Source organism: Delphinapterus leucas, chromosome 11 (assembly GCF_059928025.1).
Source record: "Delphinapterus leucas isolate spDelLeu-1000000601 "Yukka" chromosome 11, BTC_Dleu_Yukka2, whole genome shotgun sequence".
Classification (NCBI taxonomy): Eukaryota; Metazoa; Chordata; class Mammalia; order Artiodactyla; family Monodontidae; genus Delphinapterus; species Delphinapterus leucas.
In genome coordinates, this window is record NC_143139.1 from 7,271,355 (window position 1) to 7,343,443 (window position 72,089).

General features: G+C 38.7%; 1 protein-coding gene and 1 long non-coding RNA gene across 5 annotated transcripts; one reads left to right on the plus strand and one right to left on the minus strand.

Annotated features, from left to right (window-relative positions):
* The first annotated feature begins 9,366 nt into the window (after positions 1–9,366).
* On the plus strand, positions 9,367–38,304 carry LOC111176715 (uncharacterized). Of its 3 annotated transcripts, XR_016394865.1 has the most exons (4): positions 9,367–10,069; positions 15,867–15,956; positions 18,085–29,761; positions 30,597–38,304. It is a non-coding gene; the product is annotated as an uncharacterized LOC111176715 (long non-coding RNA). The 3 variants fall into 3 exon arrangements; XR_016394866.1 differs by lacking the exon at positions 15,867–15,956; XR_016394864.1 differs by lacking the exon at positions 9,367–10,069 and having other exon boundaries at positions 10,080–15,956.
* CD163 (CD163 molecule) lies at positions 23,724–58,388 on the minus strand. Of its 2 annotated transcripts, XM_022577488.3 has the most exons (17): positions 58,256–58,387; positions 57,023–57,109; positions 56,061–56,381; positions 52,837–53,157; positions 50,590–50,910; positions 49,747–50,067; positions 40,748–41,062; positions 40,336–40,650; positions 39,870–39,962; positions 39,477–39,791; positions 38,038–38,358; positions 29,961–30,269; positions 29,567–29,602; positions 29,256–29,363; positions 27,923–28,018; positions 26,798–26,850; positions 23,724–23,943 (listed from the first exon to the last, which is right to left on the minus strand). In XM_022577488.3, exons 1-16 carry the CDS (start codon positions 58,299–58,301, stop codon positions 26,828–26,830), a joined length of 3,348 nt encoding a protein of 1,115 aa, XP_022433196.2. In that variant the 5' UTR covers positions 58,302–58,387; the 3' UTR covers positions 23,724–23,943; positions 26,798–26,827. The 2 variants fall into 2 exon arrangements, with proteins under 2 accessions (XP_022433196.2, XP_022433197.2); XM_022577489.3 differs by lacking the exon at positions 23,724–23,943 and having other exon boundaries at positions 26,823–26,933; positions 58,256–58,388.
* Positions 58,389–72,089: the final 13,701 nt, after the last annotated feature.

The following is a 72,089-nucleotide window of genomic DNA, read 5'->3' on the forward strand; positions in this document are numbered from 1 at the left end:
AAGGAGAAGATTCAGTTTTAGCTATAATCTGTCCACGATATTAACCATCCCATTCATGGATCTGCCTTCCTTCTACTTGAAGAATACCACTTTCTTTAAAAAAATGTATGTTGTGTGATGCGAGGATTTCCACGGGCTTTCTCCTCCACTCTCTCTTATGGGAAAAATTCTTGAAGGAATCATTCTGGTAAATTCATATAATAAAGAATGGTTCTGGATTTCTAGTTGGATTCTACAAACGACTCTCCTCTGGGTTTCAGCATCTTAATCCATTCTTCCTCCATGCATTCCTTCACTCTGAGAAGTTATATTTAGCACCATAATTTTTTGTGCTGCATCTTCCTGACTGCCCTCCCCAACCCTCTCAAGTACCATTCTGCTAACAGTGTGGACAGCATGGTGGTATATTCTTGGTAATTTTTACTGAATGCTTTGGCTAGGCTAAGCTGGTTTCTTGTTACTATATATATATTACAGTTTACCAATCTTGGAAAAATCTATATAGAAAAGAGTTAAAAGCCACTCTGCATTCTAAAATTTGGAAAGCCATGCAAATTCATTGTCAAAAAGAACCCAAACTTCCTATATGTGATCATAAGCATCTGTGAAATCCAGAGGATGGAGAAAATCAATTATTAACTTTTCTATAAAGTTGCCTTTGTCTCTGCAGTCTTACTTGGATGGATGCCTAAAAGCCCCTGTTTCTTGGTCCTCTTTCATACTTTCTTCTGATTTCTTTTCTTCCTTTCTCACAGTTAAGGCTACATCCTGCTACACTACCTGAGCTAATGTAGTAACATGTTTGTGGATGACAATTTAATGTCATTTTTAATGACTAATTTCTTTCTACTTTGGGACAGCAGCTATAAGTTACACATCAGGGAGGACCAGACTTCTTGGGTCACTGAGTCTCCTGGGAATGATTTCTTGACCCAAAGTGGTAAATCTGCAGTTGTTGAGTCTTCAGGCTTAGTGCATTCCTGACTTCATGTGAACTTCTAAGACAGTAGTACCACAGAGCTTGAATTATTAAACAAGGGTCAAATGAACCAAATGAATCATAGAACTTAACAACACCAAGATTTACTGAAAAGGCAGGCACAAATGGAGAATCTGTCTTTAGAGGGACGTCAAACAGGTAGATATAGCTCCCTTATAACCCTTTCTCACGTTGGGATTCAGATGAGCTTTATGTGGGTGGTACAAGTTAGGTCAAAAGAATTCATTTAGATTTGAGGTTTCTTAGCTTTTACACATTGTTAATTAGTAGGTAGTTAGAGTGATTAACTTCCATTGTCTGGTCAGCCACATTCCATAAATCAATCCAGGCTTATTTTTTTTATCACTGATCTTAATTGAGTGTTTATAGGCTGATAAAATATTTTTAGATAAAAATTTCCTTGTGTATCTTCCAGCTAGCGAATCCCATCAGAAAATTTTTAAGGAGGTCTGTTTGAGGTTAACACTGCCCTGATGTCCTGGAACAGGGAATCAGACAATTTACAGACCTGTCATTAACTCTTTCCTTGCCAGAGGCATATGGGTTTAGGTCAATGATGCTTAAAGAAATAACGGATATACTATGGAGCTGAAGCACACAATCGTGGTTTTTCATTTCTTGTTTTGTATTTTTATCATATTTATATGTTAATTTTATTAAGGAGTCAAAAGCTGAATACGGCTTCTTGCCCAACTCGCTAGTATTCTCTTCTGCCTTCTCTGAACACTCACCAAGAATGTCAAACACTTTAAAACACGTTTTGTTGGTTTTTTGCTATGTTCCTCAATGTATTTATATGATATCTTTTTTTTTCTATTTTAGTCCGTTTATTTTTTGCCTTTCCACTACGGAAAATGAGGATTTGACACACTTTCTTTCAACTTTCACCTTCTCTAACTCCCAATACCTTCTCTGCCTGCACAATTAAACCCTTCCCATATTCCCAGCCTCCAAAGTAGTTATAATTTTGGTGGATTCATATTCATCATTTACACTATTATGATTATACACTCTATTTCCAGTTTTCAAGTAGTATATAATGAATTCTTTTTCTGCAGTTTTAATTTCCTTTTAAATATTATTTTGTTTTCTATTTGATTTGTTGATACCTTAAACACTGATTTTACCCCCAAATCTGTGTTAATCCTTTAAGTTACTTTATAAGCTATTCAGACACTTATGTGTTCTATCAATTTGATCTTTAAGAAATCTTTCCCAGATCCTACTATAATATCATGCACAGCTGTCATTCTGGGATTCTTTTATGCTTGTTCATCCAATGTCCTTGATCTGATCTATACCCTTAATACTCTTAGTTTCTGAGTTTTTAATGAAATAGAGTGAGGGTCATATTTAAATTTGGAGTGACCTTTGTGGTCTGGCTCAACTAGCGTGTCTATCTGGACATAAGACCCTCTTCTTCTATGAAGGATGGAATATATTGAGTTTAATAAGCATAGTCTTTTATCAGAAAGTGTAAAATTTGTTTAAAACTTGTCTTTAGGAGAAGAGTCATGTTCTCAGCATAGACATTTGTGGGGCTGATGAGTTACTGTTAATCATAGTTTTCATCAAACTGTTCAGTGATTCTCAGTGGGTCTTAGTGTTCTCTCTCCAGCAATGTTAATGGTCATTAAGTAGAGGGTTTTGATTTAATTGACTGATGTCTTTAGTGTGTCCAGAATTGGGAATCTCAGTTTTGCATACTTTTTCCTCTCAGTTTTTTAGAAGGATGAATCCAGTTTTTGTGAAGCTGAAGGACGCAACTGTTGCCACCTTTATTTAAATGTTCAGGATATAAGTAAGTGGGAACCTCCAGACTTTACTGAATGCTAACGCTTTTAATCGTTTGGTGCTGAAGTTTTGAGAGAGCAATTTCATCTTCAGGATCATCAATTTTCAATCATTGTTGGGAATTCTGGAAAAGGCAGAGTAATTTGGTTTAGACTAACCCTGACAAAGATAACAACTATGAACTATGAGAGGAAATATAAATCCAACTATTTGAAGATACTGGAGAGTAACCTAATTTAGGTAGAAGCTGGAGGAGACTGTGATAAGATAATGCTGCATGTTCCAATGTAAAGATGCACAGCTAAAAAGCCAGTATTACATATGTTCAATTAACTTAAAAGAAGGTAGAAAAAGAACAAAAGAGTAATAATACAAATAGAAAAAATGTAGAGAGCAAAATGGTAAAACTAAATCCAACAATATTATAATTACATTAGGTGTAAATGGACCAAACCCTCTAATTAAAAGGCATATCTTGACTACAACACACCAATTAGAGCAGCTGAAATAAACAATAGTGATCATACCAAATGCTGATGAAGATGAAGAGAAACTGGGTCTCTCATATATTGCTGGTAGGACTATAGCCACTCTGGAAAACACGTTGGCAATTTCTTCAAAACAAAACATGCACTTACCATATGACGCATCCATTATACTCCTGGGCATTTATCACAGAGGAATAAAAACTTATGTTCACATAAAAACTACACAAAAGTGTTGTTAGCAGTTTCATTGTAATAAAAAATACTGGAAACAGCCTACATGTCTTCAATGTGTGAATGGTTGAACAAACCTGGTACACCCATACAATGGAACACGTCTCAGCAATAAAAAGGAATGAACTACTTATACATACAACAGTCTGAATGGACCTCAAGAATACTATACTTACTAAAAAAAAAAGTAATTGCAAAAGGTTACATCCAATATGATTCCATTTATATAACATTACCAAAATGACAAAAACTATAGAGATGGAAACCAGAGTAGCAGCTGCCTGATGACAGGGAGGGGGAGGGTTGCGGTGGGAGGTTGGTGTGAATACAAAGAGGTATAATGAAGGAGTTCTTTCCTTGTCATTGACTAGTTCTATATCTTGATTTTGGTTGTGATTACATAAATATATACATGAGATAAAATTGCATAGAACTACACATGTGTACAGATGCATGCACATGTGCACACACTCACATGCACACACAAATGCAATTTCACCTTCCTCCTGCATTGACACCTAGGGTGCAGGATCAGCACAGTTTCAGAAATGAGACTAAAGGTCACTTTAGAAATCCCTTTCATTTTGTATAATTTTTCAGGTTTCACCCTTTCATGTAAGCATGAACTCAGTACTTTGCTTTTTTTTTTTTTTTTTTTGCCATACGCGGGCCTCTCACTGTTGTGGCCTCTCCCGTTGTGGAGCACAGGCTCCGGACGCGCAGGCTCAGCAGCCATGGCTCATGGGACCAGCCGCTCCGCGGCATGTGGGATCTTCCCGGACCGGGGCACGAACCTGCGTCCCCTGCATCGGCAGGTGGACTCTCAACCACTGCGCCACCAGGGAAGCCCAGTACTTTGCTTTTATTAATAGAGGAGATGACTTGGTAGTAAAACATAAAATTAAACTTCCCTATTGTTTATATCTAGAAATGTACATAAACATTTCTGTCTTCTTTGCTTGTTTCTTCAACCACATACTGATTCCATAGTGGTGAGTAGATTTTCTACCCTATTTACATAATCTTTCTCATTTCTCAATGGATATGAGTTATTTATCCTAACTTTTGGGCACCCACAAATAATTAACCCATTTGTAGTCAATACGAAACCCAAATCAACACTCAATTTAACAAGGTACATTTCTTTAGTCTTTCTACCCTTTTTACCCTGGTTCTATCACATAATTTTCATAGCCTCTTGTGAAAACTGCTAGATGTTTATTCCTGTATGGTTCTTTTCTTGACTGATAGAGGGTAGAGGTGCAAGAATTTTATCCTACAGATCTCCACTTCATTTTCTTTGATTTAGTTTGGATATTGATTTAGATTTGTAAATTATATTTTTTACCTTATATCTAAATAGAGAAAATGGATGAGGTTTTCTCTATGTTTCCCATTGTCCTAGACTGATCTACCTGACTGTGGCACAGGGATGACTATGGGATCGATGGGTTGGTTTAGACCTAGGTTGGAGGAGATAGTGACAGGAAAAGAGTCCTCACACTGAAGGTGATGCAAAGTTATTCTTTCAAACTCTCTTCAGAGCAAAAGGATCTTCTGGATCACAATCAAACGGTTTCTCTTTGCTTTATGCTGCTATTATGCTGCAGAGAGTCTGATCCTCATTTAGTAAATAGGTCTTCCTTCTCATTTAATCTTATTGTCTCTCATAGGCAACTGAGTGTTCTCTAACCTGGGTAACTTTTCTATATAATGTAATTAGGGCAACTGCCAAGGGAATAAAACTTAGATCTGGTCCAGAGAATTGTTACCACTTGGAGAGATCCAGGCAAACTTTTCTGGCAGGATACACAAAAAGGTAAAAATTGATGTGCAAGGGCTTCCCTGGTGGTGCAGTGGTTTGAGAGTCCGCCTGCCGATGCAGGGGACACGGGTTCGTGCCCCGGTCCGGGAGGATCCCACATGCCACGGAGCGGCTGGGCCTGTGAGCCGTGGCCGCTGAGCCTGCGTGTCCGGAGCCTGTGCTCTGCAACGGGAGAGGCCACAACAGTGAGAGGCCCGTGTACCACAAAAAAAAAAAAAAAAAAAAAAATTGATGTGCAAAAAGACTGGGCTCATCAATTAATGAATTTGTCTCAATGCTCATTTGATGGTTGAATGACATTAGAGATTCCAAAAGCTTTGTGTTGGTTAGCTGGAGAGAATTTTGCTTCTGTCTCTCTCTTGTATTTGATATATGTGGTGCACAAGGACAGAATCAACTCTAGTTTTACCATTTCTGGAAAAAGTAATTGTGATAGCAAGATCAGATAACATTCATTCAAGACATGCACCTATTAAAAGACATAGTAAAAACAAATATACTCTTTCAAATAAGAAATTTATTCATTTTTAAATTTAATTATTTTAAGCAGTGCAAAGTCAACAGTACATAGATATTTTCTAGTAGGAGTCTACCTCATTAAGTATCTGGTAAGTACACCAACCAAGTTTAACTTATTGAATTGATAATTGATGTGAGTGGAAATACTACAACTTATTCAACATTGAGAGAAGTGAGGGAGAAAAAGGTAAGAACTGGGGAGTAAGGAGGGCCATTACAGAGATAAGAACCATGTATAAAGCACAAAATTGCAAAAGAATCTGATGTGTTTAGGGAATGCTGGTCAGGTCAATATTGCTTGTTCCTAAAATGACTGTAAGGAAATAGTTAGTGAGGCTGAAAAAAGAAAGTATTTAAAATTCCAGACATGGAGCTTCATAAACTGAGTTAAGGGCTTTGAGCTTCCTAATATAGCTTATTGTTTCCCAAATTTTGATTTAAGGTAGAGCATGGGCAGTTTTAAAAAATAACTGTACAGATTGTTTAGAAAATTTTCCATTTTTTCATGGATATCTTTGGTAGCAATGTATGTTTTATTTTTGAACAAAATAAGTTAAAAAGGTAGTAAATGTAAAGAAAATATTGGTTAAATGATTATACAGTTAGAATACAGGTGTGGAGATGTTCATTATGCAGTAATGCAAATAACTGAATTTTGGAAATTTTACTATAGCTAATTATGAACCAGTAATGTTTTTTATGCAGGAGAATGGCATTGTTTGGCTTACCTACCCCTGTCTCCCCAGCTGTCTCTCTCTTTTGATTCAACTCCAGTAAACGTGTGAGGATGGTTTGCGATGGGAAAGAAAATAAGGGCATCCAAATGTGAAAGGAAGAGGCAAAACTGACACTACATAAAACCCTAAAGACTTCAAAAAATTGTTCAAATAATAAACTCAGTAAAGTTGCAGGATGTAAAATCTATATACAAAAATCAGTTGCATTTCTATACACTGACAACAAACTGCCATAAGGAGAAATTAAGAAAACAAATCTATTTACAATTGCACCAAAAGAATAAAATATCTAGGAACAAATTTAACCAAGGAGATGAAAGACCTGTACATTGAAAACTCTAAGATATTGATGAAAGATATTGAAGAAGACACAAATAAATGGAAAGATATTCGGTGCTCATGGATTGGAAGATCTAATATTATTAACATGTCAATACTACCCAAAGCAGTTGCAGATTCACTGCAATCCTTATGAAAACTCCAATGGAAATTTTCACAGATACAGAACAAACAATCCTAAAATTTGCACAGAACCACAAAAGGCCCTGAATAACCAAAGCAATCTTGAGGAAGAATAACGAAGCTGGAGGTGTCATGCTTCCTGATTTCAAACTATAGTACAGACCCATACTAATAAAAACAGTATGGTATTGATATAAAAATGGACACAGAGATCAATGGAACAGAATAGACAGCCCAGAAATAAACCTAAATTTGTATGATCAATTAGTTTTTGACAAAGGAGCCAAGAATATACAATGGGGAAAGGACAGTCTTTTCAATTAGTGGTGTTGAGAAAACTGGACAGCTACATGCAAAAGAATGAAACTGGACTACTATCTTACACTATTCACAAAAATTAACTAAAAATAGATAAAAGACTTGATCATAAGTTCTGAAGCCATAAAAATCCTAGAAGAAAAAATAGAAAAAAAAAAAGGCCTTGACATCAGTCTTCATGATGATTTTTTGGATTTGATGCCAAAAGCAAAGGCAACAAGAGCAAAAATAAGCAGGTAGGGCTACATAAAACTAAAAAGCCTCTGCACAGTAAAGGAAACCATCAACAAAATGAAAAGTCAGCCTATGGAATTGGAGAAAATATTTGCAAACTATATTTCTGATAAGGGTTAACATCCAAAATACATAAAGATTTATCCTGTATGGGACTCTCTGTGCTTCCTGGACTTGATTAACTATTTACTTTCACATATTAGGGAAGTTTTCAACTATAATCTCTTCAAATATTTTCTCAGTCCCTTTCTTTTTCTCTTCTTCTTCTGGGACCCCTATAATTCGAATGTTGGTGCATTTAATGTTGTTCCAGAGGTCTCCGAGACTGTCCTCAGTTCTTTTCATTCTTTTTTCTTTATTCTGCTCTGCAGTAGTTATTTCCACTATTTTATCTTCCAGGTCACTTATCTGTTCTTCTGCCTCAGTTATTCTGCTATTGATCCCATGTAGAGTATTTTTAATTTCATTTATTGTGTTGTTCATCGTTGCTTGTTTCCTCTTTAGTTCTTCTAGGTCCTTGTTAAATGTTTCTTGCATTTTGTCTATTCTATTTCCAAGATTTTGGATCATCTTTACTATCATTATTCTGAATTCTTTTTCAGGTAGACTGCCTATTTCCTCTTCATTTGTTAGGTCTGGTGGGTTTTTACCTTGCTCCTTCATCTGCTGTGTGTTTTTCTGTCTTCTCATTTTGCTTATCTTACTGTGTTTGAGGTCTCCTTTGTGCAGGCTGCAGGTTAGTAGTTCCCATTGTTTTTGGTGTCTGTCCCCAGTGGCTAAGGTTGGTTCAGTGGGTTGTGTAGGCTTCCTGGTAGAGGGTACTAGTGCCTGTGTTCTGGTGGATGAGTCTGGATCTTGTCTTTCTGGTGGGCAGGTCCGAGTCTGGTGGTGTGTTTTGGGGTGTCTGTGGCCTTATTCTGATTATAGGCAGCCTCTCTGCTAATGGGTGGGGTTGTGTTCCTGTCTTGCTAATTGTTTGGCATAGGGTGTCCAGCACTGTAGCTTGCTGGTCGGTGAGTGAAGCTGGGTGTTGGTGTTGAGATGGAGATCTCTGGGAGATTTTCGCCGTTTGATATTATGTGGAGCTGGGAGATCTCTGGTGGACCAATGTCCTGAAGTTGGCTCTCGCACATCAGAGGCACAGCACTGACGCCTGGCTGCAGCGCCAAGAGCCTTTCATCCACACCGCTCAGAATAAAAGGGAGAAAAAGTAGAAAGAAAGAAAGAAAGAGTATAAAATAAAATAAAGTAAGAAAAAATAGAATAAAGTTATTATAAAAAATAATTATTAAGAAAAAAGTTTTTTTAAAAGTAAGAAAAACAACAAACAAAAACGGACGGACAGAACCCTAGGACAAATGGTGAAAGCAAAACTATACAGAGAAAATCTCACACAGAAGCATACACATACACACAAAAAGAGGAAAAGGGGAAAAAATAATATATCTTGCTCTCAAAGCCCACCTCCTCAATTTGGGATGATTCGTTGTCTATTCAGGTATTCCACAGATGCAGGGTACATCAAGTTGATTGTGGAGCTTTAATCCGCTGCTCCTGAGGCTGCTGAGAGAGATTTCCCTTTCTCTTCTTTGCTCTCACAGCTCCCAGGGGCTCCGCTTTGGATTTGGCCCCGCCTCTGCGTGTAGGTCGCCGGAGGGCATCTGTTCTTCGCTCAGACAGGACGGGGTTAAAGGAGCAGCTGCTTCGGGGGCTCTGGCTCACTCAGGCCGGGGGGGGGGGGGGGGGGGGGGAGGGGCACGCAGTGCGGGGCGGGCCTGCGGCGTCAGAGGCGGCGTGACGTTGCACCAGCCTGAGGCGCGCCGTGCGTTCACCCGGGTAAGTTTTCCCTGGATCCCGGGACCCTGGCAGTGGCGGGCTGCACAGGCTCCCCGGAAGAGGGGTGTGGAGAGTGACCTGTGCTCACACACAGGCTTCTTGGTGGCGGCAGCAGCAGCCCTAGCGTCTCATGCCCGTCTCTGGGGTCCGCGCTTTTAACCGCGGCTCGCGCCCGTCTCTGGAGCTCCTTTAAGCGGCGCCCTGAATCCCCTCTCCTCGCGCACCAGGAAACAAAGAGGCAAGAAAAAGTCTCTTGCCTCTCTAGCAGGTCCAGATTTTTCCCGGGACTCCCTCGCGGCCAGCCGTGGCGCACTAACCCCATGCAGGCTGTGTTCACGCCGCCAACCCCAGCCCTCTCCCTGCGCTCCGACCGAAGCCCAAGCCTCAGCTCCCAGCCCCGCCCGCCCCGGCGGGGGAGCAGACAAGCCTCTGGGGCTGGTGAGTGCCGGTCGGCACCGATCCTCTGTGCGGGAATCTCTCCGCTTTTCCCTCCGCACCCCTGTTGCTGTACTCTCCTCCGCGGCTTCGAAGCTCCCCCCTCCGCCACCCGCAGTCTCCGCCCGCGAAGGGGCTTCCTAGTTTGTGGAAACATTTCCTCCTTCACAACTCCCTCCCGCTGGTGCAGGTACCGTCCCTATTCTTTTGTCTCTGTTTATTCTTTTTTCTTTTGCCCTACCCAGGTACGTGGGGAGTTTCTTGCCTTTTGGGAGGGCTGAGGTCTTCTGCCAGCGTTCAGTAGGTGTTCTACAGGAGCATTTCCACGTGTAGATGTATTTCTGATGTATCTGTGGGGAAGAAGGTGATCTCCGCGTCTTACTCTTCCGCCATCTTCCTCAACTCCCCCCTAAATTTAAAAAAGAGAAGCAGCAGAAAATAGAGGGAAAAAATCCCCAGCTCATTTAAAAAGCCTAGTACAATATTAATTTTACTTTTTTATGGAGTTATAAACTTGCATAGAGTAAATTTCACAAATGTTAAGTGTACAACTAAAGAACTGATACATAACTATATACCCATATATGTATTTGCTAGATAAAGAATATTTTCTACGCCGGAGAAGGCACTCTCATGCCTGCTTTCCCTGCCTACCACTATATGTACCGACCTTTTATTACCATAGATTAGCTCTTCGTGTGGTTGAGCAGTTTGAACAGTGAGAATTTCTTTTGGCCTGGCTTCTTTTACAAGATAGTATGTCTGCGAAATTCAAATAAGTTACTACATGTAGCAGTTTTTTTTTAAATTGCTATCTAGTATTCTAATGAAAGTCTCTATCACTATTTATTTGCATTTTGGACATTGAATTATTTCTAGTTTTTGGCTATTATAAGTAGAACTGGTGTCAGAGCTATATAATAGGAAAGAAAAAATGAGTTTATCTACCAAAACACATATAAAAAGATATTCATATCAGCCACTATTACCCAAAATTGATGAAAGTTTTTCTTAGGAATATACCCAGGAATATACTCTTTGGAATATTCTGGGTTATAGGGTATAATATGTGTATATTTTGTAGATTTCAACAAATGATTTTTTTAAAGTGGCTTACCAATTTCTCCAGCTACTGGCATGCTATTGTTGGGTCATTTATGTTCATTCTATTGGAAATTGTTCTCTTACAAGTGTCCAACTAATTTTTGACAAGGGTGCCATGAACACTCAATTAGGAAGCAATTGTCTCTTCGATAAATGCTGTTGGTAAAACTTGATATTCACAAGCAAATGAATAAAACAGGACCCCTATATTATATCCTTATACTAAAATTAACTACAGATGGATTAAAGGCTTACATATAAGACCTGAAACTGTAAAAATCCTTGAGGAAAACATAGTGAAAATGCTCATAGACTCTGGTCTTGACACCAATTTTTGGATGTGGCACTAAATGCACAAGCAACAAAAAGCAAAAATAAACAAGTGAACTATATAACACTAAAATGTTTCTGCACAACAAACAGTCTACAAAATGAAAAGGCAACCTATGGAGTGGGAGAAAATATTTGCAAATCATCTATCTGATAAGGGGTTAGAATCTAAATTATACTAAAAACTCGTACAATTTAATAGCCAAAAAAAAATCCAATTAAAAAATGGGCAAAGGAGTTGAATTGTCATTTTTCCAAAGAAGACATACAACTGGCCAGGAGGTATTGGGTTGGCCAAAACGTTCGTCTGGGTTTTTCCATAAGACGTTACAAAAACCCAAATGAACTTTTTGGCCAACCCAATACATGAAAAGATACTATCAGTAATCATCAGGGAGAGTCAAATCCCAACCGCAATGAGACATCACCTCACACCTGTTAGAATGACTGTCATCAAAAAGACAAGAGACAACAAGTTTTAGTGAGGCTGAGAAGAAAAGGGAGCCCTTGTGCACTGTTGGTCGGAATGCACATTGGTGCAGCCATTATGGAAAGAGTATGGAGGTTCCTCAAAAAATTAAAAATAGAACCACCATATGATTCAGCAATCCAGCTTCTGGGTGTATATCCAAAGGAAATGAAATCAGTATCTCAAAGAGATGTCTTCACTCCTATGTTCATTGCAGCATTATTCACAATGGCCAAGATATGGAAACTACAATTAAAGTGTTCATCAACAGGTGAATGGATAAAGAAAATGTGATGTACATGTATATAATGGAATATAATTCAGTCATAAGAAAGATGGAAATCCCGCCATTTGTGACAACATGAAAGGACCTTGAGGGCATTTTGGTAATTGAAATAAGCCAGACAGAGAAAGACAACTACTTTATGATATCTCTTATTTGTGGAATCTAAAAAAAGTTAAACTCTTAAAAATAGAGTTAATGATGGTTCCCAGGGGCTGGGGGGTGGAAGAATGGAGAAATGGTGGTGAAAGGGTACAAACCCCCAGCTATAAGATGAATAAGTTCCGGGAATTTAATGTCAACATGGTGACTATAGTTAACAGTACTATATTATGTACTTGAAAGTTGCCCTTACACACTAGATCTTAAATGTTCTCAACACAAGAAGAAAGAAAAGGTAACTGTGTGAGGTGGTGGAAGCCTTTACTAAACTTATTGTAATCATTTCAAAATATGTACATGTATCAAAGCATTATGTTGTATACCTTAAATTTACACAATGCTATATGTTAATTATATCTCAACAAATCTGGAAAAAAATTCTAAAGAAAATAAAATGTAAAGAGATTCTATTTTTTTAAAACCTTTTTATTTATTAATTATTATTATTTTTTTGTGGTACGCGGGCCTCTCACTGTTGTGGCCTCTCCCGTTGTGGAGCACAGGCTCCGGACACGCAGGCTCAGCGGCCATGGCTCACGGGCCCAGCCGCTCCGCGGCATGTGGGATCCTCCCGGACCAGGGCACGAACCCGTGTCCCCTGCATCGGCAGGTGGACCCTCAACCACTGCGCCACCAGGGAAGCCCCATATCTTTTATTTTAACATCTTTATTGGAGTATAATTGCTTTACAATGGTGTGTTGGTTTCTGCTTTATAACAAAGTGAATCAGCTGTACATATACATATATCCCTATATCTCTTCCCTCTTGTGTCTCCCTCCCTCCCACCCTCCCTATCCCATCCTTCTAGGTGGTCACAAAGCACCGAGCTGATCTCCCTGTGCTCTGTGGCTGCATCCCACTAGCTATTGATTTTACATTTGGTAGTGCATATATGTCCTATACCATTTCCTATACTACTTTAACTTCTTTGTTCCTATTTGTTCTTATTTGTTCTTTGTTCTCCTTAATTACTTATATTTATATTTTGAATCATTAAATGATACTCCAGATTTAAAATCCCCGGTTTGTTAAAAGAATAAAGGCAAATGCTGTATTGCTTTTTTAAAGCCTCCTCACTTAGGATTATTTAAATTGCATTTTTCCTGATTTTTTCCTACACAAGGGGTTATAAACAGACTTTATATGAAAAAGAATAGAAAATTGAACAGAGTTCTGCATAAGGAGGGAAGAGCTTTATTAGGAGGAGAAAGATGTGCTGGAGCCAATGAGTGTTGTTTTAACCCAAAAACGTGAACCTTTCTGTGTGAAGATGTCAACACAAAGCAACACAATCATGTAGATTTTATTACAGTGTAGTTATTAGCAAAGATAAGAGTAAAATAGTCTGGACACTTTTTCTTTGTTTCAGCTTTTAAACATTAGTTCTGACCGTGATAAGTTAAAAAAAAAAACTTAGAGAATTTTAATATCTGAGACTCAGCCAAAAATAAAGCCAATAAAGGCACGTAGGCATCTTCATTTCCTGTTTACATCCCTTAGAATCAGGAAATCATTCTGATTCTCGACAGATAATTTCCTTTCAGTTGCATTTGCTTAAAGGTTATTTTTCTTCTCTAATGTTCCATAAAGTATTCCCCGATGGTCCAGTCCATAATGACCCTTGCTTTTTCCACCTGGGATTTTATTTCCTCAGTTGGATGAGAAGCAGTATTTAGACCTCGTATTTCTTATCCAATCCTGCACTGGGCACATTTTTTGTTCTTAGGCAGTGTCCTGGTATCAGAGATTTCTCTTTGCTGTTCTGTTGAGAAATAGGGGGTTTGTGGACCTTAAGAGGAAACACACACTCATGCAGATGGAGATGAGGCATGAAGGCTCCTGGACATGGTACATAAAAAGTCTTGGGAGCTGGCAAAGACTATGGAACCACCTTAGCATCTTGTCAGTGGGTCTGCACTGGTCAGTCACCTTAGAGAAAGTTGAGTTCAGACAAGGAATTGAGATCATTGTGTGTACGGGGGAGTGGTGGTGGGACAGAGTGTTCCCTGTGGCAGGGGAAATCTGTCCTTTTTTTGGTTTTTCAATTTAGACATTGTTCTGCTGAGTAAGACTGGCTCTAGGGCTGTGAAGTCTAGGGAAATAGTTTCTTCATTTTGTGAATGGATATGGTTCCAGTGCAGTGAGAGGGACATTCTGAATATGTGTAGTAGAATCTACCCTCAGAGGCCCTGGGGCTGGAGCTCACAGTACGTTTTGGGCCTTCACAGAGAGCCCTAAATCAGGAAGCTTTAGGGAAAGAGACGGGCTCTCCTGGGAGTGCAGAGACGGGAGACCCAGGCTCCTCTAACTCTTAGGTCTACTGTTGCCATCCCAGCAGCCCCTACTGCCCAGCTAAGCAGAGGAAAGTGAGTCCTCTACTTAGGGGTGGCCTTGAGGCTAGGGAGGCACAGGGTGAAAGCAGCATAGGGGGTCAGTGCTGAGGTATCCAAGTATGGGCCCCAGCAGTGGAAGTAACCACTGAGTGACCAGCTAGCAGGCCTGCCAGCCTCTCACTACCAGCCCTAGGAGAGCCCTGACCCCAGACCCAGGAGAGAGAGAAGCAGTTCTCCTTGAAAGAATGAAAAAATGCAAACTAGCAACAGAAGGGCTGGGTGACAAATGAGCTGGGCATGGGTGAGGGAGAGAATGAGGAGTTGAGATCCGTGCCAGGCTGGAACACAGGCCCGGGCAGGCAGCAAGGCAGGCAGCACTGTGGGCACCGGAAAGGGCCTGGAGCTGGGACTCAGCAGGCCAGCTTTCAGTGCCACACCAGCTGCTCACAAGCTGTTTGACCTTGGCCAAGCTAATCTGATTGTCTAATATTTTTGGTTCAGTGGAGCTGTGGTGGAAGTGAAGCTCCCTGAGATTACTTGTTTCTATCTAGCAGTTATAGGATGAGGCTTGGCCAATCCCCATCCAGACCTGCATGAGTCCTATTGTACCTGAAGCTGTGACTTCATCAGCCTTATCACCTAGGAGGTGAGAGAGCTGGGCAGAGAATTCCGTGTCCTCAGACCTCGATGGCAGAAGTTGTACCAGGGGCCAGTTTATTCCCAAATGGTGTTCCTTGGCTCTATGCCTTGTTTGCTATGCTCTTTGTATTTTTTCTCTTTGTCATGTTTTCTTCCTTTTTACTTGAGATAGACCAACATGTAAAGAAATGTAAGTGCCATGGTGGGCTTTAGGACACAGGCCAACTATAATGAGGGAATGTGTGTATGGAGCAAGGAGAAGGTGTTATTATTATATGTTATATTTTATATAATATATAACATATGTTATATATATGTTATATATAATATGTTATATATGTATAATATATGATATATGTTATATATAATATGTTATAATGCAGGGAACACGAGGAAAAATGTCTACTCTTCTCTGATCCCCAAGGTCTCAATGACCCAGGGCTAAAGGTCTTAGAATTATAATCTTATATGTGATAGAAGTACTTGGGTAACACAGGTCAGGACTGGGCTAAGTCCATTCCTGGTGTACCTGTGGAGTATGAGGAAGTATCAGGGGCCCTGCCTGAGCCTACATAATGCCCAGGCTTAAGGATCTAAGGAACCCTGTGGAACCTGGGGATATATGGAGTTTCCAGATGATCTCTGACCCAGTGTGCTTTGTCATAGTGTTGCTCAGATGCAGGTATTCTCTGCATAATGCTGTCCATAAGGATAAAGAAAACAATGGCATAAAGATGGATCATCTGGGAAGACCAGGTGTGTATTCTTTGCCCTTCACCTTTGGGTTCATATGGCCATAAGCGGACAGCTCTATAGTTACTCCCACAGTTCACGTGCTAGATATCCGAGAATCCCAAACTCAAATCTGGGCTCAGTGAGACATCCCCCTCATGTTCTGTTTAGCCTAAGACTTCTGAGTCTTCTCTCTAGGGAGAACACTTTTCAAGCAGATGTCTGCTTCTGAGCTCTCATTAACTCCTCATTACCTTCATAATAAACATAGGTTTATGATTTAGGGACTCCTGTATGTGGAAAGGTTTCTCTTTCTCATCTATCTATACTTGTGATGTTCCTCTTCTTATCAAGGTTCTCTCTCTCGAGTGACTCAGTGATTAAGCTACTTTTTTTTTTTTTTTTCATGCTAGACAGTGAAAAAGTGCCTCTTCTCCAGGCACTTGTTATAAAGTTGTCATTGTGATAGGGATAAGTGATGGGATAGATCATCATACAAACACCCTGGGGAGGCTGAAAGTCCATTTTTCTAGGGGACATTCTGACCACCTGTTGGCCCTAATTCCTGCAGATTGTGTATGTCAGGTGACTTGCCTCTCCAGGTAAGGGCAGTTCCTTTCTTCTTCGTGCTGTTCTATGGCTCCCTTGTGACATCACTGGGAGAGGACTCCTTCGGTTCTCTGAATGAACCCTATCACTCCTTCAACATGAACGTCAGATGTCCTACAGGTAGTCTGACCAGGTTTCCCTCTCACAAAATTAAAACGCCTGGTCTGTAAAAGGTTATTTTTTAAAAATATTTATCATTTATTATTTTAAAACCCTTTCTGTAAAAGGGTTTCTCTGAGGTAAAATAAAGTAGAACATGGTTTTAATTGTAAGCAACCAGAGCGTCTAACCCAACACTGCCATTATATAAATGAGAATATATATTTTATTGTTGTAGTTGGAAAAGTTTAAGTCAATTGCCCCAAACTTCACATGAAGTCACTGTAGCTCACAGTCATCTGTATAAATGTCTCCATTTCCCTATTTCACGTTGCACTTCACTTCTGCCACTGTCCTTGAGACCCTTGTCTGCCTTAGAGTCCGAAGTCAGAACACAATTCCCCAAGTGATGATTTCAAAGAAGTCAAATTAGTGGCTTTGTCTGAAACTGTTCCTTTTCCAGCAATGAGTGAAGTGGGTATCTCCTTCGTGGAGGGGTACAGGTTTGTCACCTAGGCCTCTCTAAGTGACCAAGGAGAGTACAGCTATCCTTTCTGAGAGTAGAAAATCTGAGTGGGTTCCTATCTCTCTCATACATCGACTTTGCCCTTTTCAAGGCATTTCTGTGTCCTCACAGAGGCTGGCTAGATCTCGGTTTCTGTGGTTACACCTCCCTTCCACCCCTGTTCTCAGTCACTGATGCGGTGTTTCTATGACCATATTTCTCAAACTTGAATATTAGTTCCATGCACGGTCAAACGATTTTTGCACTAATTCTGCATGTGAACCAAATGCCAGAATATGAATATTTTGTGACATTTCTTACATTACGAGGGCCATTGCCCCTAATATACTAGATTGACCTTCCTTACAGATATATAGTTTCTTGGGTTAGATGGGGGAGAACATTAATCCAGATTTCTTTAGAAACTCATAGGACCTTAGAGATAGAAGCACGAGAGCTTCAGCTGTAATATTTTTAAATTAACAGATTAGAAAGCTGTTGTTTTCTTTTTTCTGTGTAAGGTGAAAAGTTGTAAGCCTTCTGGTGAAGACTGACTTTTTTTATAGCTCATGTAGCAACTCCCTTATATAACAAGCATTATAAAGTTTGGGATTATCTGCATAGATATTTCAGAAGTCAGGACAAGTCACAAAGAAAAGGTTGGTCTGTCACTGAGGACTGACTGTTTTGGAGCTGTGATTTCTTCCTTCCCATTTCTTGTATATTCACCTTGAGAAATAGTAATCTCTTGTTACAAGTTTTCCCCAGACTATGGGCCAAGAGTCATAAAGTCCTGTCGTGACAGGATGGTTCTGAGTGTCTGATGACGTACAGAAATTTTTACAGTCTGCATCTCTTCCATTATTCCTGCTCTCTAAAATGAGTGTTATCATTCTTCTGGGTCACAGGTAGAATCAAACACTTTTCTTCTTGTTTCAGGCTGTCCCCTGGAGTCACCAAGGACAGAAGTTCTTGGAGGGCAGGAAGATGAGATGAGAGAAGATCCCCCACTATTCGTGAGGGTAGCAAGAGAGCCCAGGGATTCTGAGGCTGAGATCTGTGCCCCTGGGCCATCAGTTTGAGAGTGGCTAAGCCTGCAAGGAGTCCTGTGACATCTTATCTCAGATGGGGGAGGTCTTTTGAGACCCTCATTATCTGTGTTTATACTGGAAAAAAAGATAATAAATATTTTGAGACTCTCAGAAAAGTTCTGTGCTACCAGGAATTTTTTGTTGAACTGATAGCTTCTTACACTCAACTGTTTTTACTCAACTTAAATCTCAAGAGAATTTCCTATTTCCAGGTGAAATCCTAGGTGAGTGACTTACATTATCTTATTCTCCTAAAGCAACATATATAGTCATTCTTGCAGGGGAAGAAAAACTCATGGTCCTTATAAGACTAAGTGGTCACTTAATCCAGGACCATAGCTGAGACTTTTCTCTCTCCATCTAAGATGATCATGTAGCAAACTCATCTGAACATTCTGAAATGCTCTGTCCACATTGCACTGTTTTCTTATATCAGCGCCATGCTTCTCTCCCATCTTGGAATGGAACATGGTTTCACAGAGACAGTTGCCCAGAGAAGGAATTTCTATAGATTTTCTTTTTCTACCCAAAGCTTCATGGCCCCCAAACATTTCTTCTTTATTACCAAGTGAAACTAATTTTTATCACTCCTCTCCCACATCAGCTTTTCTTTTCATGTAAGTTCCTAGACATAATTCTTCCTCAGCTTTACCTATCATGTTTACCTGTTTACCTCTGTTCACCTCTCTTGACCAAGTGCAGTACGTTCATCCAGATGGGTCTTTAAGGCATCTACTTGGAATCTCTAGTTGGAGAAGCATATAAAGAACTGGAGGAGGGTGGGGAGAGAGGGAGGCGGAAAGAGAAAGGGAGAGAGAGACACGGAGGAAGCGAAGGGGGCGGGGAAGGGTGGACAGGAGAAGAAAGAGGAGGAGGGGGAGGGAGACAGAGAAAGAAGGAGTTGGGGGAAGGGAAGGAGGGGAGGATAGAGGAGAGGAGGGGAGAAGAGGAGAGAGATACCTGGACTGGAGACATGAAATAGATTGTTCTGAGGTGAAACAAACTGTCAGTAGAAATATTAAAGAAAAATCCGGCGCAACCTTTCAGAACTGTTAGGTGAGGAATTTCCACATTGAGTGGGAAGTTAAAATAGTCTGGGAAAGTCCCTTCATTGTCTAATAATTATAATAATTTGTGATAAAGAGCTGTTGAAATCACAATTCATTTTGGTGTTTGTAAAACTGTGTGGATGTCTATTAAGGTGATATTGAAAATGTCTGTGGGATGTTGGTCTTTTCTGTCTGCACCTGTTTCTTTGGGGGTGTGTGTCACTTTCTATGTTTGTATGTTCTTTTTCTCTTCATAGGTGCTCCTGCGGTTTCTGGGGGCACATTTCTTCTTTTTTATTTTCCATTTTATTTTTATTGTTCTTTTTTTAATATGTTATTTATTCAATTTTATTGATTTTTCTTAATAGCTTGATTGTATCAAAAGTTTTAGTTTTAGTTTTCTTCATCTCTAGGCTTGTGCATTTCTTTTGTAGTTTTGTTTCTTAAGTTTCTGATTCTTTCTTATTGAGTATAATTTCTTTTTTTTTTTCCCCCAACCCCCCCCTTGAGTATAATTCCTTTTACTCTGTCTCTCTCTGTCTCTCTGTCTGTCTGTCTGTCTCTCTCTCATTGGTCTACCTGCCCAACAAATTCCTTGTAAATGTCGTTTTATTCTTCATCTTTCACTACTCTGGGGTGAGAGGATACAACTCTAAAGCCTGATTGTCCTGCTCCTGAAATGTAATTTTTCTAAGGGTTAAGTGAATTCAAGGAGACCTGGGGTTCTAAAATCAGGCATCAAACAAAAAGCCCTGTAGGTATTTAAAGCAGGAAGTGGTTTCCTACAGGAAGTCAAGTGCTTACAAAATCCTTATCAGAAAGTTTCAAATACCCCAGGAAACCACTTCTGAAGGATGCACCAACACCAAGGCTAGCAATTTTCAGGCAAGTGCAAAGGCCCTTGCAAAACTAAATCTCCCCTAAATAGGAGAACCTATCATTGGTGGAATTTACCTCAGCTTCTTCCTGCAAGTGATTGTGGGAAATCGTAAGTCTTCCAGCCCCCGCCATTTAGAGCATAAAAGGAGACAGAAACAGTGAGGAAATGATAATAGGAAATGCAGCTCTGTTGCCTATGTGGTGCAAAGGGGAGCGCTCTGTTTACCTTCAGCAGAAAACCTAGTGATCACACCACAGGACTCTTCTAGCTACTTCTGTTTCTTTTCTTCATGGGGATTCTTCAGGGTGCTGGGTCAGGAGGGTTAAACATTGGTCACATACTATTCTAAGAGTTCATTCTTTTAGAAATTAATTCCAAGAATGGAAACCATCCTCTTAGCTTTCTAAAATTATACTACCGTCACAATAGTTTTTCATTCATTTCCTCCAAGTCTTGCTTACTTCAACTTACATATCTTTATGTGTGAGGCACCAACATTCTAGCCTTAATTTCCTGCCCAGGAAACCATTGCTCTTCAAAGATGCTCCCTGGCAAGGAATATGCCTAATCTATTTATTTAAAAATACGCATTGCTCCCCAATCTCTGGGACCTAAACTGAAATTCAAGATAGCCTTGAATAGATAGTTTTCTTCATGGACAGTGGTTGGTTACTTCCCTTATATTTGTATAAAAAATTTCCAAAGTCAAAAGGAGTTGTTTCTTATGCTAAGGATGCTATGGACTAAAACTTCCAGAAACCCCTCAATTGTCACTCCCTTGATAAAATAATGCTCAATATAGAAATAAAAAAATGATGGTTCCATTGTACTATTAATGTCTTTCCCTGTGATCTTCATATATCATTTAAAATCAACAAACCCACATATTACTCCTTTAGCTACTTATATTAGTATTTTGAGTCATTAATCTTAAAGTTTCAAACATCATTTTTAAATGGAAAGGCAAATATTTATATACTTTAAAAATATCTCACTCGTGATTATTAAAATGCTATCGTCCCCTGATGTTCATACAAGGAGAAATAAACAGACTTTATATGAAAAAGGATAAAAATATTTGAACAGAGTTCTGCATAAGGAGGAAAGGGCTATTTTGGAGGAGGAAGATGTGCTGGAGTTAAGGGACCATTGAGGCTTTCATAGAAATGAAGCTATCTGATTTTACTAAACGTTTCCTTTATGATATATATAGGATCAGGCCTGGCTAATTCAACTGAGACATTCATTATTCCCATTGTTTCTGTGGCTTCATCATCCTGATAACTCAAAAGGTGACAGAACTGGGGCAGAGAATTCCTTTATCCTTATTTGCATCTTCATGTGAGTCTGAATCAGGCACCAGTGTACCCTTAAATGTGGCCTTTTGGCTATATGTCCTATCTGCAATGACCATCCTTTTCAATGTATTTTTCTCATTTCCCCCCCTTTTCAGTGAGGTTAATGAACACATTATCTCAATGTGGAGCCTAGAAAATATATATATACAGATATGGAAGGGAGGGGTTCCATTAACATGTGAGGTACTGAAAAATATGCTCCTTACTACATGGTCTGGGGAAACAATTCCTCCTCTCTGGGCTTTAGAGACTTTTCAATGACCCTGGGCTAAGAGTTCTTAAAAATCTCACTTTCATGTATGATAGAAATACCTGGGGGACACAGGTCAGGACTGGGTTAGGAAGTCCATTCCTGGTATACCTGTGAGCATGAGGAAGTATTTGGGGCCCTAACTGAGCTGAGGTTAATGCCTAGGTATAAGGATATGGGAAACCCTATAGAATCTGAGGATCTGTGAAAGAGTTTCCAGATATTTGTCTCTGACCCAGAGAACTTTATCTTAGTTGCTCAGATACAGATATTCTCTGTGCTGTATATAAGGATAAAGATGACAGTATTATAAAGATGGGCCATCTAGGAAGGCCAGGTGAGTATTCTCTACCCTTCACCTTTGGGTTTTTCTGCCCATAAGCTGGCAGCTCTAGTCAGGTCCACAGTCCATGCACTAGATAGTTTGAGACATCGTACACAAATGTGGTCCCAGTGGGACAGCCCCCTCGTGTTCTGCATGGGACCTCCCCTTCCTCTCAGCTAAGCCTCTAAGGTTTCTCTCTGGGGAGAACATATATCAAACTTATGTTTCATTCTGAGCGCTCATTAGTTCCTGTAGGTGGAAATGTTTCTCTTTTTTGTCTATTTCTGTGATGTTCCTCTTTCTATTAGAAGTTGCTTTCAACTGACTCAGGGATGAAATCCTCACATTACATGCTAAACAGTAAAAGGAAAGGTGACGCTGAATCTTTTCCAGTCAGTCGTTATAAATTTGATTTTGAAATAGGATTAAGGATAAAAGGACCCAAGCACGTGTAGAGGTGAGACAGAGCAATACACATTTAGTAGAAACTGTACTTCTAGTTTTGAATTTTGATCTCTTCCCAGGCTAGTGACATGCTGCTGGATACTCTCGTGATGCTGGGCAGTGGTGGCAGCGAGACACAGCTCCCAATCAGTCACACCATCACGAGGGCGAACAACCATTCTGTACCCAGACAACAATTCCACTTTTCGTTCTCAGTGCAGCATTCAATGAATTATGTGAGATATTCAACATTACAAAATAAGCTTTGTATTAGATGATTTTGCCCAACTGTAGGCTAATGTAAGCGTTCTGAGCCCATTTAAGGTAGGCTAGGCTAAGCTATCTTGTTTGGGAGGTTAAGAGTATTAAAAGCATTTCGATTTAGGGTAGTTTCAATTTACCACGGGTTTATCAGGAGGTAACCCCATTGTAAGTCGAGGAAGATCTGTCTTTGAAATTGACGAGAGGTGCAAAAGAAAAGGGAAATGAGACAAATGTCATGTTTCTACATGATAGTTGCTTTGAAGCCCTAAGGGCTAGAAAAGGGTGCATGCAGTACTCAAATACTGAGAAAGGATTAGAAATCGAGTTGCATCTAACACTTGGATATTTAACAAGTCAGTAAACTCTAAACAGTCTTGAATTACTATATATCTTTCTTTAAATGTTAACCTTTCTTTATATTAATATGTTACATGGATAAGTGATTTTTAGTAAAATATAAACTTTTACTGTAAGAGGTATATTTATATAGAAAAGACATAATTTATGCATTCATTTCAGCTTTAGTTATGCTGCCCTAAGAAACGAGGAAGTGAGCCATTGAGTCTTTGTACCCTTAGCAGGCTTTGCTGTGCATTTTTTGTCAGTGATCAGAGTTACAGTGACAGAAAGAAATGAAAGAACCCAAGAGCGTTATGCGTTGTAGAGATAACCGTACGTTATTAATAAAACCTTCAAAAATCATTAACTTTCCCTTCATTAAAAAAGTATAGGAAAAATGTTTGATTTGGTAATAAGAAGAAAATTATTATTTAAACCAAACTAGAAAAAGATACATGCAAATGAAAACATTGTCAAATAAAAATACATATTTATAAAATCCTAAAAAAGTCAGAAAGCCCATTCAGAAATTCATAAAATCAAGAACAAGAAATGAAGACAAATTCAAATCAGCAATATTCCTTTTTATTTATTTATTAAAAGGGTATTCCTTTTAATACCCTTGAAAGTCTTGCATACAATTTTTAGTAGTCACATTCACCAATTTAATTTTTAGAAATTCATCAGCGGTCTTCGGAATACTGGGAGACAAAGGACTGTACTGTAATCTTCAGTATACAGGTAGATTCTTGCTCATTCAATAGTCCTGGTCTTCATCAAGGTATCTTAAATGCTGAACTAAAGACATAAATAGAAAAAGTGTTACTTTTCTCTTCATATGCACATGCTAGAAGAATTACATTATAATGTAATATAATGTATTACATTACATCTGTCCCTCGGTCTCTTTCGCTCTCTTTCTCTCTCTCTCTCACAGACACACACACACACACACACACATGCTCGCTCACTCACATATATTAAAAATCATACTACTTTCCTGAACAGAAAACTTAAATGCAAAGGTTTTCAAACTTCAGTGTGTGTAAGAATTCTTTCTATTCCGGAGAACTACAGTGCAGAAATGCCATTTTTAAAAGCACCCCCATGTGATTCTGAAGCAGTGGCTCAGTAGTGATTACTCTTTAAGGAAAAGGTAGTTTAATCATTATTTATTACATCAGAATAATATTCATATATTTGAGATTATCAAAACTACTCAGTGCTCTGTGGTGGCCTAAATGGGAAGGAAATCCAAAAAAGAGGGGATATATGTATATGTATAGCTGATTCATCTTGCTGTACAGTAGAAACTAACATAGCATTGTAAAGCAACTATACGCCAATAAAAATTTTTTAAAAAGTCATTCACAGTCCTTAGTTTACAATCTGTTAGAATTTTTTAATGTTTCTTTACATGTATACACAGGATAATTTTATAGATGTAAATATTATGTTTAATTGTATTCAATAACATGAACACAAAATTGGAATCATATTATTAAATTTTGTGCATGATTTTTCCTTTTTTAGTTGGCTGCACTATAATTTTTCCAGCCACTACCCCATTGATTGGCATTCATTTTGTTTCCAGCTTTTGGGCAGTGCTACCAAGGCTGCAAAAAGGAACACTTGTATATTTGTTCTTACATACTAATAGCTTTATCTGTATGGAAGAAACTTTTAGGGGTAGAATTGTTGGATCAAAGGATCCGTGAAGTATTTAAAAAAAAAAATTAATAGAAGTTTCCAAATTGCTTTCTCCAAAGGCTACCACACTTCTCATTTCCAACAGCAATGTTTGAAATCACATTTTTCTCTGTATTCCCACCAACAAGAAATATTGGTGCTGTTTTAAATTTTTGTTTGTCTGATTTATATAAAGCAATATCTCATTGTTAATCATAACTTGAATTTCCCAGACATACTGTGAACCTGAGCATTTTAAAAATATTTAGTAGTCATTTAAAATTCATTTTTTGTGAACCGTTTTTCATAACTTTGCCCAATTATTTATTAGATGTCTTTACAATTGGTTTTATGTATATATATATATATATATATATATAATAATACTATATATGTTTTGTATACATATATTAACACTTTATCCTGTATACAATTTATAACAGCTCTATGTGTATGTGTATACAATATATTACACTTTACATTTATGTACCTTTAAGAATTCCAAATTTTTTCTGTCTCAATCTGTATTTCTCATATGTCATGTAAAATATCCCTACAAAAAACCCCATACTTTTGCCATATATCATTTCCAAATGTGTAGTCCTCCCAAAATCGTTTTAAAAAATAGAAAATGTGGGGCTTCCCTGGTGGCACAGTTGGTTAAGAACCCACCTGCCAATGCAGGGGACACGGGTACGAGCCCTGGTCCAGGAAGATCCCACATGCTGTGGAGCAAGAAAGCCCGTGTGCCACAACTACTGAGCCTGCACTCTAGAGCCCGAGAGCCACAACTACTGAGCCCGTGTGCCACAACTACTGAAGCCCGTGCACCTAGAGCCCGTGCTCGGCAACGAGAGAAGACACCGCAGTGAGAAGCCCGCTCACCGCAATGAAGAGTAGCCCCCGCTCACCGCAGCTAGAGAAAGCCTGCGCGCAGCAACAAAGACCCAGTGCAACCAAAAATAAATAATAAATTAATTAATTAAAAAAAATAGAAGATGTACCTACTAACTCATTTCACCATCTTTTATTTTTGATGTATAACTTAAATTTTTTGCCTTAATTCACTTTTTTTGTTACACGTTCCTCATGAAAGCAAATTATAAAATGCAAATCTGATCATATCTTGCCCCAGCTTTATCTTCCAAAGCCCACCATCTCCCCAACAGTCCCTAAAATAAAGTATGAACATGAAATACAACAGATAAGACCATTTGTCATGGGGCTTTACCCAGCCTTCCCCGCCTAGCTTCTCATCACTCCCCTCCCTCCACATAGCCTCTCCACACTTCCACACAAAGACTGTGAGATCTTTCATTAAACAATCATGCCATTGTCAATAGCATCTTTTTTATCTGTATCTTCAGTGCTCGGGACACCACTTGTCATCACAAATATGTTCAACATTTTTTTTAACATAATATATTTTTGAATGAAAAACTTACTGTTCCCCAAAGGTGTGATTCTCTTCTATGCCACATTTTGTACATGCTATGTCCTTTCCCTAGAATGGTCTATCTTTCAGTCATGTGATGTTTATCTTGAACATCACATCTTCACAATCTCTCCAAACTGTCTCCAAACTGTCAAGCTTTCTATACTCCTATAGTATCTTATACTATCTTTACCCTAGCAGGCATTATGCAACTGTAGATATGTCTTATCTCTTTTCTGAAATGACTCATTGTATCTTTAGAAAAGTGATTTATATTTACTTACCCAGCTTCTCCTTAGCAACATGATGTACAATTGCTATTGCTTAAAATATATGTAACTAAGCAATGGACAAGAGTCATATTTATAAAAAGTTGTTGCATATTCTGAGTATGGATATACATACAAACATAAACATATATATGGAAATATATGTGTATATACATTCTTTCTTTTTAATACCAGAGGTGTTCTCAATTCTCAAAAGGAATCTGTTTTGAACAATGATGAATAAATTCTTCTCACCCACCTCACTGGGTTATAATTCTCATTTTCCTTTTCATTGTACCTCAGAGTGGTCTCCTTTTTTCATCCAGAAATAGGAAGAGATTTAGACACAGAAATTAGTCCAGCATCATTAAAACCATCTTACTCATTGGAATTTTCTGAAAAGAAGAAAATAATTACTGGGAAATAAATCAGACCTCCCCTCAAGTGCCTTAGAAGCTCTTTGTGACCACCTAGAGGGGTGGGATAGGGAGGGTGGGAGGGAGACGCAAGAGGGAGGAGATATGGGGATATATATATATATATGTATGTATAGCTGATTCACTTTGTTATACAGCAGAAACTAACACACGATTGTAAAGCAACTGTACTCCAATAAAGACGTTAAAAACAAAACAAAACAATGTTCACAATTAGGAAGACAAACAGTGTGATTTAAGAGGCACAGAAAGTCTTTCCTACGCCTTATATATATTTCCCTGCGTTAGTTTTGGCAAATACCAAATCCCTTGGATTGAAGAAGTGAGGCAGGTCCCTCTCAGAAGGTAAGGACTATTGAGAAGGCACTGAGCCTTCATAGAGGAAGTGGCTATTGCGATATTTCTTAAAACCTAGGAGAGTTACGCTTCCTAGAGGTAGAATTGGTGCTAAATAGAAGTCAGAGGACAAAGAAAGACTTATTATGTAATGGGAAATAAGGCTAGTCCTGTGAATAGGGATGGCTTCTGATGGGATGAAGATATAGAAAGTTTAAACTTTTAGAAAAATATAATAAATATGTTAGAGAAAGGAAAGTAGCAGGGAGTGGGAATGGAAGAAACTATGAAAGAGATATGAAAAGTTTAACTTTTAGAAGATTAATTTCTGCTTTAATAAAAAGAGGTCCAAGTCATAATATTCTACCACATGGTTCCTCTGTCAGAAATAATCATGGACCTCTTAGCCAGAGGTCTCCTCTTGACTACAGTTTTTATGTTCTCTAAGAATAATTTTTAGTTCATTCCTGCTTTTCTTCCTTTTGTACCTCACAGACTTCCTATTATGTCTGAGATTTCTTTCCACTACTATGTAAAGTAGAATGCCTCAGCTTCAACTGCAGCTACTGGTCTGAACCCCAGGGCCACAGACCGTCAAAGAACTCACAGACCTGAGGAATTCTGTAGGTCCAGATCATCTGCCTTCAGGCAAGAATTCATCTCTCGGTATTGAATTTGGTGGACAGAATTCTCTCCTCTTGAGGAAACTGGCAACAGAGGTTGTAGTTTAGGGATCAGAGGGCCATAATAAAACTTTCCTTCCCTATGTGTGCTTTTTCCCAGCAGTGCAAACACAGCTAACCATGACCCATGCCCTAGTCTTGTTTCCATTCCATTTTACTACCAAGCTTTACCCTCACGATGCCACAAACTCAAATGTAATAGGGTGAGGCTAAACCGCGTCCCCAGTTGCCATCTTATAACAACCCAGTTTCTTCCCCCAAGGCAGCCAGCAGTCTTCTGTAATTCACTGGAGATTTATCTAGCATCTTTATAAAAGTTATCCTTTCCCTTTCATTCTCACTATAAAGTCCTTTTCATCTTTCGTCTCAACAATTTCAAAATCCTATCCTTGTCAGTAACGTGGTTTTCTTTCAACCCCTCAGACATCCCATTGCCAAAGAGAACTTTGTAAAAGCCTGCCTAACTACTTTGCTCCCCTACACTATACTCTTTAATGACTATTAACCTTCTTACTGGGCAATACAGAACTTCATTACTTGTTTCCTCCCTCTTCTTCAGCCTTATCAGGAGCTTCTCTCCTTGAACTCAACTTTTACTTCCCCCCAAAACAAACGTTCCATCCTTTAAGCTTCTCTACACTTGTACATTTTTTTCTCTTTCCCTGGAATGCACTTTACCCAGTTCTTTGATCTCTATCTTCAAAATTTGTCTCAAAACCTCCTAGAAGCCTCCAATACTCCCCTTCCCCTTTCAGTAAATTATTCTCTGTGCCCCTTTGTTCCTTATTCATAATACTGTACAATAATACATTGCAATTTATTTGTTTACATATATATCTCTTCCACTAGACTGGAAATTCCACGAAGACAAAAACACTTGATTATCCGAGTCTGAACCATCTTCAGAACCTAGCACATTTCTTGATGGAACAGTGAAATTAGTAATAAGTATATAGTAGGAGCAAATAAATGTTTGGGCAATAAAGGGGTCATCCTGAACCGTACAAGCATACTCATTCTAAACTATCAATTCTGTAATGTCCCAATTATACATGTAGATAATGTATAGCGATCATCAGTACAAGCAGTGCCCCTTTTCTTCTCTGAATTCTTGTTCCCTCTTCTGGGAAACTGTTTAGATCTCTACTAGGTTTCTTCTTTCTGGCCACTTGATACCTGAATCTCATTTTTTTTGGTTTTATTATCCCAAGAAACTTCTTATCCCATAGAAACGTTAGAGACAACATAATTTGGCCCAGACCTGTAAGCCGCTGTCTCTCTCTTCGCTTCTGAATCCAGAAGAGGAGGACGGTGAGAGAGGCGAACAGAATGACCCCAAGGATCCCAAGTGCAACAACGGATGAGCGACCTGAGCACAGGTAAACATCACAAGAGGTAATAACGTCTTAGCTAAAAGACCTGGGTCACCAGTTACTGTCCCTCTCTTAAGTCAGATACAGGATTGCTGAAGTAAATTTCAAACCCTCAGAACTTCTGACCCAAAGTATCTTAATAAGAGGGATTCTAAACAATGCAGACAATTAGCCCCATGCTCGTAATCCCCTTGGATACCTGTGGCGTTTAGTGATCCTTCATTCTTTGCAATTTCTGTAGGAGAAAAGAGGAGAGACTCAGTTCTGGGAGTAATATATGGAACCACTATGTCTGTGTCCTGTCTGAGGCTTTAGCCTCTCAACCAAGAAAATTACTCCTTCCCACCCAAAACTAGAGGCACCTAGTTTTTCGTCTCTCTGCACACGGATACATGTAAGTTATGTGCTTGTCCTCGGTGAGGGCCAATGTATAACAACACATGTTTTCATCATTCTTCAGACTGAAACATACATGGTTATTTCCCCACTAGATCCCTGGGTTGGTACTTCCAGGCCTTCCATAATGCACTCCACGGCCCACCCTCTCTTTGTTGCCAGAGATTCCAGGCTCAATCCAGACTCCCTGCACTCACCTGAGCACTTCACAGAAGCATCCTCCTTGTGGCCACAGTCACTGTGGCCCCAGGACAGGGCAGGACAATCCCACAGGGAGGACTCATTCCCCTTGCACTTCACTTCATTGAGCCATATGGGCCCCGTCCCCTGGCCAAACGCCGCCTCTTTTCCTGCCTCCAAAGCTAAGCCACAGCCCAGCTGTTGACACACCACCTGAGCATCGTCAAGGTCCCAGGAGTCATCACATACTGTGCCCCAGGAACCTCCGTGCCAGACCTCCACACGTCCAGAACAATTAGTGGTTCCTTCCTGAAGTCTTATTTTGTCTGAAAAGCCAGAGAGAGACACCTAGATCATTTCTGAGAAGATAAAACTCCCAGGAGGTCACAGGGGAAAAGAGAGATTTGAAACTCTTTTAAAAATCTCTGTTTTAGTAAGCTGGGATGAAGTAAGAGAGTGGCATGGACATATATACACTACCAAATGTAAAATAGATAGCTAGTGGGAAGCAGCCACATAGCACAGGGAGATCAGCTCGGTGCTCTGTGACCACCTAGAGGGGTGGGATAGGGAGGGTGGGAGGGTGGGAGATGCAAGAGGGAGGAGATATGGGAACATACGTATATGTATAACTGATTCACTCTGTTATACAGCAGCAACTAACACACCACTGTAAAGCAATTATACTCCAATAAAGGAGAGACCTTCAAGATGGCGGAGGAGTAAGACGTGGAGATCACCTTCTTCCCCACAGATACATCAGAAATATATCTACATGTGGAACAACTCCTACAGAACACCTATCGAATGCAGGCAGAGGACCTCAGACTTCCCAGAAGGCAAGAAACTCCCCCACATACCTGGGTACAGCAGAAGAAAAAAGAAAGAACAGAGACAAAAGAATAGGGATGGGACCTGCACCTCTGGGAGGGAGCTGTGAAGGAGGAAAAGTTTCCACACACTAGGAAGCCCCTTCGCGGGCGGAGACTGCGGGTGGCGGAGGGGGGAGCTTCGGAGCCGCGGAGGAGAGCACAGCAACAGGGGTGCGGAGGGAAAAGCGGAGAGATTCCCACACAGAGGATGGGTGCCGACCGGCACTCACCGGCCCGAGAGGCTTGTCTGCTCACCCGCCGGGGCGGGCGGGGCTGGGAGCTGAGGCTCGGGCTTTGGATGTCAGACCCCAGGGAGAGGACTGGGGTTGGCGGCATGAACACAGCCTGAAGGGGGCTAGTGCGCCACCGCTAGCCAGGAGGGAGTCCGGGGAAAAGTCTGGAGCTGCCTAAAAGGCAAGAGACCATTGTTTCGGGGTGCGTGAGGAGAGGGGATTCAGAGCACCGTCTAAACGAGCTCCAGAGACGGGCATGAGACGCTAAGGCTGCTGCCGCCACCAAGAAGCCTGTGTGCGAGCACAGGTTACTATCCACACCCCCCTTCCGGGGAGACTGTGCAGCCCACCACTGCCAGGGTCCCGGGATCCAGGGACAACTTCCCCGGGAGAACGCACGGCGCGCCTCAGGCTGGTGCAACGTCACGCCGGCCTCTGACGCCGCAGGCCCGCCCCGCACTGCGTGCCCCTCCCTCCCCCCCGGCCTGAGTGAGCCAGAGCCCCCGAAGCAGCTGCTCCTTTAACCCCGTCCTGTCTGAGCGAAGAACAGACGCCCTCCGGCAACCTACACGCAGAGGCGGGTCCAGATCCAAAGCTAACCCGGGGAGCTGTGCGAACAAAGAAGAGAAAGGGAAATCTCTCCCAGCAGCCTCAGGAGCAGCGGATTAAAGCTCCACAATCAACTTGATGTACCCTGCATCTGTGGAATACCTGAATAGACAACGAATCATCCCAAAATAGAGGCAGTGGACTTTGGGAGCAACTGTAGACTTGGGGTTTGCTTTCTGCATCTAATTTGTTTCTAGTTTTATGTTTACCTTAGTTTAGTATTTACAGTTTATTATCATTGGTAGATCTGTTTATTGATTTGGTTGCTCTCTTCCTTTTTCTTTATATATAGATATACATTGCTTTTTCCTTTTTCTCTTTTTGTGAGTGTGTATGTGTATGCTTCTTTGTGTGATTTTATCTGTATAGCTTTACTTTTACCAGTTGTCCTAGGGTTCTGCTTTCCGTCTTTTTTGTTTGTTTGTTTTTAGTATAGTTTTTAGTACTTGTTATCAGTGGCGGATTTCTTTATTGGTTTGCTTGCTCTCTTCTTTCTTTCTTTCTTTCATGATTATAATTTTTTAATTTTTAATGATATTTTAATAACTTTATTTTATTATTTTTTTCTTTCTTTCTTCTTTTTCTCCCTTTTCGTCTGAGCCGTGTGGAGGACAGGCCCTTGGTGCTCCAGCCAGGAGTCAGGCCTGTGCCTATGAGGTGGGAGAGCTGAGTTCAGGACATGGTCCACCAGAGATCTCCCAGCTCCACGTAATATCAAACGGTGAAAGCTCTCCCAGAGATCTCCATCTCAACACTAAGACCCAGCTCCGCTCAGTGAGCAGCAAGCTACAATGTTGGACACCCTATGCCAAACAACTAGCAAGACAGGAACACAACCCCACCCATTAGCAGAGAGGCTGCCTAAAATCAGAATAAGATTGCAGACACCCTAAAACACACCACCGGATGTGGTCCTGCCCACCAGAAAGGCAAGATCCAGTCTCATCCACCAGAACACAGGCACCAGTTCCCTCCACCAGGAAGCCTACATAATCCACTGAAACAACCTTACCCACTGGGGGCAGACACCACAAAAAACAGGAACTACGAACCTGCAGCCTGCAAAAAGGAGACCTAAAACACAGTAAGTTAAGCAAAATGAGAAGACAGAGAAATACACAGCAGATGAAGAAGATAAAAACCCACCAGACCAAACAAATGAAGAGGAAATAGGTGGTCTACCTGAAAAAGAATTCAGAATAATGATAGTAAAGATGATCCAAAATCTTGGCAATAGAATGGAGAAAATACAAGAAACGTTTAACAAGGACGTAGAACAACTAAAGAGCAAACAATGATGAAGAACACAATAAATGAAACTAAAAATTCTCTAGAAGGAATCAATAGCAGAATAACTGAGGCAGAAGAACAGATAAGTGACCTGGAAGATAAAATAGTGGAAATTAACTACCGCAGAGCAGAATAAGGAAAAAAGAATGAAAAGAATTGAGGACAGTCTCAGAGACCTCGGGAACAACATTAAATGCACCAACATATGAATTATAGGCGTCCCGGAGAAAGAAGAGAAAATATTTGAAGAGACTATAGTTGAAAACTTCCCTAATATGGGAAAGGAAACAGTCAATCAAGTCCAGGAAGCACAGAGAGTCCCATACAAGATAAATCCAAGGAGAAACATGACAAGACTCGTATTAATCAAACTATCAAAAATTAAATACAAAGAAAAAATATTAAAAGCAGCAAGGGAAAAACAACAAATAACATACAAGGGAATCCTCATAAGGTTAACAGCTAATCTTTCAGCAGAAACTCTGCAAGTCAGAAGGGCGTGGCAGGACATATTTAAAGTGATGAAAGGGAAAAACCTACAACCAACATTACTCTACCAAGCAAGGATCTCATTCAGATTTGACAGAGAAATTAAAACCCTTACAGACAAGCAAAAGCTAAGAGAATTCAGCACCACCAAACCAGCTTTACAACAAATGCTAAGGAAACTTCTCTAGGCAGGAAACACAAGAGAAGGAAAAGACCTATAATACCAAACCCAAATCAATTAAGAAAATGGTAATAGAAATGTACATATTGATAACTATCTTAAATGTAAATGGATTAAATGCTGCAACCAAAAGACATAGACTGGCTGAATGGATACAAAAACAAGACCCATACATATGCTGTCTACAAGAGGCCCACTTCAGACCTAGGGACACATACAGACTGAAATTGAGGGGATGGAAAAAGATATTCCATGCAAATGAAAATCAAAAGAAAGCTGGAGTAAATTCTCATATCAGACAAAATAGACTTTGAAATAAAGACTATTACAAGAGACAAAGAAGGGCACTATATAATGATCAAGTGATCAATCCAAGAAGAAGATATAACAATTGTAAATATTTATGCACTCAACATAGGAGTACCTCAATACATAAGGCAAATGCTAACAGCTATAAAAGGGGAAATCAACAGTAACACAATAATAGTAGGGGCCTTTAACACGCCACTTTCACCAATGGACAGATCATCCAAAATGAAAATAAATAAGGAAACACAAGCTTTAAATGACACATTAAACAAGATAGACTTAATTGATATTTATAGGACATTCCATCCAAAAACAACAGGATACACTCTCTTCTCAAGTGCTCATGTAACATTCTTCAGGATAGATCATATCTTGGGACACAAATCAAGCCCTGGTAAATTTAAGAAAATTGAAATCGTATCAAGTATCTTTTCTGACCAAAATGCTATGAGAGGGCTTCCCTGGTGGCGCAGTGGTTGAGAGTCTGCCTGCCGATGAAGGGGACACGGGTCCGTGGCCCAGTCTAGGAAGATCCCACATGCCACGGAGAGGCTGGGCCTGTGAGCCATGGCTGCTGAGCCTGTGTGTCTGGAGCCTGTGCTCCGCAACAGGAGAGGCCACAACAGTGAGAGGCCTGCATACCGCAAACAAAACAAAACAAAACAAAATCCTCAACAAAATACTAGCAAGCAGAATCCAACAGCACATTAAAAGGATCATACACGATGATCAAGGGGATTTATCCGAGGAAAGCAAGGATTCTTCAATATACGCAAAACAATCAACGTGATACACCATATTAACAAACTGAAGGATAAAAACCATATGGTAATCTCAATAGATGCAGAAAAAGCTTTTGACAAAATTCAACACCCATTTATGATAAAAACCCTTCAGAAAGTAGGCAAAGAGGGAACTTACCTCAACATAATAAAGGTCATATATGAAAAACCACAGCCAACATCGTTCTCAATGGTGAAAAACTGAGATCAGGAGCAAGACAAGGTTGTCCACTCTCACCACTATTATTCAACATAGTTTTGGAAATTTTAGCCACAGCAATCAGAGAAGAAAAAGAAATAAAAGGAATCCGAATAAGTAAAGCTGTCACTGTTTGCAGATGACATGATACTATACATAGAGAATCCTAAACATGCTACCAGAAAACTACTAGAGCTAATCAATGAATTTGGAAAAGTAGCAGGATACAAAATTATGCACAGAAATCTCTTGTATTCCTATACACTAATGATGAAAAATCTGAAAGTGAAATTAAGAAAACACTCCCATTTACCAATGCAAGAAAAAGAATAAAATACCTAGGAATAAACCTACCTAAGGAGACAAAAGACCTGTATGCAGAAAACTATAAGACACTGATGAAAGAAATTAAAGATGATACATATAGGTGGAGAGATATACCATGTTATTGGATTGGAAAAATCAACATTGTGAAAATGACTATACTACCCAAAGCAGTCTACAGATTCAATGCAATCCCTATCAAACTACCAATGGCATTTTTCACAGAAGTAGAACAAAAAATTTCACAATTTGTATGGAAACACAAAAGACCCCGAAGAGCCAAAGCAATCTTGAGAAAGAAATATGGAGCTGGAGGAATCAGGCTCTCTGACTTCAGACTATACTACAAAGCTACAGTAATCAAGACACTATGGTATGGCACAAAAACAGAAATACAGATCAATGGAACAGGACAGAAAGCCCAGAGATAAACCCATGCATATATGGTCACCTTATTTTTGATAAAGGAGGCAAGAATATACAATGGAGAAAAGACAACCTCTTCATTAAGTGGTGCTGGGAAAACTGGACAGCTACATGTAAAAGAATGAAATTAGAACTGTCCCTAACACCATACACAAAAATAAACTCGAAATGGATTAAAGACCTAAATGTGAGGCCAGACACTATCAAACTCTTAGAGGAAAACATAGGCAGAACACTCTATGACATAAATCAGAGCAAGATCCTTTTTGACCCACCTCCTAGAGAAATGGAAATAAAAATAAACAAATGGGACCTAATGAAACTTAAAAGCTTTTGCACAGCAAAGGAAAACATAAACAAGATGAAAAGACAACCCTCAGAATGGGAGAGGATATTTGCAAATGAAGCAACTGACAAAGGATTAATCTCCAAAATTTACAAGCAGCTCATGCAGCTCAATATCAAAAAAACAAACAGCCCTTTCCAAAAATGGGCAGAAGACCTAAATAGACATTTCTCCAAAGAAGATATACAGATGGCCAACAAACACATGAAAGAATGCTCAACTTCACTAATCATTAGGGAAATGCAAATCAAAACTACAATGAGGTATCACCTCACACCAGTTAGAATGGCTATCATCAAAAAATCTAGAAACAATAAATGCTGGAGCAGGTGTGGAGAAAAGGGAACCCTCTTGCACTGTTGGTGGAAATGTAAATTGATACAGCCACTATGAAGAACAGTATGGAGGTTCCTTAAAAACTAAAAATAGAACTACCATATGACCCAGCAATCCCACTACTTGGCATATACCCTGAGAAAACCATAATTCAAAAAGAGTCATGTACTACAATGTTCATTGCAGTTCTATTTACAATAGCCAGGATGTGGAAGCAACCTAAGTGTCCATTGACAGATGAATGGATAAAGAAGATGCGGCACATATATACAATGGAATATTACTCAGCCATAAAAAGAAACGAAATTGAACTATTTGTAGTGAGATGGTTGGACCTAGAGTCTGTCCTACAGAGTAAGGTAAGTCAGAAGGAGAAAAACAAATACCGTATGCTAACACATATAAGTGGAATAAAAAAATAAAATGGTTCTGAAGAACCTAGGGGCAGGACAGGAATAAAGACACAGACGTAGAGAATGGACTTTAGGACACAGGGAGGGGGAAGGGTATGCTGGGTAGAAGTGAGAGAGTGTCATGGACATATATACACTACCAAATGTAAAATAGATAGCTAGTGGGAAGCAGCTGCATAGCACAGGGAGATCAGCTTGGTGCTTTGTGTCCACCTAGAGGGGTGGGATAGGGAGGGTGGGAGGGAGATGCAAGAGGGAGGAGATATGGGGATATATGTATATGTATAGCTGATGCACTTTGTTATAAAGCAGAAACTAACACACCATTGTAAAGCAATTATACTCCAATAAAGATGTTTAAAAATAAAAGGATTATGATATTAAAAAATCTGTTTTAAAACTTTGCTTACTTAATGTGTATTTTAAATTTTACTTTTTTTTTTTCTTTTTCTTTTTTGCGGTACGTGGGCCTCTCACTTTTGTGGCCTCTCCCGTTGCGGAGCACAGGCTCCGGACGCGCAGGCTCAGCGGACATGGCTCACGGGCCCAGCCACTCCGCGGCATGTGGGATCTTCCCGGACCGGGGCAAGAACCCGTGTCCCCTGCATCGGCAGGCGGACTCTCAACCACTGTCCCACCAGGGAAGCCCTAAATTTTACATTTTTACAAAATTCATCTTTTATGAAAGTATATGTCCCTCCAGCAAACTGGGTGTATTTCATCCTGGACGTAAGAATATTAGTGTGACACGTGAAACTAACACAGCATTGTAAGTCAACTATACTCCAATAAAATTTTTTAAAAAAGAATGTTAGTGTGACTTAGGAAATGTCAAATAGATAAAGTTAACATTGTAAATATATAATGTTAAATTCTCTCAAACTGCCAGGTAGATAGAAATCTTCTTCCAGCTTAAAAAGGTGTAGAATGGGAAAATAATTCAGGATTGATCTTTCTGACTGCTTTATATTAAGTGTAACGAGATACTATTTGAAAGAAAAATGGGGCAATTCAATAGTCAAATGCTGAATTACATATTCTCTTCTCCTCACTTGTTCACAGAGATAGCAACTGAATAAAACTTTGAGAAGACCGTCAGAGTATGATAGTTTTTGGGGAAATGATCACTGATCCTGAGTACCTACAGGCCAAATTAAATACAACCCATTACATTATCCAGGTAGAATAAGGATTAACCAAAGTTTACTCATTCTTGCTTAGTTAGATCAGAAGATGCTAGTGGAGCTACAGAATGGAAGTTTCATACAGTCCAACGGATACTCACTGGCACACGAGATCCAGGTCTCCTCCGAGGGGCTGGCCAGTCTCTTCTTCCATGGAGATGATGGGCACTGCCATAAGGTGTCAGGCCCTTTAGGACACTGAACATTGTCCACCCACATGTGTCTGGACATCGTCTTGTCTGAAGATGCAGGGATGATGCTCCCTTTGTCCGCACAGCCCAGCTGCCTGCATACCACTCCCACCGTGGCTGCAGACATGTTACTCTTGCCAACGCTGCCCCAAGCTCCATTGTAAAAAACTTCCAGGTGTCCTGCACAGGTATCTCTGCTGGTTTCACTGATGAGTCTCAGAGACATGAACTCTGGGGTGAGATACAGAGTTAGCAGTTTTAAATCTTTTCTGAAGATTCAGAGGACTCTCTCCCTTTACTCTGATGTGAGAATGGATTTAAAAATAGGTACGATACATTAGTAATTTCATTCTAGTAATTCTTTAGAAACTTCTGGATGATTTGGTAGATGTTGTTAAAATATAGTATTTGTTCTATAAATATTTCTGGTTTTCTAGTCTTGGATTTTGTAATTAGAGACCTCTTTAAAATGCCAACAGTGATTCTAAGTTGACTTCTAAATCTTAATCAAAGGCTCAGAGCCTTTTATGAATTACGTAGTTTGGATTTTTTTCTCCCTAAATTACTGTACTTTTAGCTTTCTAACCCTATTCTGTTCATTTTTTGGCAGTTGTCCTTGATAGTTAAAATTTATTGAGATACTCAGCCACTAAAACCAATGTTTTATATACATTTTCTTAAAATGAAATATTTCCCTTTCTGACACTTCACAATTTTGTTGTGTATGTCCTGTACCAGATTTACGTCACTGAATGTGATTGATAGCAAAATCTCTTCTGGCGTACAGAATTTTTCACTTCCCTAAGTCACAGAACTCTTTTTTCCCCATACACTACAACTGAGTACATTTCTGTACTTCACAATGCTTTCTAAAATCTTACCATGTATACAAAACAAGAGCAGTGTCCTGTTATGGTAATTTATCTGTCATTAAAAATTACTTGGGCATGGTGATTATCTTCTTCTCTGTAGAATGTAGCACCAAATGTACTTCTGCTGTCCTTTTTAATCTACTTTATTAATACAGCTATCATCAAGTGGTGCACTAAATCCTTACCCAACATCCAGCTCCACATATGTTCATAAAAGAAATTATGATTAGTTTTGCTGTCATTTTCATGATATGCAAACTCACTTCTGAATTTTTCTCTTTCTGATATAATACTACCTTGCACATGAGGTAGCACTAATTCATCAAATCCACACTTCTGGCAGCCCGAATCTCACAAGCGTTCCCTCTGAACCTGTATTTTAGGGAATTTGCTCAGATTAATATCCTTCACTACCCTTTGCCCCACCTCAGTCCTTTCTTATACAATTATAATCAATTGTAATTATGCAGAACTTACCTGAGCAGATAACTCCTGCATCCTCCTTATGCCTGCAGTTGTGCCGCCCCCAGCCATGGGAATGGCATTGCCAAATACGAGATTCTTTTCCATTACAGTTCACCTCATCCAGCCAGATGGGCCCTGTTCCTTCCCCAAAATGAGCAGAACCGATGGCATTAATGGCCCCTCCACAGCCCAGCTGTTTGCACACCACGTGGGCATCATTCAGGTCCCAGCTGTCATCACAGATGGTGCCCCAGGAGCCCTCATGATAGATCTCTATTCTCCCAGCACAACGCCCGCCTCCATTTACCAGGCGAAGTTGACCACTCCCTGCAAAGAGAAAATAAAATATAAATGCATTTCTAAGGATTTTGAGATCATTTTCATAGACTGGTCACTGATTCTTACCTATGCAGGGAACACCACTTTCTTCTGAAAAAATAGAGCTTGTTGGGTCCGAGGATGATAAATTGCACGGGGGTAGCGTCTGACTCTGGTTTCCTGCAAACACCAAACGTCATCAGTCACAAGAGATACAAAAAGTTGGGGTGACGAAAGGAGGTCAGCTGGAGTGTTCAATAGGTGAGCTAGGACAAACATAGCTTTAGAGAAAGGTGGATGGGTCAACCAGGCTGGGAATGAATCAGGTACTCTGAGAAGGCACATGGTTAAGCACTAAATAATTATGAGGCCCATGAAAATTAAGTTTACTTTCCCTCTAAAAAGATAAATGAAGTTAATATTCTGGCACACTTCTCATGATCCCTCAAAATGGATCACTCCCTTTTACTTCTGTCCTTCGCTATAGTTATGCCCTCTCTTAAGGCACACCACCGTGGGAGAGGCTCATCGTTGGCTGCCCTTTTTCTCTTACCTGAGCAGATTACAGAGGCCACTTGCCCCAAAGAACACAGCGATGCACCCAGAGCAGTCATGGGACAATCTCCCATGTGCCGCTCAGTCCCAGTGCAGTGAAACATGTGCCTCCAGACCTGCCCACTTCCTTTCCCAAAAGGTGCTCCTCTTGGGGTAGAAAGGGCAACTCCACATTTAAGCTGCTGGCAGAGAACATGAGCATCTTCCATGTCCCAGTGAGAGTCGCAGAGAGATCCCCAGGTCCCAAGAATCTTGAGCTCCACTCTTCCCTCACATGGGGACTTGCCATGAACCAAGCGAACTTCTGTGTATCCTGAAAGGAGACAGGGCTTTAAAAAGAAGTCTGTGACTACCTAACCCTACCCTCTTCACAGTATGGGAACACGTTGAACATGTGCTCTGGGTCTCACTTGAGCAGACTACTCCAACATCCCTGCTGTGTCTACAAGTCCCGTCTGGGCGGGGTGCTACTGGGCAGAGTGAAAGATGGGACTCGTGCCCCTCACACTGGAATTCTTCAGCCCAGATCTGTCCGTTTCCTTCTCCAAAGTGAGCTCCCCCCAGGATAGAGACGACTGTGCCGCATTGTAATTCCCTGCATAGCACGCTGGCCGCTTCCAGAGAGAAGTCAGAATCACAGACGGTGCCCCAGGTGTCGCCATGTTTCACTTCAACACGACCAGAGCAGGGAATGTCCCCTCCGACTAGTCTGGGTTCCCTGTGGGCTGAAAAATAATATTTCAGTGAGAGAGAACATGATTCCAAGATTTTCCTTCATGATGAGAGTGAGGCAGGGAGTGAAAAGTGAGAAAGGGAAGCTATTCTCTCCTCTTGGCTTTTCTGCCTAGAGTTCGGCTTAGCAAATTCCAGACCTCCCCATCCTTCATTGGACCACTTCATCGGAGACAATTCTGGAACTTTGCCTCCTGGAACCTGTAATTCCTGGAGCATGATTACTCTTTCCTTTCAGTATTTTGCCTATATTAAGCATCACATTGGAGACCACAGATAATGGGTGTCCATTCTCTCTACTTTTTAGCCCTATATGCGGTCCTTCACCCAAGCGGTCTGCCCCAACCATTTCAAATGGTTCTAGGTAAGGATTTTTAATATATCAACACTTCCTGTTTCCAAAATGAACAGCAGACCTCTTCTTCCCTGTCACACTTGACCCGAGATGCTCCTTTTCCCTGTTTTCTCCTCCTTCCTTCCTGACAGTGCTTTATCAGAATCTTTCGTGTGTTCCCCAACCAAAGTTCTATCCTCCTTTCTCATCTTCTCAATGGACATCTTCTCTTAACTGCCAATAAATATGTTTTCATCTATACATTTCTCTTTAAATTTATATGTATAAGCAGATCTACTTGGACATCTGGAACTTAAGGTGTTCAAAATGGAATGAATTATGTACTGACAACCCCATTGTATTCCTTACTCAATTAATGGTGTCCAGGACCAAATTAGAATCACCTGAAATTGAACCCCCTTTATATCTCCCCATAAAACATGGTAATAATGATAGTAGTGAATATTAAAGTGAACACTTATCTTGTGTGTGTGTGTATATATATATATATATATATATATATATGGCATTTTAGTAAGTATTTAACAAACATTATTTCATCCTTACAATTGCCTTAGGGTATAACTATTAATAACATTCCAGTTTTACAGACAAGGAAACTAAAACATAGAGAACTGTAGTAATTTGCTAAGGTCGCACAGCAAATTAGCGAAGGGCCAGGATTTGAAGCCAGGCAGTGTACTAGAGAGCCTAGAATCGTGATCCCCTACAATACACTGCACATGAAGAAGCCACCAGTATGTGTCAGTCTTCCAGCATATTTTCCCTCCATATTTATAGTTACTTTGATGTAATCTGTCATCATATGTCATGTAGACTTTTTATTTATTTATTTAATTTATTTATTTTTGGCTGCGTTGGGTCTTCGTTGCTGCACGCGGGCTTTTCTCTAGTTGCGGCGAGCGGGGGCTACACTTCGTTGTGGTGCACGGGCTTCTCATTGCAGCGGCTTGTCTTCTTGCGGAGCATAGGCTCTAGGTACATGGTCTTCAGTAGTTGTGGCTCATGAGCTCTAGAGCGCAGGCTCAGTAGTTGTGGCGTACAGACATAGTTGCCCCGCGGCATGTGGGATCTTAGTTCTCCGACCAGGGATCGAACCCGTGTCCCCTGCATTGGCAGGCGGATTCTTAACCACTGTGCCACCAGGGATGCCCTGTCATGTAGACTTTTGCAATAGCTTCCTAAGTGGTCTCCTAGCTTCTAAATCGTCTTTCCAAGAAATCTACACCATGACCATGAGTGTATTATTAAAGTTCAAATATTTTCACGTAATTTCTTTGTCTTCAAGGTAAGTCGGTGTTTCTTTACTACTTATATAATAATTTATCTTTTTAACAAATATTATTAAGAACCTACAATATTTTAGGCATTTGGATGAGCACAGAGTTCAGTCTATCAGTGAGGATAGATAATTCTAATACTACTAATAATAATCATAACCACAGTAGCTAACGTGTATTGATCACTTGCTGTGTAATTCCCATGAGGGAGTAGATATTATTATCACCATTTTTTTCTTTTGAGGAAATTGCAGCACAGAGAGCTTTGGCAGCTTCCCCAATATCACCCATCTATTCAAATTAAGGGGGGATAATAAGCATTGTTTTCTTAACATACTTGAAAATACTCTATGATGTCACCTGAAAAGCCTTAACATCTATTACTCTACCAATCATACCGGATACCTCAGCCTAAATGTGCTTTCTCAAGCTTCTGTACCTCTGCAGACACTTTTCTCTCTACTTATTATGTATTTCCCAACCTTATGTACCTGGGAAAAAATTACTTATTTTCAAGGCTGCTCAGTTTCTCATTAATTGCTCTCTCCTTCAAGAACACATAATTTAGTAGAAGATACACATGTTCAAATAATAATTTGAGTCCAAAACTAGATACATATTTTAGATACAAAACTAACAAATGAAGGAGTCACCAGCTCTATTAAACCTGAACTGAGTTTGATAAAAAGATGAGGAGTTTGCCAAGTAAATAATGTGTGATATGGCATTTAAAGAATACAGTCATGAAATAGCATGATGTAATTGAGAAATTATGGATAATTTACCATGGTTGGAATTTAAAACGTAAAGAAAAGACACACCAGAAATAGAGCTGAAGAAATGGGGCTCAGGTTCTAAGGACATTCTTTGCCGGGTTGAGAGCACACTCATCAAGATAAGTGTGACTTTCTTTTAACATACTCAGCGGTAATTCAAGTTACGTGCGAGATACAAACTATTTCCTTTAATTCATCTTAAAAGAGAGGAAAGAAAGGAAATGCATATAAATTGGACTTTCTAAAAGGCATAAGTCTTTTAGCGATGCCTGCTGTTAAATATCACTAATTTTTACGATCCCTCAACATTACTATCAGCATGACACAGATATACTATCAGCCCTCGCCAATTTCCTAGAGTGTTCTAGATCTGACTATATTCTCTATTATAGAAGCACAGAATAACTCAGCATGCAAAATTTTCACCACTTATCCAGTAAATATGTACAAAGCAAGTTCTATCCAAATTTGAGTTGAAGAACACGTTGCTTTCTAAACACAGCTAAGACTTTAAAGCAAATAATGCCTCTACAACACAAATAATGAGATTCTTGAGTCAAGTCCTTGATTTAATCTTGTTGAATCATTATTTGAGCATGAAATTCCTCCAAGATATCATTAGCTAACATTCATATAATCCTATTCCACTTTTGGACAGACCTAAACCTTTGAATAAAAACAGTTTCTTAGATTGAGCCAAATTCAGCTTTCTTTTAACCTCTTGCTCTCTCATCTAGATCAATCTCGAACAAAATAAAACACAACCAGTGAAAAAACAACCTCCCCCCAACCAAAATAAAGCAAAAACAAATAACTTTCTCTTTAATGGTGAAAACTTGTGAAGCACTTGAAAACAAGTCCCTTCTGTAAGTATCCTCTTATTTCCTTTGTCATAAAATATTTGAGTTCAGGGCAAAAGAGAAATTCTTCCACCCAGAAATGTCTTGGAGACTGTATCCTCAGCCTTTATTTCATGAATCTGCTTGTAACACATTAATCTGTACCACAGATTGGCTTTCTTATACCATTTACTCTGTGTACATGGTTAGAATATTGGTAATTTACCCTTTTAAGGGATTTTTTTTTCCTGTTAAACCTATGAGTGCATTTTAACATAAAAGCCATTAATTGAATTTTTGTGCCTGGATTTAGCTCCTTTAATCAATAAGCTAAACTTTCCCTGACATCAATAACTAAATCTGTACCCATTTCTTTCTGTAGAAATGAATAAATGAAGAAATGGAGAAATGAAGAACAAATATAAGAAATAATTAATTAGAGTTACTTCCTTTTGTTTAGTAATAGATAAAATACACAATATGCTTTAAAGAAGCATTGATACATTTTCATCATTTATTCCTTTCCAGACTCTGAAGAAGGATAAATCATTCTAGTTTCAAAATTATTTTTTAGACTTTAGTAAAATAAAACACAACTCAAATGAACCATTTCTTAGGTTCAGATGTCCTCTACAGCAAATATACAGTCATCACAAACAAAATGTCCGGGATTCAAAGCAATTTTGTGGCCAAAATTCTTAGACTTCTTTGTAGCTGGCTTGTCTAAACTACGTGTCAGGGATAAATTGTTACTTTGTCTTTCTAGTCTTCCAGCTTTACTTAGTTCTGGCCCCTATCAGCCATAAAACCTTGTGCTTTATAAAAGTCTAAGAATTTGAACAGGTTATGGAATTCGTAGTTTTAACTTGACAGGCACAGAGACGGTATTTCCATAATTTTTTTCCTGGAAATCTTCTGAAAGTATCAAGTAAATCAAAAAATAAAATTACAAACTCTATTTCTAGAAAAACAAGGAGAGAGCTAAAATCTAGGCCCCAAAATAAGTATTAATAGAAGAGCTTCCAAAAAGCTACAGAAATATAGTAAGAGAGTTTACAAAAGGAAGCAAAGTGCACATACGGCAGATAGCAAACAAAAATATAATTTTGTAAAGAGGGGTCCACCTTAAGTTGCTATTTGCGATTTCTATTATAGGCGGCTTAATAGAATCCTAAATAATTCAGAATGTGTTATCGTAAGCGAGGTACTCTAGTAATAAAACCTAAATTTTGGATGTGGTTGAATGGAATTCATGGGCAGAATATACTAATGACTCAGATATTGTAGGCTGGAGCACTAATAAGTCATGTTATCCATGGTAAGATATTTGGACAAATGTCACCTTGAGAAGAAAACCATGTGCTTACTAAACCCGAAAACTTTGAGAACATACTGGGAAAAGTGTAAAAAAAGAAAAGTATACTTTTATAAAGGTATAAAAAAAGAGAAATATCAGAATGTTGACATGGCATGAATCCTCCTTGCCACTTTTAACACTAAAGAGAGAGGTAAGCTCAGTCTAGAAGAAGCTAGACTGCAAGAAGAAATGGAAGGATAAATACTAATTTCGTGAGGGAGTGGCCAATAAATTAAGAGGAAGGGCCTGGTCACAGGATAGATCAAAGTACGTAATTTATTCTTTGTTGTTACTTTCACATGGCATTGGATTAAAGCAAACAGACTACTAAGTTTGGAGAGAATTTTTTGCTGACTTTGAGGGCAGCCGACATTGGCTAATGATTACTCAACCCTAAAAGCAAAATCCAAGGGTCCCTAAATCAGTATCAGCAGAGAGTGGGTTGTGAAAGCTGTGCAGCCCCCGGACAGGTAAACTCTCCAAACTGAACTTAGAATTGACTATGAGAAAGACACACTAGGAAGTACTGCCCTGAGAAGAGCACCTGGGCTCATGAAGGACAGCACGCAGAGAGCAGCTTCTCAGAGGGCAGAACCTGGTCTATCTAACTGGCTCACCAACAAATTTCGTCACTTGCAGGGCAACTCATTATCCTTGTCCAGTAGCATTTGATAAATTACTGCAGAAGAACAACTCTAGGTGTTTCTTGGTGACCACAGCACCACCCAAACAGCCTTAAACTTCTTACCTATTTGACTTATTTTAAATGAGAAAAAAGAATTTTTTTTCTTTAGCCACTCAGGTGGTATTTCTTGTAGTTGCAGCTGAACTTCATACTAATTAAATAAAATAAATTAATAGGAAAATAGACAACCCTTTCTAAATTTAGAAGGAAATTATCAGACATACAAACATGCTTACACATTCCCAAACACATGCAAAGGCCCCATAAAGGTCATAGAGTGAAATGTTTTCAGTTGTAGCATATTACACGACAATAAATATTATGTCATATATAATTATGACAACATAATAACGCATAATATGACTAAGTTAAGGTCAAATACATCTCCCATTTCAAAAAAGTAATTCTATCAGAGTCCTTTTCAACATAAATCCCAATTCTATTATGAGTACAGGTGATGCACCTGGAACAAAATTATTTGTAAAGGCTGAAAGTAAGAGAATAGAAAATAAAGCAACAGGTGAGATATTAACATCAGACAAATTTGATTCAGAACAAAAATTTTGGGGGAATTTCCTGGCCGTCCAGTAGTTAGGACTCCTCGCTTTCACTGCCGAGGGCGCAGGTTCAATCCCTGGTCGGAGAACTAAGATCCCACAAGCTGTGTGGCATAGCCAGAAAAAAAAAATTGTTCAACCATAAAAGATGGAAACCTTATAATACTAAAAAGAGCAATTCACAATGACCACATAACAGTCATAGGAAGTTCTGTGTCCCAGATTCACAGAGCATCAATTCATCAATTATACGATATAGCTACTGGTACACTCAGTGGAAAACCTATAACCTCAAATGGTTATATTAATAAACAGGAAAGAATCAAAGCTAATTAAGCATCCAACTTGAGAAGTTAAGTCTCATATCGGGCTCCCCAGCCCAGGGATCCTGCACCAGGAAGACAAGCGCAGGGGTCCTGCACCCCCAGAACGTTTGGCTTTGAAGGCCAGCAGGGCTTACTTTTGGGAGAGCTGAGGGTTGTGGGAAATAGAGACTCCACTCATAAAGGACACACACAAAATCTCACCCTCTCCGGGACACAGGGCAGAAGCAGTAATTTGAAAGGAGCCTGGGTCAGATCCACCTGCTGATCTTGGAGAGCCCCCCGGAGAGGCAGGAGGTGACTGGAGTTCACCCTGAGAACGTAGACACTGGCAGCAGTCATTTTGGGGATCTCATTCTACCACAAGGATACTGGTGTTAGAAAAAGTCATTTTTGGAATCCTCTCTTTAGCTTATTAGCACCAGGACTCAGACCCACTCACCAGCCTGTCAGCACCAGTACTGTGAGACCAACCAATTTATCAGGCAGCAACACCCCTCCCCCACTACTGCCCCTACAAGCAGGCAGGCTTCCTTGAGACATCCTGAGCCCACAGCTACCCTGGAACATGGCCCTGCCCACCAGAGGGCTCAGGACCCAGCCCCACATGACAGTGGGCCAGCACTAGCGCAGGGACCACTAGGGCCCTGCAGCCAGAGCCCCTGGGACCCGGCTCCACCCACCAGAGGGCTGGTGCTGGCCCTGGGACAAGCCTTATCCCCCAGTGGACAGACCCCAGCCCTAGGACCACCGTAGCCCCACAACCTGCCTTGTCAGGACACAGCCCACCCACCAGGAGGCCAGTACCAGCACCTCTGGGACCTGGCCCTGTCCATCAGCAGGCCAACACCAGCTCTGGGATTCCTGGGCCCTATAGCTGGGACCCCAGGACCAGTCTGCCTTCCAGTGGCTGGCATTAGCTCCAGGACATGGCTTCATGCATCAGTAGGTGGGCACCAGCCCCAGGATCCCTTGGACATTGGTCCCACTGACAAGCAGGTGGACACCAACTCTGAGACATGTTGGACCCCTCAGCCATCTGCCCCAGGAACCAGCTCCACTCACCAGCAGGCCAACACTAGCTTTGGGACACCCCGGAACCCACAGCCAGCCATGTCAGGAAAAAGCTCCACCCACCAGCAGTATGACACTAGATCTGAGAACCCTGGCTCTGCAATCACCCATTGTAGAACCTGGCTCAACCCACAGTGAAACAGCACTAGTCCTGGGACACCCCTGGTCTCTGCAGCCAGTTACCCCATGCCAAACACATCAGAAGGACTTGTGCAGTCAACATGGGGGGCACCCCTAGAGCATATAGCTCTGGTGACCAGAGGGGAGCATGCTGCTGAAAGCATAGGACATTTCCCACAAAAGGCCATTTCTCTAAGTTTGGGAAATGTAACCAATCTACCAGATATGTAGCACTGAAAACAGCAAGTTAGGCAAAATAAGGCAACAGAGGAACATATTGCAAACAAAGGAACAAGATAAAACCCCAGAATAAGAACTAAGTGAAGTGCAGATAGGCAATCTACCTGATATCAAACGCAATGGTGAAAAGCTGAAAGCATTTCCTCTAAGATCAGGAACAAAGGCAAGGATGCCCACTCTTGCCATTTTTATTCAACATAGTATCTAAAGTTCTAGGAACAGCAATCAGACAAGAGAAAGAAATAGAAGGAATCTAAACTGGAAAGGAAGAAGTAATACTGTCACTGTTTGCAGATGACATGATACTGTATATAGAAAGTCCTAAAGACGCCACCAAAAATCTACTAGAACTCATCAACAAATTCAGTAAAGTTGCAGGACACAAAATTAATATACAGAAATCTGTTGCATTTCTATGCACTAACAATGAACTATCAGAAAGAGAAATTAAGGAAACAATCCCATTTACCATCACATAAAAAAGAATAAAATAACTAGGAATAAACCTACCTAAGGAAGCAAAAGACCTGTACTCAGAAAACTATGACACTAATGAAAGAAATTGAAGATGACTCAGACAGGTGGAAAGATATACTATGTTTCTGGACTGGAAGAATCAATATGGTTAAAATGACCATACTACCCAAAGCAATCTACAAATTTAACGCAATCCCTATCAAATTACCAATGGCATTTTTTTCACACAACTAAACAATAAATTTAAAATTTGTATGGAAACACAGAAGACCCCAAATAGCCAACGACAATCTTGAGAAAGAAGAACAGAGCTGGAGAAATCAGGATCCTTGACTTCAGACTATACTACAAAGCTACAATCACCAAAAGAGTATGGTACTGGCACGAAAACAGACACAGATCAATAGAACAGGATAGACAGCCCAGAAATAAATCCACGCACCTATGATCATCTAATCTATGACAAAGGAGTCAAGAATATACAATGGAGAAAAGACAGTCTCTTCAATAAGTGGTGCTGGGAAAACTGGACAGCTACATGTAAAAGAATAACATTGGAATGCAACTTCTTAACACGTTGATTGAAAGTCTTACCTGAGCAGGTAACTTTGGCTTCATCATAGTGATCACAACTAAATCCACCCCATTGCCAATTCTTGCAGTCCCAAAGAGAAGTTTCATTTCCATTACAGCTGCTTAAAAACAGCCATGTGTTTGTTGCCTTAATTTTGGAATAAACTTGATAGGATGTTTTGAGTGCAGATCCACATCCCAGCTGCGTGCAAACCACATCAGCTTCTTTCAGTCCCCAGCCTCTGTCACACACTTTCCCTATCAATTTCTGAATTTCCACCTCCACTGTCCCAGCACAGTGGCTGCCTCCACCTTTAAGTCTCAGTTCCAGATCTGATCCATCTGCAAAAGAAACATAAACTTAGGCCATAGATACATACGGAGGTTAGCTCCCAAAGGGTATTTTTAAGATCTTGTTCCTTCCCAGATACTGAGACACTGGAAATTCTGGCTTACCCATCTCCTGGCTTTTTGAAGAGTCAGTATAAACCATGAATTTGGTTAGAAATGGGATTACAGTTTCAAAACTTAATAAAAATTGTCAGTGACTAAAAAATACGAGCAAATCAGATATAAAGAAAAGACTTATATCATTTTGTCTTTTGGAGCTCCAGGTAGATTTAGAATTTGAAGTGTGGTCCCTAACAGCAGTCGGAAAAATTATTATAGAAAATAGAGTCAGACAACCCACCAAACTAGTCACATAAAGAATGTGTTAAAGATTCCTCACAACTGTAAAAGAATTCCCAACAAGGAAATTATTAGATATTTCTCTCTCACACATCTCACACCTATTCCTACTCCTAAAGAACACAGGTCCTTCCTCCTCTGTTTTTCTTTTTGTTTTGTTTTGTTTTAACTTACCAGAACATGTCACACCAGCATCTTCATTATGATTGCAATAATGCTTTCCCCATTCTTGGTGTTTACATTGCCAGAGAGCAGACTCATGTCCATGGCAGGAAACACTGTCAAGCCAAATGTGTCCAATTCCTTCACTGGCGTTGACTCGACCAATGGCAGTGATGGCAGTTGGACATCCCAGTTGCTTACATGCCACAGCGGCATCGTTACTATCCCAGCCATCATCACACACTGTCCCCCATTCTCCTTGGAATTTCACTTCTAATCTTCCTGAACATTCAGTAACTCCATCTACCAGTCTCAGGCTCAGGTCTGCTCCCTCTGTAAGAGGGAAACAAAACAAGTCAGTGATAAAGAAACAAGAATGAAGGCACTCTAAACAGCTGTACCTGAGATGAGTTAAGGGGGGAGATATAAGGAGAGATAGAGAAGACAGTGTTATATTACCACTGAAAATCGTTAAAGATGGAAGGAGGAGTGGGTCAGACAAGAAGACAGGACTTCCTTCGGATTGGAAGTTTGGGACTAGCAGGTGCAAACTACTATATATAGAACGGATAAACAACAAGGTCCTATTGTATAGCACAGAGAACTATATTCAATATCTTGTAATAAACCATAATGGAAAAGATCAATCAATCAATCAATCAATAAAAATTAAAAAAACAAAAAAGAAGACACGGCTTTTCACTATGGAGAGCATGCATTATAGGAAGAGTTCCTAACAGGAGGCCCAGGGACTGAAATTTATCTAGAGATTCGCTTGTTTGATCACCACAGATTTTTTGTTGGAATTGTTTGTTTTTTTCCCTTTTAAATATATGTTTGCAGGTGTCTAGGTGGGACCTACACACTCCTGTTTGCCTCAATACTCAATACTCACTTTTGCCTCTGACTTCATTGTCTACCCAGACTACCTGGTTTGTATTACATGCCTGACCCCTTTCTGACCACTTCTGTAGTTTAAACACAAAGCAAAGAGAAAAGGGACCTCACCATTACTACTTTCAACTTCCCCCAATCAATATTCCTCAAAGAACAGAACTTGATTCTAAGTAATATCCTATAATAAATAAATTGCTATTTTCCTCAGGCAGTTTTGGTTCTTGTTGTCACAATGCTGTTTATTGTGATTACTCAGCATGTATAAAACACACTGAGAAGAAACGTGCTGATTGGGGACCTAGAAAGATTTTGATGGGTAAAGGCAAACAGAAGGTACATACTGTGTTTTTTCTACGCCAAATCCCTTTCACTTTCTTCAGCTAACAGAATCCATCTTTTCTGTAGGAATCCCATTCTTTGTGGTTTACACTATAGATGGTCACATTCTTCAACAAGAAAAAGGCCAATCTGGGAATTCCCTGGCTGTCCAGTGGTTAGGACTCCGTGCTTTCACTGCTGTGACCGGGCTTCGATCCCTGGTCGGGGAGCTAAGATCCCGCAAGCCGTGCAGTGCTTGGATGGAGCCAACTGTACCTCCTGGATTTCCCACTTTTCTGAGTCAGTATTGTCTCATTTTAAAGTTAGTTTGAATTGAATTTCCTTCATTTGAAAAAAAAATACCTGGTGAATACAGGGACATTTTTACCCTAGTTATAGTTTCCTAAATATTCCCTGGGGTTCAAGACTTACTAGGTCTTCAAACTCGGCACTCAAGTGAAGAAAGGAGAGTGACAGTCTTGTACACGCAAAGCCATGTCCCTGTCCCGTAATCAAGCGTGAAACATGAAAGTTTCCAGACAGACACAGTGCCTGCTCATAACATAGCACTAGCATAAATGAGGTTTTAATAGGAAACCAATTTTTTTAATCATTTGATTCTGTGAATTTAAGAAAAGGTGGGTTTAAGAAAGGGTGGGTCAAAATGGCTAAAGCGGAGACTTTTGTAGGTAGAGGGTGATAAAGGGGGTGCTCCAAAACATACAGAAAGCAAAATTTTAACCTGTTTTTAACAGTTAACTTTTCTTTTTTTTTTGGAGGGATGGGGGGAGTGGACTATTCTCTAAACACTTCCTTCTACCCTCTTGACTTGGATCTCAATTTCACTGCCATCATTCCCCCCTAACCTACTTATCCTAAGGTAAAAATTCCACAGGTATCAGAACTGCATCCTGAAATGAGGTAATAATAAGGCAATAAAAGAAGCAGACTTCATTATGTTTTTAGGAGTTCAGCCTTTTGAGACTTTTGTCCCCTTTTTTTGTCCTCTCATGGAGAACAGAAAAAGCACAGGCCAGTCCTTACCTAAGCAAATCACTCCAGCATCCTCAGCATGATCGCAGTTATGCTTTCCCCATCCTTCATGTTTGCAGTTCCAGAGAGCTGACTCAGTTCCATTGCATACAAGGTCATCAAACCAGATTGGTCCAGAACCTTCTCCAAAATTAGCTGAACCAGAGAAACTGACAGCACTTCCACATTCAAGTTGTTTACAAACCACAGAAGCATGATCTATGTTGAAGTTATCGTCACACACAGTGCCCCACTGTCCTTGGAATTTGACCTCTATTCTTCCTGAGCACCGGTTTCCTCCATTCATCAGCCTCATCTCCAAATCAGATCCATCTAGAGTGGAGAAAAGACCAGAATTCAGAAGTAATATTTATTCAGAAGTGATTTTAGAAAATAATATTCCTCTAGTCACTTGAGATTTGATCCTATCTTTAAAAATGATGCTTCATTTTGGATGCTGCCCCTGTTCACACTTTGGAGAATTTTAATCTTTTGAAAACCAACCAACGATTAATCTGTAAAAAAATCTTTTACAGATTAAACTTTACTTTGTGTTTTGTTTTGTTTCCTTCCATTACTGAGGCATAATAAACACTTCTATGTAGAAATAGATACGTTTGCCTCAAAGTATTTATTTAAAAAGCTTGAAAAAATAAAATTTGTTCATACTACAAAGAAGCAAAAATGAAAAACCAGTCATTTGTTGAACAGGTAAAATTTTTATTTTAATCTTTTTTTATGACCATCAGTTTAGAGCATGCATGATTGCTTGAAGTTGAATTTGAAATTAGAAAACAGGAAAAAGCAAAAAACAAATGCATAAGCATGCATGATAGTTTGCAAAAGTGGTATACAAAAACATTAGACATTAGGACTTCTCTAGTAGCACAGTGGTTAAGAATCTGCCTGCCAATGCAGGCGACACAGGTTTGAGCTCTGGTCCTGGAAGATTCCACATGCTGAGGAGCAATTAAGCCCGTGAGCCACAACTACTGAAGCTGCGTGCCACAGCTACTGAAGCCCGCGTGCCTAGAACCCGTGCTCCACAGCAAGAGAAGCCACAGCAATGAGAAGCCCGCACACTGCAACAAAGAGTAGCCCCTGCTCGCCCCAAGTAGTGAAAAGCCCATGCACAGCAATGAAGACCAAATGCAGCCAAAAATAAACAAATTTTAAAAAAAACATTAAAAATTGGGGGAAAAAAGTTAATCAAGATAATTTATTTCTTACCCATTTTTTTCTGAATCAAAGCTTTCTTTTCCCTCCCCCGAAGCACCTGCTACCATTTTTAGCAAAGAATGGCTTTTTCATAAGGAAAATTCTCTCTATACGCTATCCTTAGATTTTCTATGATGACTAAAATACCTGAGAAAAAGAGACTGGGGATGAAATTTTGGGACACCTAAAAACCAGAAACTGTTGGTGGTTGAATAAAATGCTTAGAAGTTCTTTTTTGAAACAGTAATTCAATTTTAAAAGCACTGAACTCCAGACAAGAACCTCCACTCAACAAGATTTTGTATCATGAATAATAATAATAGCTTACAATTAAAATGTGCATATGCTGTTCCAAATGTATTACATATGCTACTTTCAGTCTTCACAAAAACATTAAGCATTATGTGTCATTACCACTATCTCTACTTCACAGATAAGCAAACTGAGGTTAAATAATTGACACAGGATCAAACACCCAGAAAACAGTAGAGACAATGTAAAAAAACTCAAACAAACAAAAAGCAATCTAGCACCAGAGTCTATCCTCTTTACTATTATGCATGTGATAATAATAGAATTTCCCAATAATAGAATTTCCCAAGTAGATGCTCTGAGGATTGAGCATTGACCAGGGTAGAGAATCTCAGAAATACAGGCTCTGAAACCTCAGAAATATGAATTCAGAAACCTCATGAAACTCATGAGTCCCTATGTGGCTACACATCCCTTTCTATTATTACGCACCAGTTGGAGGTTTAGGTGTATAAACTTCAAAATCCAAGTTTGATTAATGTCATCCTTATATAAAGGATCCTTATGTAAAGGTATGAAAACCAGAACACGAGTTAAAAGTACTACACTGATGTCTTAGCTTAAACAGTCAACTCTATAGACAGCAATAATTATAGTAAGAGCCTGGCAAGATTTATTATCATTTTTAACTTTGCTGTAGATGTTACAATTGTTATTTCTTATCTTTCCCTGCAAAATGATTAACAATAAAAGACAAGAAGAAGAGAAGAAGAAGGGGGAAGAGGAGAAGAATGGAGGAAGAGAAGGAAGAAGAAAGAGAAATGAGTTGTCTAGGTAATGAGAAGCAGTGAGCCACGGGGAAACTAATGTTAATTTTTAACACCTATTACCTACCAGTGTACCAGCAGCTTTACGTGTATTATATCATTGGGTGCTCAGAAACTGAAGTTTAGAAAGATTTAGCAACTTGCTCAAAATAATAGCATTAATGAGCAGCTGAGCAATTTTCTAGATACTAGCCTGTGTTGCTCCCATTATACCACCATGCCTGGATAGAGATTAGTCCTTTCTAAAATCAATCCTACGGGGGAGATGATCTCTCCTAGAAAGGCTGGGTGGTGATAAAGTTGCATAAAGGTCAACGACATGAGCAAAGAGAAATTGGAAGCCCAGGAATCTGAACTGGGTCAGAAACATGACCTTGGTCTGGGCTATTGTAAGGACAAGTGAGATGAAACTTATAAAATGTTTTATAAATTAAAACTAAAACTACCTTGTAATAGTAAATGAATAGCATTGTACAGTGGAAGAAGCAATTCTACTTTGCAAAACATCCTTCCTCCAACAAAAAAGGATTAGTGCTAAGAATATTTATTTCCTGATAGAGTAAGTTGATTATCAATTAATGGGCAAAAGGGTCATGATTTATAGGCCAATGCATGAAAGCTGCATTTTATGGGGAAAGGGGACAAGGAATTAACTTAGATATTATGATATTTTTATGTAGAAGTAGAAAGTTATAGTAGGATTACTTAATATGAAATTGAAGCTAGTCACTTCCTCATTGATTGTAGTATTCAGAATCTCTTTTGATTTTTTTTAAAATATGGGCTTTGTCATGTGTTTTCTGGTCTTTTAGCAATGGATTGGGTAATTTTATACGTGGCCTAGATTACTTACAGAAAACTGGCTCCTTTTAATTTTTAACCCATAGATTTTTTTTCACAAAGCATTTCATGTTAAGGCTTGACTTATGCAAGTCTTACCTGAGCAGGTGATCCCAACATCCTGTTGGTGAGTGCAGTTATGCTTTCCCCACCCGTCATGTTTGCAGTCCCAGAGAGCTGATTCATTCCCTCGACAAGAAACATGATCCATCCAAATGCGTCCAGAGCCTGCACTGGAATTAGCCCATCCAGTGGCTTTGATAACAGTTGGACATCCCAGCTGCCTACAAACAACGGAGACTGCGGCCAAGTCCCAGCCATTATTACACACAGTTCCCCACTCCTCCTGGACTTTCACCTCCACTCTCCCAGAACACTTGTTTTCACCAGCTGTTAGCCTCAGCTCCTTGTCTGTTCCTCCTGTAACAATAGGTAAGGGCAGCAATCGGTCAAGATCCAAAGAGCAAGAAGAAAATTATTATTCTTTAGATTACTTATTTATTTTTCAAAGCCAGATTCGAGAAATATTTCTGGACCTATCCATGGTACAACAGGAGAATGTTATTTCATTCAGTATCTCAGGCTTCAAATTAAGCAGTGACATAAACCCAGTAAATCTGGGTAATCCAATACTGTACGATATCTTTATTTAATGGCTGACATTCTTTATAACGTCAATTTATATATTCTCATGGATAGTTTACTATAAAAAAAGATATTACAAAATTTTATAGGGATAAGCTATGTAAGTTTCTCCAGAATCCTAAGATCTGTAGAAAGAAGGATGAGGGTGAGGATGAAAAGGCCAGTTGTAAGGAATTTAGTGCCTATTTCACACATATATGGAAAATACCATGAATTTTTCAAATGCTAGTTAAAATCTAACTGAAACTTATTGACTCAAATGGAAATTGAAATGGAGATATTTTCCTATTATCTTCTACTTTGAAACCATGAAGCATGTTTTTAGATGTTATTTAGCCTTCAGGAGAATTATTTGCTTTTTAGTGACTCTTGCCACGGTGGGCTAAGGTTGCGAGTAAATTTGACAGTGTACTCACCAAGAGAACTGGTGACCAAACAGGCACTGAGAACTGAGACCACAGCAATAGTGAAGGGACTTAAGCGGGCAGAACATCTCCTAAATTCTGTGAAAAGACGAAAGAGAGCAAAAGTAGAGTCTTCCCAAAAAGAGGCTTTGGAGGAGACAGATGGTTTCAGAGGTTTGAGGTTAACAAAGCAGGTCAAACCAAGACAGAATATCCTTCCCCCTAAATGGCAAGGCAGGCAGGAAAAATTCGTACCCAGGATCATACGGCCTCAGTGAAGTAGCTTTGAAAACGTTCATGTTTATAGGCAATCTAGGGGTGAGGAATTAGAAGATAGTTGGGGATGGAAAAAGCATTGCAAGATTGAGCCTTAAAACCTGGAAAACTGAAAAGGCATTGATGAAACTTAGAAGCGGGCAGTTCTCCCTTCAGGCACAGAGCAATATTCAACCACGGATACCCTTATCTCCAAGCCTACCGGATCCACATTATTAGACGGCAAGTTCCATGAGGGAATGAATTATATCTATCATGTTCACCAGTTTCACCAGTACCTGGCACAGTGCTGCTAAATAGTAGTTGAACAATAAATACATTGGAGGAAAAAGTGACAAAGATCATATTTGAAAACCCCACTATTGGGCCTTATCTCCAAAAATAGCATAAAATGCTCTATCACTCAATTCTCCTTCTTACGCTCACCCAACAGTAATTTAAAAGTAAAAATGCTATGATAGTCACTTCTCTGTGATAACTCACTGAACTGTGCATTTATGACCTATGCTTTCATGTGGTATGTTATACCTCAGTCTAAAAGCTTGAAAAAAAAAAGAGTAAGAATGCTAAATAAGTTTAATGCATCCACATAGGTTACAAAGTAGATTTCAACACTCAGGCGTGTTATTCTAAATGTCCTCTAGGGAATCAACTTTCAATCAATACGCATTCCTCCTTGTTCTATTTTTCTAACAACTGTTAGCTTCAAACTCAATACAGTTCAGTTAATTTTAGTTCCTTACTTAATTGCACCTCAGCAGTTTTACAGACTTGATGCCAAATCTAATCCTTATCTCACATCTTCAATTTCGAATCTATGGGAGATAAAACGTACTGCCTTATAGGCTTATTGCCCTTTTCCTATAACTTACCCTCCTGATGCCCATCACTATTAAATCAGATCCACTGACTTCCAGAATATTGCTATACTCCATTAAAGGGTAAATAGAACAAATGAGAAGCTTTTACCAGTAGATCCAGAGTTTTCATGTAGCACCATTCTGAGTTTGTCCATTCCAAAGTTTTATGATACTTAAGTCTTCTTGTATTATTCCCTAGGAATGGTCTCCTAAAGAAGAGGACCACTAAGAATTCTAAAAATCATTTCACATCCACAAAAAAACAGGAAGACTTCATAATGGAGGTGGAGTCAACCAGAAAAGGGAAGTAATTAAAAGAGGGAGGTTCTCTTTCGTGCTCATGTTTTCTTCCATTTGGGACATGAAACAACCAAAGAAAACTGAGAAACATTCACTACAGATTTATCAAAATTAAAGGGGAAATATTGACTCATATACTGTTGTTATTGAATTGAGTATTTTAAATTTCTGCACTTTGTTTTGGACTAATATATTAGAAGCATAAAATAGCTATTGTTTTGTAGTTAAATTATGTCAAAAAATTAAAGTAAAATAGGCAAAATATAATTAAATCACTAAAGCTTGATTGTTGTAACAACTTTTAATATTATTTGCATAATCAAATGTGTCTAATGAATAATTTTGTGCAGATTACCTATAGACAGCACTTGCATATCTTTTCTTTCCTTTTTCAAAATTTTTATTGGAGTATAGTTGACTTACAATGTTGTGTTAGTTTCAGGTGTACAGCAAAGTGAATAAGTTATAAATATGCATATGTCCACTCTTTTTTAGAGTCTTTTCCTGTATAGGTCATTATGGAGTATTGAGAAAAGTTCCCTGTGCTCTACAGTAGGTCCTTATTTGTTATCTATTTTTTATATAGCAGTGTGTATATGTCAATCCCAATCTCCCAGTTTGTCCTTCTGCCTCGCCCCACCCCCACTTTCCCCCCTGGTAACCATAAGTTTGTTTTCTACATCTGTGACTCTATTCTGTTTTGTAAATAAGTTCATTTGTAACATTTTTTTAGATTCCACAAATAAGCGATATCATATGATATTTGTCTTCCTCTATCTGACTTACTTCACTCAGTATGACAATTTCTAGGTCCAGCCATGTTGCTGCAAATGGCATTATTTCATTCCTTTTTCTTTTCTAATGGGATGAAGCAATAAAATTAGCCAAGACTGTTACAAATTCTACAAATTGTGAAATAAAAATTTACAATACTTGATTTTAGCTCTAAATAAGTCAAATTCAAGTAAGAGAAATACATCTAATAGCAATAATGAACATAGTTTCAAAGCACAGTGTGAAAAATAAAGAAAGAACTAGTCATACCAACTAGAAGACAGGAACAAACAGTTAGAAAACTCTTTTCTGTGATAAGATGCTTAAATTGTATCCTAAAGTATGAGAAGCACTTTGCTAAAAGGAAAAAAGAGAAAGGGATTTAAGGTATAAGAAACAAAAAAAAATAGAAATAAAGACAATTCTCACTGGGTTTTTTTCTGCATTAGGAATAAAGGAGGTTGAACAGTATTTTTTTTCTAATTTTTATTTTATACTGGCTTATAGTTGATTTACAACATTGTGTTAGTTTCAGGTGTACAGCAAAGTGATTCAGTTATACATATACATATATCTATTCTTTTTCGGATTCTTTTCCTATATAGGTTACTACAAAGTATTGAATATTGTTCCATGTGCTATACAGTAGGTCCTTGTTGATTATCTATTTTATATATAATAGTGTTTATATGTTAATTCCAACCTCCTAATTTATCCCTCCCTCACCCAACTTGTCCCTTTGGTAACCATAAGTTTGTTTTCTATGTCTGTGAGCCTATTTCTGTTTTGTAAATAAGTTCATTTGTACCATTCTTTTTAGATTCCACATATAAACCATATCATATGACATTTGTCTTTCTCTGACTTCACTTACTATGATAATCTCCAGGTCCATCCATGTTGCTGCAAATGGCATTATTTCATTCTTTTTTATAGCTGAGTAATATTCTATAGTATATAAGTACCACATCTTCTTTATCCATTCATCTGTTGGTGGACACTTAGGTTGCTTCCATGTCTTGGCTATTGTAAACAGTATTGCAATGAATATTGGGGTGCATGTATCCTTTTGCACCATGGTTTTCTCCAGATATATGCCCAGGAGTGGGATTGCTGGATCATGGTGGCTCTATTTTTTTAAGGAACCTCCATACTGCTCTCCATAGTGGCTGTACCAATTTACATTCCCACCAACAGTGTAGGAAGGTTCCCTTTCTCCACACCTTCTTCAGCATTTATTGTCTGTAGATCACCATTCTGACTGGTGTGAGGTGATATTTCATTGTGATTTTAATTTGCATTTCTCTAATAATTAATAAAGTTGAGCATCTTTTCATCTTTTCATGTGCCTGTTGGCCATCTGTATGTCTTCTTTGGAGAAATGTCTACTTAGGTCTTCTGCCCATTTTTAAATCAGGGTTTTTTATGGTTTTTTTTTTTTATGTTGAGCTGCATGAGCTGTTTATATATTTTGGATATTAACCCCTTGTTGGTCATATTATTTGCAAATATTTTCTCCCATTCAGTAGGTTGCCTTTATGTTTTGTTGATGGTTTCCTTGGCTGTTCAAAAGCTTTTAAGTTTAATTAGGTCCCATTAGTTTATGTTTTTATTTCCATTACTCTAGGAGATGGATCAAAGAAGATATTGTTGCGATTTATATCAAAGAGTGTTCTGCCTACGTTTTTCTCTAAGAGTTTTATAGTATCCAGTCTTACATGTAGGTCTTTAATCAATTTTGAGTTTATTTTTTATATATGGTGTTAGAGAGTGTTCTAATTTTATTCTTTTATGAGAAGTTACCTGCTCAGGTAAGACTTTCAATCAATGTGTTAAGAAGTTGCATTCCAATTTTATTCTTTTACAAAGCTGTCCAGTTTTCCCAGCACCACTTATTAAAGAGACTGTCTTTTCTCCATTGTATAATTTTGCCTCCTTTGTCATAGATTACTTGATCATAGGTGTGTGGGCTTATTTCTGGGCTTTCTGTCCTGTTCCATTGATCTACATTTCTTGTTTTTGTACCAGTACCATACTGTTTTGATTACAGTAGCTTTATAGTATAGTCTGAAGTCAGGGAGCCTGATTCCTCCAGCTGCATTTTTCTTTCTCAAGATTGCTTTGGCTATTCGGGGTCTTTTGTGTTTCCATACAAATTTAAAAATTTTTTTGTTTCACTTTAAAAAGCTGAAATAATTCATCACCAGTAGACCCACACCACAAGAAATGTTAATGGAAGTCTTTCAGGCAGAATAAAAATGGTATTAGATAGAAATACGGTTCAACACAAGGAATGTAGAGCACCAGAAATGGTAACTACATAGGTAAATATGTGGTTTTTATCATATTTTTAAAATATTTATTGTTTAAACAAGAATAACAGCTATACAAGGTGAGCTTATAACATGTAAAAGGAAAATGTATGAAAATAATAACACAAAGGGTGAAAACACAAATGAAAGAATATTATTATAAAGTTTATTTACTCTATGTAAAGTAGTCAAAGGCAGACTATGGTGAGCTAAAATCGTATACTATAAACCTAAAGCAGCCACTAAGATAATAAAACAAAGAGTTACAGCTAATAAGCCAATAAAGTAGATAATATGAGATCATAAAAAGTATTTAATTAATCCAAAAGAAGGCATAAAAGAGAGGTAAAATGAACAAGGAATAGATTGGAGAAGTAGAAAATAAAGAGCAAGATAGTAGATTTGTACCCAACTGTATCTATAATCACATTAAATGTAAATAGAGCACACCCAATTAAAAGGCTGAAATTGGCAGACTGGATTAAAAATCAAAATTCAACTATATAATGTCTAAATAATATAAAGAAAAAGTAGAATAAAAGTAAAAAGTTGGAAAAAGACATGCCATGCTAACACCAATTTAAAGGAAGACAGAGTGACTATGTTAAAATTAGCACAAAGTGATTTCAGAGAATAAATATGTCCAGAAATAAGGAAAATCATTTCATAATGATAAATGGTGCATTTATCAAGAGTACATATCAATCCTAAATGTTTGTGAAATTAATGTCAGAGCTTCAAAATCCATGAAGCAAAAACTTACAAAACTGCAAGGAGAAATAGAAAATCCAGAATTACAGTAGGAGATTTCAAAATCTCTCTCAACAATTTGTAAAACAAGTAGGAAGAAAATCAGTAGGAATAGAACTGAACAACACTATCAATCAACATAACCTGAACAACATATATAGAATATTTCTTCCTATAACAACAGAACTTACATTCTTTTCAACTGCCTACAGAACACTTCCTAAGATAGATAAGATTTGGGGGCATAAATAAATTCTCAACAAATTAAAGTAATTCAAATCATACAAAATATCTTCTCTGATCACATGGGAGTAGAAATCAATAACAGTAATATCTTTGGAAAACCTCAAATATTTGGAAGCCAAAATAGCTCACTTTTAATAATCCAGTGGTCAAAGAAGAAATCCATTTTGAGTTTATTTTTGTGTATGGTGTTAGGAAGTGTTCTAATTTCATTCTTTTACATGTAGCTGTCCAGTTTTCCCAGCACCACTTATTGAAGAGGTTGTCTTTTATCCATTGTATATTCTTGCCTCCTTTATCAAAAATAAGGTGACCATAGGTGCATGGGTTTATCTCTGGGATTTCTATCCTGTTCCATTGATCTACATTTCTGTTTTTGTTGCAGTACCATACTCTCTTGATTACTGTAGCTTTTTAGTATAGTCTGAAATCAGGAAGCATGATTCCTCCAGCTCCGTTTTTCTTTCTCAAGATTGCTTTGGCTATTTGGCGTCTTTTGTTCTTCCATACAAATTGTGAATTTTTTTGTTCTAGTTCTGTGAAAAATGCCATTGGTAGTTTGATAGGGATTGCATTGAATCTGTAGACTGCTTTGGCTAGTATAGTCATTTTCACAATGTTGATTCTTCCAATCCAAGAGCATGGTATATCTCTCCATCTGTTTGTATCGTCACTGATTTCTTTCATGAGTGTCTTATAGTTTTCTGCATACAGGTCTTTTGTCTCCTTAGGTAGGTTTATTCCTAGGTATTTTGTTCTTTTTGTTGCAGTGGTAAATGGGAGTGTTTCCTTAATTTCTCTTTCAGATTTTTCATCATTAGTGTATAGGAATACAAGAGATTTCTGTGCATTAATTTTTTTTTCGTGGTACGCGGGCCTCTCACTGTTGTGGCCTCTCCCATTGTGGAGCACAGGCTCCGGACGCACAGGCTCAGCGGACATGGTTCACAGGCCCAGCCGTTCCGCGGCATGTGGGATCTTCCTGGACCGGGGCACGAACCCGTGTCCCCTGCATCGGCAGGTGGACTCTCAACCACCACGCCACCAGGGAAGCCCTCTGTGCATTAATTTTGTATCCTGCTACTTGACCAAATTCATTGATTAGCTCTAGTAGTTTTCTGGTAGCATCTTTAGGATTCTCTATGTATAATATCATGTCATCTGCAAATAGTGACTGCTTTACTTCTTCTTTTCTGACTTGGATTCCTTTTATTTCTTTTTCTTCTCTGATTGCTGTGGCTAAAACTTCCAAAACTATGTTGAATAATAGTGGTGAGAGTGGACAACCTTGTCTTGTTCCTGATCTTAGTGGAAATGTTTTCAGTTTTTCACCATTGAGAACAATGTTGGCTGTGGGTTTGTCATATGTGACATTTATTATGTTGAGGTAAGTTCCCTCTATGCCTACTTTCTGGAGGTTTTTTTTTTTATCATAAATGGGTGCTGAACTTTGTCGAAAGCTTTTTCTGCATCTATTGAGATGATCCTATGGTTTTTATTCTTCAGTTTGTTAATATGGTGTATCACATTGATTGATTTGTGTATATTGAAGAATCCTTGCATCCCTGGGATAAACCCCACTTGATTATGGTGTATGATTCTTTTAATGTGCTGTTGGGTTCAAAAAGAAAAAATCAAAACAGAAATTAAAAAATATTTAGGAATGAATAAAAATGAAAATACAACACATCAAAATTTGTGGGATGTCACTAAAACAGTACTTAATGGGAAATTTATGACACTAAACACCTACATTAAAAAAGAAGAAAGGTCTCAATTAATGGCATCAATTTAAGAAACTAGAAAAAGAAGAGAAAATTCAACCCAGTAAGTAGAAGTTAGAAATTACTAAAAATCAAAGCTGAAATCAATGAAATAAAGAGCAGAAAAATAGAGAATATAAATGAAACCCAAACCTGGTTCTCTGAGAATGCGCATAAAATGGTTAAAACTAAAACTAGCCTGATTAGGAAAAAGAAAGGTACAAATTGCCAATATTAAGAATGGGAATCACTGGAAATTCTACAGAATTAAATGAAAGTAAGGGTATAGTATAAATACTCTTTGCCAATAAATTGACAGTTTATATCAAATGGACAAATTCCTTAAAAAGCACAAACTACAAAAGACCACTGAAGAAGAAAAACAACCTGAAAAAATATAAACTTACATCTAATACATATATATGTATATGCATTAAAATTACTAAAAATCTTCCCACAATGAATATTCCAATTCCCATTGGCTTCACTGGTAAATTCTAAGAAATATTTAAGGAAAACAAAATTCTAAACAAACATTTCCAGAAAATAAAAAGTAGTGACTACTTTCCTACATGTTCTATGAGGCCAACATGACTTGATATCAAAACCAGAAAAGACGTTATATGGAAGGAAAATTACATATGAATATCTCTCGAAAACATATATGCAAAACTCTAAACAAAACGTTAGCAAATAAAATCTAACAATATATAAAATGATAATATATCATGACCAAGCAGGGTTCATCCCAGAAATGTAAGGTTAATTTAACATTCAAAAATCATTATACACAACTCATTACATTAAGACACTTAAACAGAAAAATAATTCAATCAACTTGATAGATGTAAAAAAGCCTTTCACAAAGTGTTATATCAATTCACAATAAAAACTCTTAGTGAACTAGGTACATAAAGGGCACCTATGAAAAACCTACAGCTAAAATCATACTTAATGCTGAAAGACTGAATGCTTTCTCCTTAAGATCAAAAGACAAAAACGTTCATTTTAATCATTTCTATTCAACATGGTACTGGAGATACTAACCAGTACCATCAGTCAAGATAAAGAGATAAAAGCATCCATACTGAAAAGGAAGTAAAACAGTCTTGTTTTGCAGATGACACAATCGTCTGTGTAGGACGATTACAATCTAATATAATAGAATCTACATAAAGACTACTAGAACTAGTAATTGAGTTTAGCAGGGTTGCAGGATACATGATCAATATACAAAATTCAAGCAACAAAAAAATCAGAAATTGAAATTGAAAAAATAAATTCCATTTGTAGTAGTATCAAAATTATACAAAATATTTAGGAATAAATTCGGCCAAAAATGTGAAATTCCTATACACTCTAAACAACACAATATTCCTGAAAGAAATTAAAGAAGACTTAAATAATTCGAGAGGTATACTGCGTTCTTGGGTTAGAAGATATTATTAAGATTTCAATGCTTCACAATTTGATTTCTAAATTCAATGTAACCGGAACCAATATCCCATGGGCATTTTTTCATAAAAACTGGAAAATTGATTTTAAATTTTATTTGGAACTGCAAAGGGTCTAGAAGAGCCATAACAAATTTGAAAGTGATGAACACGTTGGAGGATTAACACTAGCCTATTTCGAGACTTATTTATAGAGCTGCCATAATGAAGACACTGTTGTATTAGCATAACCAACACATATATGGATGACTGATTTTTGACAAAGTATATAATATTGTCAACAAATGGTGTTGAACAATTGGCTATCCATATGCAGTAATGTAAATTTCAATCCTTAAGCCATATACAAAAATTAACTTAAAAGGGATCACAGACATAAATATGAAACCTAAAACTACACAACTTTAAAAAGAAAACAGAGGAGACCTTAGGCTAGACAAAGGATTCCTAGATACTACAGTCTTAATGGAATTTAAATGATGTAAGCACTTTCAAAAATAATTTGGCAATTATTTTTTGAACACTAAACAAACTTCTAACGTTTTACTTAAGAAAAATGGTAACATATATCCATTTAGTGACTTGTACATGAATGTTTGCACCACTTTTATTTGTAATGGACAAAAACTAGAAACAAACCAAATGTCCTTCAACTGGTAAATGGGTAAACGAACAGTGGGACTACTACTCAGCATTACAAAGGAATGAACTGTTGACATGTGTTACAACAGCAATGAATCTTATACTTTGCGATCTTAGTTATATAGAATTCTGCAAAATGCAAACTAATCTATTGTGACTGGAAGGAGTGGTTGCTTAGGGATAGATTGGGAAGGGTGAAAAGGAGGGGTTACACCAAGGGATAAAAATGACACAACTTTCGGAGGGTAATTGATATGTTCATTGTCTTGATTGTGTTGATAGTTTCACAGGTACACACCTGTTTATCAAAAATAAAAAACTGCACACTTTAAATATGGGCAGGGTGCTTTGTGACCGCCTGGAGGGGTGGGATGGGGAAGGTGGGAGGGAGGGAGACGCAAGAAGGAGGAGATATGGGAACACGTGTATATGTATGGCTGATTCACTTTGTTGTAAAGCAGAAACTAACACACCATTGTAAAGCAATTATACCCCAATAAAGATGTTAAAAAAAAAAAAAACTTAGTGAGCTTTTTAAAAAATAAATAAATTTATTTATTTTTGGCTGCATTGGGTCTTTGTTGCGGTGCGCGGGCTTCTCATTGTGGTGGCTTCTCTCGTTGTGGAGCATGGGCTCTAGGCGCGCAGCCTTCAGTAGTTGCGGCACACAGGCTTAGTTGTTCTGCAAGAGGCACGCAGGCTTCAGTAGTTGTGGCGCACGGGATTAGTTGCTTTACGGCATGTGTGATCTTCCCGGACCAGGGCTCGGACCCGCGTCCCCTGCATTGGCAGGCAGATTCTTAACCACTGCACCAACAGAGAAGTCGCAGTGAATGCTTTTTGATGGAGGATAAAGAAAAGGGAAAACTCTAGCATTGGCCCCATCTTTCAGGTTTACAGCAATACATGGTGCAAGGCAAACCCTTCAATGAGAACCATTTTGGGGAAAACTGAAGATGTGAAAAATTTTGAGTGGACCTGAAAGTTAGAAGATAATTTGGTAGGAAAACTTGTATATTTTTATATGGGCTTGTGCATGGCAAAAGAAGGAACAGGAATAGAGAAACAGGTGGTACCAGATTTTGGAACTCATTTTGGATTTTGGAACAGATTTTGGGCTTGTTAGCAAAGTCCTTGTGTCCTTTCTCCCATTTATTCCTTCTCTAAATGAAGTCATTAGCTTTGTTAGATCACCTAGTGTTTTTATAATGAAATAAACTTCTGTATTGCTGTTTTAAAAAATCTCTACATACAAATTGCAGATTTATAGTATTATTATACAAATCATGGAACACACCCATGCCTTACTCAGCTTTCCACCACCCAATTGTTGAGAATATCTGTGTTCTCTTTCTAATTTGCCTGAGTTATAGTCTCTTTGTAATGCTGATCAATTTTTCTTTTTTAGGTGCTACCAATCTCTGAATAAACAGTCCATTAATTATCTAGTCTTCTGTTGCAGTTCATGGAGAATGGTCATCTAGACCTAACTATCCTTTGTGATAGAGTGCCAGGACTCCCTTGGTTTCAAATTCTTCAACTATTATTTTTCAACTTTTCTGGAAAGTTCTTTGCCCCTCATATCTGATTTTTTTCCCGTCAAAACCCCAGAGTGCAATGTGTTCTGGTTCCTTTGTGCTCTTCACCTTAATTAACTCAATATCGTCCCTTTTCTCAGATTATTTTCCCTAATATTCTAGCACATTAAGTACAAATTTAAGCTTCACACTTGTAAACTCATCATTTACATTGAACGTATAAAGTGTGGATGTTGGCATAATGTGATGCTTGTTGTGTACAAACAGTTCACTACAGGCTGCTTCTTGACTAATAGTTGGCTTTCATTCCATCATACACCGATTTTCTTTTCCCCCAATTCTAGTAAGTGGTCTTCTGCTATTGTTCATGCTTTGCGATAGTTTTTGTCATGTACCAGTTCCAGTCATTTGTTCCAGATGATCCACTTGTGCTTCACTTACTGTCTTTACTTCCTCTCCAAATCAATGGGTGCTTCAAAACTGGGGGTCCTGCCTTCCAACAGATATTTATGAGATAAAAGAAATATGTTATCTTTGTACCATTTTATCACCAGCCACAGACTGGATATCCTTCTCTCTACTCCATCCAACAATTGCTATGGCTAACCTACCTAATATCACACTTTTATGGTTTACAGCTGGCCTAGATTACACCCATATTGAGTATAAATTATTTTTCTCTACCAAGTTACATTATGGATGTCCCTCCATGTTCACTATCCCCTTGAAAATTATCATTTGCTTAGCCTTGCATTTGTTCTTTAAGCTAGTCAAACACAACTACACTTTTTGTACACAGCAATTATTGAATACTTTATGGATAATCTGACACTGACCTTTCTTCTTGTTCTCAATCTTTTCTTGCTCTTTTCCCACCACACATCCTGTAATATAAACTCTTTGCTTTAACTCTAGACTCTGATCTATTCCTGGTAGCTGAGATTTCATGTTCGTACTTGACATTCCTCAGCATTTGATATTTGAGTTTCCCAAATTCTTCAGCAAAGACTTGCAATTCCATCTTTTCCTTTTTAAGAGTTCTTTGTGAGAAAGCAGTTTTTGTTCACAATTTGCTTTTCCTTTCATCCAGTTAAGCTCAATACAACATGGTTTCCACTCCATATTTTATATTTTTGCATTTAATAAACAAATATATTTAAATGTCTACTTGTATTAAATACTGTTAGTTTCTTGGGATACATTAGGAATTCATTCATTCAGGGCATCTCATTTCATTGAGCATATAGTCTAGGAGGGATGGTAGACATAAACATAAGCAAATAAATTGTTCTATGTGATATAGAGGGCAAGAACATAGCAAGTGGACTTAACCTCTTACAACCAATTCTAGAGGGTTTGTATGACATCTAGGGAAATTGTCCTATAAGGTGAGCTCTGAAGGATGAGTTATATAGCTACCGTAAGAGAGCAGAAGGCTCTCCAGGCAGAAGGGAAAGCATGTTTCTAGTTCATGAGGTAAGAAATAGACTGTTTCATTGAAGGAGTTACAAATGCAGTATGGCTGCAACATAGAAACTGAGGATGAGATTGGCATTTGATGAGTTTAGTGGCAGGGCAGGGACAGATCTCCCAGGATACTCAAAGCCATGTTAAGAACTTTTTCTTAAGGGCATAAAGAAGATCCTGAGTGGTAGCCAACAAGATAGTAATATGGTCAAATTTCTATTTTCAACAATTACTCTGGCCACATTATAAAAAGAGCTTGCAAAAGGGCAAAAGTAGATGTAATAATGCAAGATAGGAGGCTTTAATGATTCTCAGTAATAAATGACATGTGGTATGGATGTTGGATGTAGTGGTGGGTTCAACAACATTTCATTATTCCTAGAAATAAACGACTGACTAACTAAATAAGGTGTACTCATGTACGGATAATGACAATGTGCCATAGCTCAAGGATATCAGTGATTCTATTATGTCTTCTTGAGATCCAAGAATAGAGGGAGAAAAAAACACATGGATATGGGCAAAATACATTCTGGTAGTCTAAAAGATAGACTTTGATGATTGATGATGAAGGGGTGAAAGAATTCAAGATTATGGATTGCACAACAGATAAGGTTATCATTAACTATGATAAAGACACTGGATGGAAAAAGGACAGATTTGGAATGAAAGGTAGCAAGTTCAAAACGGGGCGTGTGACATTTGAAATCTCTTTGAAACATCCAAGAGGAGGCAATGAGTAAACAATACATGTGCAATTAAGAATCAGGGAGGAGAAATCTGGACTGGAGATGTAAGCTTGGGAGTATGCAGATGGCAACTGAAGACACAGAAATCAAAGAGGTCACTTACCATGAGAGTATGGGTAATGATGAACATACAAGAAACTCCAGTATGGAGAGGTTAAATAAAGCAGAAAATGTTTTCAAAAAAACAAAGAGGAGAAATGCTCAGGTATATACGAGAAAATCCTGGAGAATGAAACACTATACCCAAGAAAATAAAATATTAGAAACAAACAAACAAAAAGAAAATAGTCCATGTGTCAAATAATGTTGACATATCAAATAAAATGAGGACTGGCAAGAGTTTTTTGATTTGTGATGTAGAGGTCAATAAGGAATTTGGTGAGAAGCACTTCCGTGAAGTGATTTTTTTTTTTCTGTGAAATGTGAGAAAGTGACATAGCACAGATCGTGGTAGAATGAGCCTAATGACAGAACTGAGGGCCCAGGTGAGGACTGAGATCATTTTCAATGGTTCCTATCTGTTCATTTTTTTCAGCAGTGATCACAGCCAGGGGAGATAAGCTGGAGCAGAACAAAATCCAACGACAACGTCTCTCTGGGTCACCCACTCAGAACTTCCCCACCATTGTGTAACGATTCATCATTCTTACTCATCTCAGAAGCAATTACACTGCGATCCTACAAGAAAGGGGCCACTTCCCATTATTCCCATCCCACTTTTTTTTTTTCACCAGACCATTGTGTAAATATTTGCTTCTAGCCCCTGTGAAAATGTTCTAAAGAAATGTGATAGATGACAATTCTCTTCTTGTGCAACTGGCCACTGCAATTTCCAGGAACAGATACAGTAAAAGTTTGACTGAAAGGAGAGTTAAGGGTTAGTGGTTTCAAAACCAGGAATAATATGTATCTTGAAGGAACATAAAAAAGTTCAACTTGTATTGTCTTAGAAATTAGACAAGAAAGATAATTTTTTACTTAACTGGACACTAGACAAGTGAAGAGAAAAAAACAGCAATGTAGAGCAGATGAAAGCCCTACAGGGTTGTTAATTTCAGTACTCTATTGACATAGCACATGCATATATGGCTCCAAGGAATAAGAAACGATTTATGGATTTAACCGATCCCCTTTTCTGAGAAGTAAAGGGAATCACGGTCAACATGAGTTTGAATTCAGGACCTTCTCGGTTGAACTGATAAGATGAGAAAGGAGAAGTGTGAGCCCTGCTATTCTGCTACAGTGCCTGAAAGTTCATTCAAGTTTCTTGCATCTTAAAAAACACCGTTTTAAATCTTCCTGCATATTTGAGGTTTATACTTGGCATTGCAACACTGTAAATCTTAGTTCTCAGTACGTGAGAAACATATTCTAGAATGTTTTGACTGTTTACTTTTATTTTTCATTTAGAAAAATAGTTCCACTGATTTTTATTTGCTTTTTCTCTGATTTCAGCCCGTTTCAAAAGTTTTCCAATCATACATGAATTTTTATCTTCTAGTCACTTTTTGCCAAAGCATTTCCTACGATTTACTTTATGACTATGTAAGAAATACATTTCAACAGTTTTTACTAGAATTACTTTCAGATGTTGAAAATTTCACCTTTGGGTGAGAAGATATTTATAAAATTTAACCAACTGGATCAAATGATTATTGAAATATGTATCAAAATTTACTTCTTCAAACATAAGAGTAAAATATGTATGCACAGAAAGCAACTTGACCTAGGGGAAAACTATATCTGAATTATGAACTATTATGGTGAAAAAAAACTTAATGAGATGATTCTTAGACAAAAACACAAACATCATATCAGAGAGTAATTGCATATGAGCTCGTTAAGATCTGTTAATAATCAATCTAGCAGAAATTTCTTTACCAAATAAATAGGTAATAGTATGTGGAACTCCCAGGAAAGGTAAAGAAAAGCATAGTTCTAAAAATGTCAA

What these genes read in the sequence shown, in the direction of transcription:
- CD163 (XM_022577488.3), bottom strand. Translation starts at nt 58,301, where the DNA reads ATGGACAAACTCAGAATGGTGCTACATGAAAACTCTGGATCTACTG. An exon ending in TTTGGTCACCAGTTCTCTTG is followed by an intron (nt 56,382 to 57,022) that starts GTGAGTACACTG and finishes CTATTGTTACAG; the next exon opens with GAGGAACAGACAAGGAGCTG. An exon ending in AGCCAAAGTTACCTGCTCAG is followed by an intron (nt 41,063 to 49,746) that starts GTAAGACTTTCA and finishes ATTATTTTTCAG; the next exon opens with CCCACAGGGAACCCAGACTA.